General features: G+C 34.4%; 1 pseudogene across 6 annotated transcripts; it reads left to right on the top strand.

Annotated features, from left to right (window-relative positions):
• The first annotated feature begins 20,753 nt into the window (after positions 1–20,753).
• On the top strand, positions 20,754–46,877 carry LOC149533373 (pentatricopeptide repeat-containing protein At1g08070, chloroplastic pseudogene; annotated as a pseudogene). 6 transcript variants are annotated; one of them, XR_016357311.1, is made up of 3 exons: positions 20,754–23,331; positions 23,526–23,685; positions 46,096–46,877. The product of XR_016357311.1 is annotated as a pentatricopeptide repeat-containing protein At1g08070, chloroplastic pseudogene, transcript variant X5 (transcript). The 6 variants fall into 6 exon arrangements; XR_016357307.1 differs by having other exon boundaries at positions 20,754–23,316; XR_016357312.1 differs by lacking the exon at positions 46,096–46,877 and adding an exon at positions 38,139–40,219 and having other exon boundaries at positions 20,754–23,316.
• Positions 46,878–72,089: the final 25,212 nt, after the last annotated feature.

The following is a 72,089-nucleotide window of genomic DNA, read 5'->3' on the forward strand; positions in this document are numbered from 1 at the left end:
GTAGTGCATGCCGAGTGATACAAATGCCAAGTTATAGTAAAGAAATCAGTATATGTCAAACATCAGAGACTTAAGATGTCGAGTGAGAAAATTTTGTCATAGTTTTTTGTATTGGAACAAACAACTATATAAATCATTTTTTAGCTGACTTAAAGATTGAATTATGATATTTTGATGAAAAGGATGAATCTTAAGTTGGATTCCCAATGCATTAAATGCATCCAATTAGGTAAAAGGAAGGTTTAAGTAGTTCATACCTAACCCTAAGTCACCTAAGTCTTCTCAAGGACAAACCCTAAACTTTCTACGGTGTATGAAGGAGCGAAGAGAGAATTTTACATACACAAACAAAACATTCATGGTGGCTAAGGAATTATAATCTGAGATTGCATTGCAAAATCAGTTAAAAGAAGAATAGAGGAAGACAAGAGCATACAATAGCAAGACATCTGACCAAGAGGGATTGAGAATACATCAGTTTAGAGGTGATTTGCTATCAAGCAACCAAGTGCTAACCACAAGATTATTACTGAATCATTCTAGCAGGCGCATTAATCAAATCTCTTAATAGAGTAGTCCTAACAGGCTGTATTGAAATCCTCTAACAAGGTGTTTACTTAATTGTGAGTTAACAAGGCACACTTTTAATAGGGTCTTGAAATCCTTTAATAGGGAGAGACCTAATAGTCTTTGTAAGCCTTTAACAGGGTAGACCTTTCACAAGTTAGATCATGTCTCATGATCAAACATTGTAACCTTCATTAGATACACTTTATTATTGTAGTAGTGAAGATTTCTGGGTGTCATCCCCACCCTAGTTTTACCTTCTCATTTGAGGGTTTCTGGGTAATCATATCTGGTGTCATACATGTGTGAATATTTACTTGTTTGCATGATTTACATGGTATTTCAGTTTACTTAGTGAATGTATGAGATGGATGTGTGGTGAATGTTTGTATGGGTCAAAGTTTAAAATACTGATTCACATACCCCCCTCTCTCAAAAGTTTACCTTTTCTATTGTAATTCCAACATATATATGTTAAAGGGGACTAACACGGCATTTTATGTGGAACCCACTTGACCCAAGGGTATCAGGTTTATTTTATTATGTAATCAATCACAACAAGGTTATTATGAAATCAATTAATATGATATCCATATTGGGATTATATATTTGTTGGTCAAATAAATAGTATTGACAAATGAGTGTCAACACACTTAACCATTTTCACTATGTATGTCGAGTACACAATAGATGTCGGGCCAGAATTTCAATAGGTGCCAAGTCACACCTAGTGCCGAGTAGATCCAGATATAGTATGTGCTAAGTGATCCAGAATTGTTCATGTGCCAAGTAACAAAATCATTCAGATGCCGAGCAATTCAAAACAGCATATGCCAAGCAATACAAGATATAATAGGTGTCGAGCAAACTAGAAAACGTAGTTGATGCTGAGCAATCCAAAAATACTATGTGCCGAGCATCAGTAATACTTCATGTGCCGAGCAATGTAGGATCAACATAAGAGTTTGTATTTGCACAAACTAAGATGTAAACCATTTTGGAGCCGACATAAAGAGATTTTGAAAAGGAAAAAGGATAAGAACGAATCATTTACATTCCCTATGCAATCTTCATGCAACCATATCAGAAAAATGGTGAAGGCATGTAACCAATAAGAAAAATGCAAAGTATGAGTGAGAATTTGAGATTCAATATGGATCGTAGGTCTAAGTCTTCGCACTCTTTATAAGGAGAACAAATGCACCATTGTGTGTAGTGGAAGAAAATAGTAAAAGGGGAGATTATAGCCAAATTTTAGTGTGAAGAGAAAAAGACTTAGTGGAAAGGACAACATTTATACATCCAGTTGATCAGAACATAATAGGGGACATATTCAGAGATCAGATCAAGCAAGGATCAGAAGAGGATGAGCAGATCTAGTGCCTGAACCTAGCAATTTGAGATTATATTCAATCAAGTTTAAAGTTCTAATACTCTCTCACAATTGTATTAGAGGTTGAAATCATATGGTGATAGGTTAGCTTAACAGCTAGGAGGAAAACCTTTGGAAAAGGTCAAGGAAATCCTTTGTATTAGGTGGATTTAACAGCCTTGTGTAAATTCTTTAACATGGAGACACTTCATGTAAAGTGTTTGTAAATCCTTTCAACAGGTCACATTTAACAGTGTGTTGTAGCCTTTAACAAGGCAGGCCTTTAACAGGGCAAACCATCAAAAGTGGTTGAACTCATTGCTGTAGTGTTTTTTGTGGGTGTCATCCCCACTGCAGTTTTACCTTCTTATTCCTGGAGGGTTGCTAGGTTACCAAATCCTTGTGTTATGTGTTGATGCATGTTTTCATTTCATGTTTGTTTATATGTTTACATGCATGCAAATTGTTTTTTCAGTTATATGTTATTAAGGGTTTGAAAGGATAAAAATTGTGTACTTCTAATTCACCCCACCCCCCCGTCCCCTTGCCTCTCAAAATTACTCTTCCCATTGAGCATTCCAACAATTGGTATCAGAGCATTGGTTCTCTCAAGAAGAAGCCTAATAGCTTGGAGAAAAAGATCAAAAGATGGAAGTTTTCAAACTTGGGAAGATCATTAATAATTAGGTGATTGATGTGCAACTAGCTCTACACAAAGTAGAGGAAGCCAAGGAGGAACTGAGAAAATCTTTGAAAAGAAGAAAGGAGATAGCCATAGCTGAAAATGACATACACTACAAGGAGATTGAAACCTCACAAGTGTTTTCTAATGGAGACTCCAAGGAATTTGATGCAGCAATAGCAAAATTAATGGAGAAAAATAGAGCACAAGCTAAAGAAATTAGATTACTCAAGCTTGAACAAGAATCACAAGCCATAATGCTTTGTGAAGTGACTAAACAAAAGAAAAGAGCTATTGAAGACAAGGCTATGGTAGAAGATGACAAGAGGAATATCATCAATAGACTGGAAGAGAAGACAATTGAATTTTTGAAAAGATTTCAAACATGCAGTTAGACACCTTAAGCCAGATGATGAATGCTCATCATGAGCTAAACATGAAGGATATTGAGATCTCTACTTTAAAGATATAGAATGAACAATTGCAGAATGAATTGAGGAGAGAAAAGGAAATAGTAGAAAGTTACAACAAACCCAATGAGGCCATCAAGTACTTTGAAAAATTGTTGAAATCACCAAGGGCTAGTAATGACACTACAGGACTTGGCTACATCAACACTAAACAAGGAGAATCATTCAAGGCTCTAGAAGAAAGAAGCAAAAAAGGTAAGAACACTAAACCTACTTTATCATTTCTATGGTAAAAAGGGACATACCTCTAATGTGTGTAGAAGCAAGAATAGTCATCAGCATGATAAGTCTACAAATGCAAATTTCTACCACAAATGCAAAAGGTAAGGACATCTAACACAAGATTACAGAACCAAGACCATGAGGACACCAAAATTTGAGGGTCACTGCTATAACTGCAAAAATTATGGACATAGAGCATTTGAATGCAGATCAAAGCCTATGTGGACACCTAGTTAACCTTCAAGAGGAATCAATCATGCACATCACTACAATTGGGATTATAACACCAGGTATAGTTGTCACTATTGTCAAGGGTATGGACACATTCCTGAAAAATTGTTTAAGGAAACATTTTAAGGGAAACTACAACAGATGGTTAAATCAAACTACTTGTTTTAGCTGCTTGAAGACTAGACATGTCATCAAGAACTATCCAACAAAGGTCAAAGCACCCAAGACTAAAGGTAACAAGGGCAAAGAAAAAGTTAACATGGAACACATCAGGGAAGATATGAAGAAGACATGGTAGAAGAAAAGTGAATGCAACACATTAAATGGAGAGAGCACTTCACCTAAGAGGTCAAGTGATCACACCTCATCAAATTAAGCATTAGAAAGGCACATTGGGATGATACATATAAAAATGTATCATACATCAGCCCAACAGAACATAGGAGCACTTCAAAGAAGAAATTAACATAAGATAAGATGTCAGGATAAAAGTTGGAAGATAATGCTGAGCTACCTTTGGTCGCCTAGTAAAACTCTAATACATGCCAAATTGAACAGTCTAGTAGCTGCCGAGTAAGACTTGATAATGGCTACTGAGCAATTAAAAAGATAAGTAGATGCCGAGTGAAACAAGATAGTAACTGCCGAGTGAATGAAATAGAGTTGATGTTGAGTTAGAAAATCCTTTGGAAGCCGAGTGACAACTGTAAGCACGAATACAATAAATGCTAGGTTTCAAGCCTAATAAAAGTGAAAAGCATTCATTTTTTAATCATTTGAACAAAGAGTAAAGACAAGCAGAGTTATTAAGCAATTTCCCAATGATCAAAAGACAATTTATAGTGATTCAACAGCGACCTAACTTCGTTTCATTGATTTACCAGGTATTTCATTCAAGTGTCGAGTTATGCAGTTTGAAAAGTTTGTTTAAATAGTAAACCCTAGTTCGGTTAGAAATGGCATCTGGTTCTAAGTCTGCAAAGGGAAAGGAAGGTTTGGAGATTCAATTAGTTAGCAACAAAGTTAAACAACCCGAGTTCAAGCCAATCCCAGAGGTTGCCTACATAAATGATCCCACTAGTGGCCTATCTGTGATTCCTATAAAGTAGTAATGGTTCAGGATGTATGCAAATACTACAACTGTAAAATTGGAGCCATAGGAGATTTGGAGATTTTCATTGCATTTGATAAACTCTGTGAAAATGGGAAACTTAAAGATGAATTCTCCGTAGTTGAGAAGAAGGGTTTAACCAAAACCCTAGTTTTTCCTATTGTCTTTAAAATAGAATGGATATGCATTGTGTTGAGCAGAATCCATAATGGAGCTTTTTGGTTAGAAATAGGGCCAATAAAGCTCACAAAGAATACTGTACATAGGGTTACTAGTATTCCAACCCTAGATTAGCCCAAGACCCTAAGGAGTGATAAGAGGGAGGCAATTGAGAAAAAAACTAGTGCCAAGTGGAACAACAGGGGTATGACAATTGACACCATCAAAGACCCCCTACTAGATTTTGCTGTAAGGATTATATCTCACAAATTTTACCAATCTAGCAGGTTAAACAATGTACCCTACATAGCAGTAGATGTTGCCTACAAGTTAGTGAAAAAGGATCATACTTATGATCTTGCAGAGTTGATTATGCAGCAAATCAATGAAAACTTGGGAGCCATAAGGAAATCAAAAGGGGCTTAATGCAAATTTGGTTCAATTTTGATATGCATGTTTTTCTACATTATGAAAGAATTCCCCTTAGTAGGGAAGGTGAAATGGGATCCAAATAAGACTATTGTTGACCAAATAAATGGATTCATTGATCAAATGGGTGAAAATTTTGATGCCCAAATGACTAGTTATGTTGAGGACTTCAAACAATCGATGAAACAGAGAATGAGAATTCTAGTTTCATTGGTGGAGCAACATGAAAACGACATTTGTTTTCTAGTGGATATTAATTATACTTACATACAAGTAGTCATCCCTAGAGTTAGATGGCTTAGACCACTGGGTTATGAACTTGATGTGGATTAGGCTTCAGCAACTATTACAACATTGCTTGTAGAGGAAACTAATAAAACTGAAAAGTACTTTCAGACATATGATTTTGTCAAATCAAGGGTGGTCACAGACCTCAAGACAACAACAGTAGTCAAGAAGAAGGACAAGATTGTAAAGAAACTTAAGAAGAAATTTGGGATAGATATTGGAGAGGCAGGCACTGCAGAAGAAGTAGAGGAAATAAGTGATGAAGAAGAAGAAGATGACAATGAGAAAGATGAAGATGAGCCAAAGCAAGGGCCACCTCAGTTAACCCAAAGCCTAGGTGAAGATGAGAATGAGAGTGCCAAGGAAGAACAAGCCAAGGAAACATCCATCCAAACTAAGGTAACCAAAAGAAATGCAAAAGCACCACCTGCTCCTCAGCCCAAGCCAAAGAAAGTGGCAAAGCCTGCACCTAAGAAGCCTACTACTAGAGCTACTACAAGAGCTGAAACACAAAAGGCAAAGGAAGAGGCAACAAAGAGGAAGGAATCCACTAAGAAGACTGAAGAAGAGCCAAAGAAAAGAACAAAATTTATGGCTCAACCTTATTCAGATGAAGAAAGGACAGAATAAGAAGACCATAGTTAGTTTAAAGTGGTAAGTCGTCCACCTAAGTATTCTATTGACAAATTATGTGCTAAGATTAGGAATGGTGACATGAATGACTTGAAGAATGTAGATTTTAATAAACTCACAAAGGATGAGTAGAATAAAATAGAGAAATTTGTATATAGTATGATGGCAGAATATAAACATACACCTCTTGAATTGGATAGCTCATTGCCAAAGGAATTATATAAGATTGTAGAGGATAAATGGCATTTTTTCTGCAAATTGAGAAGGAAATAAGGGAGTCTACCATAGCAAGGATGTTGCCTAATTTGACTAAAAGTCAAATAAAAAATGCAGTCAAAAGGCACAATAGTAGATTTACTCCCAAATACAGGGAATTTAGCATTTTGCAAAATAAAATTGAAGATGTTGTGAGAAAAACCACAAAAGTATGGAAGATTATTTATAAGAAAATTGATGATGTATTTGATGAAGAATACAAGGCAAAAGAAAATACCAAAATAAAGGAGATAAAAGAAGCAAGAAGGAAGAAAATAGAGGAGAAGAAAGTGGAGGAAGAAAAGAAGGATGAAGAAGAGAAGGAGGAGGAAATGAGTAAAGAAGAGAAGAAGGGGATAGATGAGCAACAAGAATAGAGTGTGCAAGACACACAACTACCACCTCCTAGCCCTCCTCATTCTACCATCACACTTGCAGAGACAATCAAGATAAAGGATGTTATTGACACTTCTAGTCAAAACATTAATCCATTAATTATAGAGGATCTAGCAAAGATCCTTGACCAATCAACACAAGCAACTAGACTATGCTTAAGCCCAATATTGGTCAATATTGATGAGTTGCAAAAGGTAGTAGTGAAATTAAAGGAAGTAAGGATGCAAACACAAGAACCACCTATGACCACACAATCTACTAGACTTCTACTCCTTCCACCTCCATCTCCGCCAAAAGTAATCACATAAGCACTTCAGGAGCTGAGTGCAGCAGCAAGGGATGATAAAGACAAATCTGTACAATCATCAGGTACACCCCTAGCCAGAATGACAACAGAAGAGAAACAAACTGAAGAGAAAGAAGAGATAAAAGATAAGGAGGAATTTGCAATATAAACTTTGGTTGAACTACCTAAAATAGGTACTCCTACAAAAAATCTTCAGTAGCCGAGCACTGGAATGCTAGAATTGCAAATTAGAACACCAGGCTCGAGCTCAAGAAAAGTAGCTAGGAAACTTCATTATGGAATTCCTAAGCTTGATGAAGAAATAAATTTAACCTATTATGAATCCAACACTCTCATAGAAGAAAAGATGAATGAGATACAATGTGCATTGGATAGAAGAAGGAGACAAGAGGCACTTAGAAAGGATTATAAATACAGGAAAGCATTAAATGAAATCAAGGATATATTTATGGATGCCTTCAGCCTCCAGTCTCTAGATTAATCAAGACCAATTATAGAGCAAGTATCAGATATAGTTGATCAGGTAACAAATGAGGACCATGACACCAACGCTAAACTATTGGAATGGTCAAAGAAGAAATTCCAAGGTAAGGTCAATAAGAAGATATCAAATGATATCATTTTGGGACAAGTTGACCTAGCTAAGAAATTAGATAGAGTCAAAATTGTACTTGGAAACACATTCTCCCTTTACAATAAATTGTGTGATTTTTCCAATTTCACACAAGAAATTAGCCAAAAGATATTGAGCTTGGAAAGAAATCTAAAGATTTCTATCATGCAACTTCCTACCAAGCTAGCTCAAAGTGAGAAGCATTTTTCTCAGACGCTTCACACTCAAAGGGAACTAGCTATATTACCAACAGAGGAGGCTAATGTAAAAGCCGAGCTAATGCAAATTCAATCCTCCATCACCCCTCACTTGGAAGTAATTCACAAGGAGCAGATGTATGTAGAGACAGTCCTGAAGAAAGATCCCAATCTTTCAACACATGAAGGACTTGTAGACCTAGCAGTAGAGCTTGCACTCCAACACAAGTCATTGGATATTGCATTAAACAATTGGGATGTAGCTCTAAAGATACTTCTGGAGGTTAATAGCTCATTTTTGGCTAAACATGGTATTACTCCATAGAACCCTTTGACATCAGTGTCAAAAAGGGGGAGATATATTATAGGGGGAGTAAAGAAAGGAGGAGATATGTAGATACTATGGGTAATTACCACATTTTGACAAATTTTGATCATTTTGATTACATTCTTTCAATCCATTCTTTCATTCATTTTGAGAATAAAGTGGAATGATTGTGATTAGCCAAAATCGGGGGGAGACAAGGAATAAAAGGAGTGAAGCAGAGATGTAAAATTTTGGTAATCACATGGAATACAGAGACATCACACAGAATTAGATACAACATATAGGCTCAGAATGTAGAAACAGGTCAAAGGACAGGGAGGATTAGGCACATTGGTACATAATTTCAATTTCAAAGGCATAATCAACTCAGGGGGAGTCATAAGGTATATTGCTACTCACAATTTTTTGAAAATTTTCATGTAAGTTGAGTAAGTGAAGAATGTACTCAATAAGGATAGGATCACTAATGCTTAGTTAAGTGTTTTTGACACTCATGTCAAAGGGGGAGATTGTTGCTCAAATAAATAGTATTGGCAAATGAGTGTCAACACACTTAACCATTTTCACTATGTATGTCGAGTACACAATAGATGCTGAGCCAGAATTTCAATAGGTGTTGAGTCACAGTTAGTGCCAAGCAGATCTAGCTATAGTATGTGTCGAGTGATCCAAAATTGTTCATGTGCCAAGTAACATAATTATTCAGATGTCAAACAATTCAAAATAGCATATGTCGAGCAATACAGGATGTAACAGTTGTTGAGAAAACCAAAAAATGTAGTTGATGTCAAGCAATCCAAAAATAGTATGTGCCAAGCATCAGTAATACTTCATGTGCTGAGCAACGCAGGATCAACATAAGAGTTTGTATTTGCACAAACTAAGATGTAAACCATTTTTGGAGCTGACATAAAGAGATTTTGAAAAGGAAAAAGGATAAGAAAGAATCATTTACATTCCCTATGCAATCTACATGCAACCAATCAGAAAAATGGTGAAGGCATGTAACCAATAAGAAAAATGCAAAGTATGAGTGGGAATTTGAGATTCACTATGGATTGTAGATCCATACCTAACCCTAAGTCTTCACACTCTTTATAAAGAGAACGAATGCGCCATTGTGTGTAGTGGAAGAAAATAGTAAAAGGGGAGATTATAGCCAAATTTTAGTGTGAAGAGAAAAAGACTTAGTGGAAAGGACAACATTTATACATCTAGTTGATCATAACAGAACAAGGGACATATTCAGAGATCAGATCAAGCAAGGATTAGAAGAGCATGAGCAGATCTAGTGCCTAAACCCAGCAATTTGAGATTGTATTCAATCAGGTTAAAAGTTCTAATACTCTCTCACAATTGTATTAGAGGTTGAAATCCTATGGTGATAGGTTAGCTTAACAGCTAGGAGGAAAGCCTTTGGAAAAGTTCAAGAAAATCCTATGTATTAGGTGGGTTTAACAGCCTTGTGTAAATCCTTTAACAGGGTGACACTTCATGTAAAGTGTTTGTAAATCCTTTCAACAGGTCACATTTAACACTATGTTGTAGCCTTTAACAGGGTAGGCCTTTAACAAGGCAAACCATCAGAAGTGGTTGAACTCATTGTTGCAGTGTTTTTTGTGGGTGTCATCCCCACCCTAGTTTTACCTTCTTATTCCTAGAGGGTTTTTGGGTTACCAAATCCTTGTGTTACGTTTTGATGCATTTTTTCATTTCATGTTTGTTTATATGTTTACATGCATGCAAATTGTTTTTTCAGTTATATGTTACTAAGGGTTTGAAAGGATAAAAATTGCGTACTTCTTATTCACCCCCCCAACCCCTCTCAAAAGTACTCTTCCCATTGAGCATTCCAACAATATTATTATTATGTTTATAATTAGATAATAATTTGATATTACTATTATCTTGAATACACTATGAGTTTATGATTAAATTGAATAAAATAGATTATAAATATATATTATTATATAGTTTTCGATAATATTATTTTATCACTTAGTATTGGCTCTTTTTTCATGATTAGAGAATGTAATGGTCCATAGTATAGTTAATGTGTTGTAATTGTAAGGTTTTCTCACTATTGCCTAACCATCTTTGTAATTTTATTGACTTGATATCACATGTGATGAAAGGAAATACACATGTGAAGTATACATACTAATGCATGAGGACACAAAGTAGACACATGAATGCATGAAGGCACAAAGTATACATGATGCAAACACATAATTCATATATTTGTGCAATTCCTTGATGAAGTCCTATAATTTACATAGTTAGGGTTAGAGAAGAGATTTACAAGATTTTACTTGTTATACTTTCTCATTGTGACTCATGTAACCACAACGAAATCATCAATACATACATATATATAGATTTCAAAGAAAGGTGTGTCATGATAGATAGGTCCAAGCTAGTTCTATACTAAGCCAAAGAGCAAAACTTTGACCCCCTTGACCTTGGTGGCATATGTTAGGCATCCACACAAGGTAGCCTACTTAGCATGATGCTTGTTTTCTTCCATATTTATACTTTATCCCAATCTAAGCCCAAGGACATGACTTTGACCCCTTTGGCCTTGATGGAAAGTGTTTGACATCCATCAAGGTGGTCTACTTAGATAATTAGTACATTATTTTTTAGTTTTTTTAATCTAATCCCAAGGGCAAGAATTTGACCCCCTTGACCTTGATAATAGGTATTAGGAATCCATTAAGGTGGTCTACTTAGATGACAATGTTTGATTTATATATAATTGCTTCTTCTTATTTATCTTTCAAGTTTGAAATTCTTGTAATGATTGTTAATAATCTTTAGTAATTCATACCTAAATCTTTAGTGACTCTTCATATATGATCACCATATAAATCCATAATGCTCCCCTTCTCAATTGTGTTGTGAGGATTTTTATTCCTGATAAACCAGTCATAATATTTATTTATTTTATTCATGCCTAGTTTGTTTATCTTATCTTATCTTTATTTTCATATGCATATTTATGTTGTATTCTTACCCTACAGAATGATGGGATCATGCTCTGATACCACTTATAATGTCCTTTTTTGGATATAATTGCTTCAAATTCCTATTTGGGGTTTGGAGTAGATTATGCTACATATGAGCTTGAATTTATTATTTTTCTACGTGAAAATATATGAAATTTATGTTTAATTCAAAGCTATACAAACTTTGAATAGTATATAAATTTGAGAGTTAATTATTTCGTACAAGACAAAATATATTAATATTATGAATCTCTCTTAGTGAGGTAGCAACTTAAATTGATAACTTATTTTTTCCACTATTATTTCCATTTCACTTTATTTACGCCTTAATTCTCACTTGGAATCTCCTTATTACATAAGTGGGTCCCCCTTACTTCTTTACATATTAGTTGCCTTATCTAATTTTTGGTGTGCTTGCCTTTACAATATGAGTTGCATATGCACTTGTCTCCTATGCATCCTTCCTATATATTGTTGCATGTCTTTTCTTATACTTTTGCATTTCTTTGTTTACAACTAATTCCCACTCTATTAAATCTCACTTAATAACTTCTTTTTATTAGTTGGTGGTGTTTATATTTTCCCATCCGCTGATGTGGCGGTCTTATCTTGTCCTTTCCATGCCATTTATCCTATACTTTCCTCTTAGCCCATGTAGTCTATTCTTCTCCACGTCACCTTAGCATCTCTACTTCCCCAAGTTATCATATTATCCTCTTTTTATTTGATGAAACTTCTTTAACTTTTATATATATGTCTATGTGTGTGTATACCTACACACACACACACACACACACACACATGTATGTATGTATTTGTGTGTGTGTGTGTGTGTGTATATATATATATATATGTATATATATATATATATATATATGTATATATATATATATATGTATATATATGTATATATATGTATATATGTATATATGTATGTATATATGTATATATGTATGTATATATGTATATATGTATATATATATGTATATATGTATATATATATGTATATATGTATATATGTATATATATGTATATATGTATATATGTATATATATGTATATATGTATATATATATATATGTATATATATGTATATATGTATGTATGTGTATATATATATATATATGTATATATGTATATATATGTATGTGTGTATATATATCTATATACATATATACATATGTATATATCTCCCCTTATAATTACTTCCTTCCCTTTCCTATATTTGATTTACCAATAGGAGGAAACATACACAAACACACACAAATATGTATGTGTGTGTGTGTGTGTGTGTGTATCTTTGTGTTCTATATAATATATGTGTGTGTGTGTGTGCACCAAAGGGGACCGATGTGACATTTTATAATGAACCCACCCAACACAAAGGGTATCAGGTTTATTTTATTGTGTAATCAATTATTAATAGCAAGGTTATATGAAAATGGTTAATATGATATTTATATTGGGATTATATATTATTATTAAGTTTTATAATTAGATAATAATTTTATATTACTATTATCTTGAATATGATATGAATTTTTGATTAAATTGAATAAAATAGATTTAAAACATAATTATGTGTAGTTGTCAATAATATTATTAGGATCACTCAGTGTTGACTCTTTTTTTATGATTAGAGAATGTAATGGTCCATAGTATAGTTAAGATGTTGTGATTATAAGGTTTGTTCATTATCGACTAACCATCTTTGTGAGTTTATTGACTTGATATCATTCAATGATTTTGTTGCCTCTTTAGGGTACATTTGAATAATTATCACTCAAACATATGTAAATTATAAATTAATAATCACTTTATATTTATATTTTAATCATGCAGCATATTATTATTCCATTATTATTTAGTATTTTAAACATTTATAATAGTTGGATTCTATTTTGGAAGGAGACATGACATAATGGCTTTGGGATATATCAAAGATAGTAATATAATTATTAATGGAAAATAATATAGGATATTAATTTTTTTACAGCCTAAAATAATATAGGATATTAATGAAAATTTTGAACTAGTAACCCTACATTGAAAATCAATGGCAAAATTTAAGAATTTAAGCATAGTGGATTCAACCTTTGTAAAGGTTTCACCTACTTGATCAAATACAAAATCTTGGTGATGACTTGTGGAAAGTGGCTATGAAAAGTGGTTATTGAAGGACATTTAGTGCTATTTTATTCTTAGGAAACACCATTTTTTTCCAAAAATTATTTTTCCAACACCCTTGTCCCTTTTATTGCTTGAGGCTCCTCTTGAGCCTATTGGGGCATCTTCCTTCTGGATGTACAAAATTATGAAAATGAAAGTAATTTATCTACATATATTCATGTGAAGCCCTCCCCTTTTTCCTTTTGTATTAAAATATATTATTAAATCCAATACATCTAGTAGTCAATGTAAGTTATCCATTTGCAATAATCTCTTTGATGAACTTTCTAAAGTCTAGAATAAATTTGTTTATTTTAGTGAGACCTCCTCTTGTTTATTTGTGTATTTTAGTGAGACCTCTAATTTTTTTTTTTAATGCATCTTCTTCTCTCCTCTATTTACTCATCTTCTCTATCCTCCCTTTATTATTTATATAAACATAGAGCTGTAGAATGAATAAGAATCTTAAATCTATACCTTAATGCTTCACCCCCCAACAAAGCCTCCTATGAATCCCAATCTTCCTTAACATAGTCTTTCAAACATGCAGCCTATTTTTCCTTCTTATCTTTTGAATATTTGTTTTGGGGGCCCTCTCTCAAAGTTTTTTTTTTTTTTAAAATTTCTTCATTTGCAATTATAGTATATATCCCCTCGCAAATTTTGTCATTTGATTCACTAAAAACCTCTGGCACAATAAGAAGTGTAGGGATGTCCATTTTGTCTAGCATCTATTAGACTAATTTAGAATAACTAAGAGGGGGAGGTTGGGGGGTTGAATAAGTTATCCTCAGGTCTAGATGTACCACTTCAAATTTCAATAGCTTCAAACAACCTCATTAAATAGCTTAGTCTATATAGCAATATATCAGCTATTTAACATCTTTTAACTTTCAGTTGAATCTATATGTGTGCTGACTTCAGGTAAAATAAACAACTCTAAGAATAATATGCATAAAGAAACATCCACACACGTAAATAACACTTTGACACCAGGATTTAACGTGGAAATCTAATTTGGGAAGTACCACCAAGTAACATGCTACCAATGTTTTACTCTTTGAAGTGAGCTTGGTTAAGAGCCAACCCTATTAAAGGTTATACAAAACATTGTTAGATGTGATCATGTTATAGGATTTAATCACCCTATTAGAAGTGGCCTTATTAGTGAACTTTGGATCATTCCATTAGGATGCCACCTTGATTATAGGATTTACAAAATGACTGTTAGGTCAACCTTGATTAAGGATTTTGACTGTCACAATGGTTAGAATAATAGGTTTGATCTTTAAGATACAACTCACTTTACAAATTTAGATCTCCATCGCTCATCTGTTGGTTCATTGACTCACCTCCATTATCATCACCATCATTAATCTGCTTGGCATCCCTTTAAGAAAATATACTTCACTAATATCTTCACACTTCTCTTCTACTATTGTGTTCTTCATAGGTTCTCCTTAAGATTGCCAATCAATAATGAACAAACCTTAGAAAATATTTCTTAGGCCTCCTTAAATAGGTAATTTCAATCTTTTATCACTTAAACATCACTATAGATCTTAGGGTTAGGTCAAATTCATCAAATTCTTCCATCATTTTGTTTTCTTCTCCTTTCTTGATAATTTTGATCAAATCATTTCCCTTGTGTTGGTTCCCAAAACCGCAGATTGGAAATCCAAGAGCTTGTCACTTCTCCGATAGAACTTCTCAATTAGTTCTAGCCAACGAATGAGAATACTTTTTGATTCCCCTACAATTCAGGCTCCGCTACACCCAGGCAGGTAAACCTTCACCTCAAATGTTGAATGTCTGGTGCAAGACTTTTCTATAGCGAATTTAAACTTCTAGAGTTCTCCGGCTGGCAAGGTCCTCGAACTCAATTAAAATAAAAATTGGATGTTGAGTGTGAATTGAATGAATTGTATAAGGTTTTAATAATAGAGCTGATGCTTATAGAAGGAATATATAGATTTTCTGACTTGACTAATAGAAAGACCAGTGCCTCTGCTCATCCGGGCAATCGGGTCAACTTCAATGAATTTTCACGTACAACTTCGTAAAATTCTTATGCACTTGAACAACGAACAATTTATTAATCTAGATGTGCCATACCAAATATTACATAATCTTAAATTAGTCCAGATTGAGTTTTAACTCCTCTGGTAGAGAGACAAAGTGGACACAAATACAGAAATGATTTAATATTTTACAATATCTATGATAATCAAATTTAAAATGCTAAATGACAATGTCCACTTATCCGATATTTAAAATATATACATAATTCCAAAAAATAACAATTGACGATTCATCTACAATTTAAATCTCCATGTCATTTAAAAATAAACAAAAGACATTTTATTTTATTATAAAAATAAAATAATGAAATTTATATTACAAAGTCATTATTCCTCCTTATTCCTCCATACAATAAATGTTTTTGTTCTTATAAAAGATATCGAATATGTCTCTTTCATTGTGAGTATCTTCCTATTTATATCTTAATAATGAGAGAAGGTGACTTTTCAAACTTTAAAGGTTGTGTCTTCAAAAATAAATCAAAAATAAATCAGGACTTCTCATAACACAATTGTTTTATTCGTAATTGATTTCAATCTTTTTAATATATCTTAGGCAAAGACCCTGACAAAGCTGCTCCCGATGTTTGATGTTTATTATTGATTTATTCATTCTTCTCAGAGTTCATCGTATTTTCCTTAATAACCAATCAATTCACTGATGTGCCAAACTTCTACGGTAGCTGTGGTCTTTTTCATCAAAATTCAATCTCAATCGTAGCTTTCAAATAAATTGATGATATTTAATACTTAGTTGCGAGCTTATACGCCTTGCCCAGTTTGCTCTCTCTTCCCACACATGGTATCTGACGTGGTCGTAGCTGCTGCTTGATATATGCGTCATCAGTTTCAGTTCAAGTACTTCTCAGAGCCATTGTGAATTTGTCTGAGATTCATCTGCTGGTTCATTTAGTTTTATTGGGCACCATGTTTTATTTCGTTTGGTTGGGCCTTGCGTAAAGCTCTGTAAGTGAGTCATTGGGCATGGATTCTTATGATACTATAATTCCTCACACCTATGTCTTGCTGAAGGATCGGTTCCATCCATACTGGTCATGACAGAATCAAACATGATTTGCACGTGCAGGCTAAATCACGGGAAATGAATCATTCAAATGATTATGTCATACTCACGGAAAAATAGATGATGCAATTTGGTAGTGCTCGCCTTTACTTCGTGATGGCTTCTCTTATATAATACTATCGGGTTGCCTCATGAATCTTGTCTTCTAATTGTTACGCACTCTCGACACTCTTAGCCTTTGTTGCCGTGAATAAGGTTGAAATGAACATTTCTTTTGATAAGGATATCAGCTAAAGCTCACGGGAGTTTATTCTCTCAATGCCTTTCAGAAGATGGTGACTGAACAGCTTTCTTTATTGGCCACTCTTGGTCATCATTATGATAGTTATACCAGTCTGCATCAAGTTCTGGACATTTTTCATCTTGCAACAAAGCATCATGATCATCTATACTTGATTTATTAGTTTCCAAATTCAGCTTCGAATTCATATTTCCAACATCAGCAACCTTTCCTTTCTGAGAAGCCAACACATTAGTTTGCTTTGTAGACTTCTGCAAGTTCGTAATAATTTTGCTCATTCCTTAGCATTTAAATTGTTGGATGCTGTAGTCATGATTCTTGTTTTGTAACAATTCTACATTAATCCACTGACTGTAATGCATAGGATCTGCTTGGAATAGGAGAGTATAAACCAGGACTTAGTAAGTCTCATTGATAGGTCCAGTGAGGATGTTTGAATACTTCATAAGTTCATAGGATGTGAATACCAAGGAACAAACTCACAACAAGGTTTTATGTTGCATCTCTAATTTAACCTATTCAACTTTCTTCATAGGTTCAACTAGTTTTCCAACTCTCTACCCAAAATTAGTAGTTAGCTTATGTATCTCAATATTTAGAGAGACAGAAATATAACCCTGACCCACAAGTTCTACAATGAAGTTACTTAAGGTGGTTTTTTTTAGTGATGCAATAGTTTTATTTGCTTGTAGATCTACCTCAAGCCTATTTGTCATCAAATGATATCATCAAGTCTTCCACATGGTTCACAAATGGAGGCTATATTTTTTTAGGAAACTAAAGCTCCATCACCTTGGTCATATGAAAAAATATCTTCATGCATTAAATATGCTAGCTTATCAATCCTTTTCATTCTCGTGCTTTGACAAATTCAAAAAATCATCTGTGTCTGCATCAAACTCAATCCTTTTACAAGTTGTAACATTTTGTTATCACTCAACAATCACTATCTTCTTCTACTCAGTCATCACTATATAGATCAACATACACTATTCTATTCTTTCTTGGTATCTACTACTACCCTCAGTCACTACCACAATTTTCTCAGCAATAACTATCACTCAGCTTAAACTATTTGTTCGACTTCTACTTAAGTTCCTTAATCTTATGTTCCAATTCCTTCATTGACTAACCAACACTGATACTCGATCAAGCTTAGAGTTTAACTAAACTCTTGTCATTTCACTCATACATCAATTTCATTTGTCTTCTTCACTTCATGTATTGATTAAAAAACACATTATCTTGTTAGTGACTAACTCATCAAGTGCCCATTAAAATTCCATAATACTTAAAAATATTTCTAGCTCACCTTGCTATCTTTTCTTTTCGAATCCTCTTCATCAATCAACACTCGTACAATGTTAGTAAATGACACTCGTACAATGTTAGTAAATGTCTCTCTAGTAGGTTAGACAATGTCTTACCAGTAGGTTTGACATCGATGACAACATAACAATTGTTCCAATTGTAGTCTCCAACAACATCACCAACCCACTCTCTTTTTCTCTTGGTCATTCACTTTCTTCTTTTGAACTTCAACTACATAGGGTTTTGATGGGCTAGTATTAAGTTTTGTAGCCCATTTATTTATTCTCTTAAGATGATATTTGTACTTTTCTTATTTGCGATCCTTCTTTCTACTTCTTAAGAAAACTGACTTCTCCTTCATTTTTTTGTTTTTTTTGTTGCATATCCCTATTAATTAAATCATACATTATGTGTATGTATATGTCCATGTTTGTATCTATGTATATACATAGGTGCATATGTGTGTGTGTGCGCATGTACACACAACCCAATCTTCATATTCTTCTCCTATTTCTTTGTTAAATATTTTTCTATTATGTCACCTACTTATCTCTTGAACTTTATATCTTAAATTCACCTAATCTTATTTAGCATCATTGGCTTCCTACTCCACATTATATCTATGACTGTATGTGTGTGTGTGTGTGCGCACACACACACACATAACCCAATCTTCATATTCTTCTCCTATTTCTTTTTAAAATATTTTTCTATTATGTCATCTACTTATTTCTTGAATTTTATATCTTTAATTCACCTAATCTTATTTAGCATCATTGGCCTTGTGCTCCACATTATATCTATGGCTACTTGTAGTGGGTCTATTGGCCCATTTACTCTGTTATGATCTTTGTTGTAGTTTTTGCTAACAATCACATTAGAAAAATATTTATTGTTGTAGGGGGTCAAAAGAAAATATTTAATTTCGGGGCTATGGTTTTATAAGCTCATGGTTTTGAGATACATGGTTTATATGTAGTATTAGAGATTTTGCACAAGCTTATATAATATTAAAAGCAAGCACATGAGTTGTTGTTGAGCTTGACTTCTTGAGCCTTTGGCTCGTCCATTGGAGGTTGGATTAAGCATCTCTTGGATATAGCATATATGATTACAAGAAGTATGAGCTCAGATATATGGCTACATGGTTCTCATTTTCTTGTTCACATAGAGGAATGTAATTGAGGTGTTTGGTACTTTACAAGACTTGCATGGAGATCATGAGTGCATTATAATCTTGTTCATAAGATAATAAATAGAGTTTATGTAGATACTTATGAAGGTCATATTTTTCTCAAAGGTTTTTTTTTGGGTTACATATGGGGTACTTGTTTATAATCTTTGTTTTTCTTTTGCACTATAGATTTTGTATCAAATTCACATATTTTTTATTCTCCCATTGTGAGGCAACCCAGAAGGCCTCACAACTAGGTATGTAACTTTCTTTATATGTGAAGAGAAATAATTGCATCTATTAATTGTTGCAAGTGGCCTTTGGTTCCTTGTTGTTTATTTGAGTAAAGCTCTCATGTGTAACTCTTAGCAAGGGGTGTTAGAAGGTTTAGGTTGGATCTATTCCTCCTTACTCCTATCTATACATTCCTTCTTGCGTCATCATGTCTTTATCATATACATGTTTTACATCAACAATTTTGATTCCATCATATTGTTACATTAGCAAATACCAATACCCTAGTTTTTGCACTAGACCATTTTGTCATCTAGTACTGTCATAACTACACCATTTTAACTCTTTATGCATCAATTGTATACATACTTGGTGCATCTTCCAAGTTTTATTAAAAACATATTAAATTGATCAATAAGGTTTGACTTGACACACAAAGGAAAGTTGATTGGATTCTTGCACCTAACATAGCATATCCCAATAATTTTCCTTAGCATCATCTTTAAAAAAAAATCATTATAGATATTGACGTTTCTTTCAAATATTAAGTCAAAATTGCATTTTTATAGAGCTAGGTCCAACCTCATGGATGTGTATTTGATCGAAGTTCTTATACTATTATAGATGTCAAACATTATCCTATTTGTTTGTTCATTTTCAATCAAATTTTTAACGTAAAAATTCTCCTCATACTAAGCTAAGAGATTTTCACAATCCATGTGAATGTTCATATAAGCTTTTTAGATTTGATTAAGTAATTTTTATTTTTATTTTATCATCAATGTTTCTCCTTTGAATGCAATCTTCTCCTTATACTCTGTTGCATCCTAATAATACATCATATAATATGATCTAAAACATTAATAATAATTATTTTTAATTAATCAAATCTATAAACTTTAAAATCCTCCCTATAATCAAAATAATAATTTGTAATTTTTTTATCAAATGTTTTGAAATTAGTGTTCTAACCCCTTTCAAATGAGGTGCGAAACTGACAGATGGAAGATCCCTAAAGAGAGGTGGGAGGAGATAATTTGTAGGTTTTGCAACAAGGCGTAGTGGAGATGGAATGACTCTATATCAAAGAGTGTATGACATACAAAGACATCCGGTACAATTCATAGACACGATACAAGTGAACAGTATAAAAGAGCTTTTTAGGGGCCAAGACTTCATAAGATGACCCGTTTTGCTAATGCAACTCCACAAAAGAAGTGACAGCCTTGGAGAAATCACAGCAGAATATTTAGTGGATCCCCTTGCGGTGCCATACAGCTTAAAGCTCATTTCATTTCATTTCATATTGTCAATCAACACATTTTTCTCTAGTTCTCATACATTATGGGGTTCTAACAGCAGCTTGGAAGATATCAGAACGATGAGAGTTTTCACGAACATGCGGTAAAGATGATGCGGGACCTCCATGTTCATATCAACACTCATTCATAAAATGTCTTCTATTGCTGATTTCAATCTCAAGCTCAGAGCACTCTGCACGCAAGATCGCTTGAAGGATGCAGTGTTCCTTCTGCTTAATACATACAACGTTCCTGCAGATACTTCTACATATCTTCACCTATTGCAAACCTGCATTGACAAGAAAGCTCTCTCAGAGGGTAAAAAAATCCACTCTCACATCAATGGGAGGCTGCCTACGTTTCCAACGCACACATTTCTACTGAATAAAATTATCAGTATGTATGACAAGTGCGGAAGTGTGGTGGATGCTCGCAAAGTTTTCAACATAGTAACTGAACCAGATGGAGTCTCATGGAATATGATAATTGCAGCGTACAGAAGGCATGGAATTCCTCAAGAGGCACTGACATTGTTTCATCAAATGCAACAAATGCCTGTTCAATTCGATCAGTTTACGCTCTCTGGTATTCTCCCCGTGTGTGCCAAATTGGCATCTTTAAAGCATGGTCTGCAAATCCATGGAATAATTGTTAGGCGTGGATTTCAGTCTGATGTTGTTTTGATGAATACCCTGGTAGACATGTACATCAAATGTAGAAGCATACAAAAGGCACGCAAAGTGTTTGACAATATGCATTACAAAAGTGTGGTCTCATGGACTGCTATGATCACAGGATATGCACAAAATGGTATCCTTGATGAGGCGTCGAGGCTTTTCAAAGAAATGCCTCAACCAAACGCGGTCTCGTGGACTGCAATCATTTCTGGCTATGCACAAAATGATTTTTCTGAAAGGGCCTTGGAGATGTATAAGCAAATGCAATTGGAATCTGTAACGGCAGATGAATCCACGTTTGCATGTATCCTCTCCGCTTGCGCCAAGCTTGGAGCTTTGGAACAGGGTACTGGAATTCACCAAAAAATAATAGAAAGCGGTTTTTCCCAAGACCTTGTAGTTTTGACTGCACTGGTAGACATGTATTCAAAATGTGGAAGCATAAAGAAGGCTCACAGACTGTTTGATAAAATGCCCCAACGAAATATAGTCTCATGGAATACAATGGTTGTAGGATATGTACAAAATGGCCTTGTTAATAAAGCCGTTGAGGTTTATAAGCAAATGCAACTGGCAAGGGTGATGCCAGATGAAGCAACTTTTGCTAGCATCCTCCCTGCTTGTGCCAAACTTGGAGCCTTGGAACAGGGCATGGAGTTCCATCAGAAAATAATAAAAAATGGGATTTTGTCGGACCTGGTTACAAATGCTCTGATATACATGTATGCAAAATGTGGTAATATGTATAAGGCACGTGAATTGTTTGACAACATGTCTCAGTCAGATATAGTTTCATGGAATGCAATGATTGAAGGATATGCAATGAACGGCTTTAGTGAAGCTGCCCTCAAACTCTTTGAACTAATGAAACACTCTGGAACCAAGCCTGATCGTGTAAGCTTCCTTTGTGTTTTATTTGCATGCAGCCATGCAGGCATAGTGCATCATGGCTGTGAATACTTCAATTGCATGAGTGAATCTTATTCCACCATACCTACAGTGGATCATTATGTATGCATGGTTGACCTTCTTGCTCGTGCTGGCTATCTTAACGAGACTCTAAACTTCATTATTAAAATGCCAATAAAACCTGTTGTGGTTGTGTGGATGTGTTTGCTTGGTGCTTGTAGATCACATAAGAATATAGGTTTAGGAGAATTTGTGGCAACATGCGTCTTTGAGTTGGATCCGAAAATTATTGCACCTTATGTTCTTCTGTCAAATATTTATGCTGAAACGGGCAGGTGGGGTGATGCTCAAAAGCTAAGGAAAATAGTGAAAGATAAAGGAATGAGAAAGGTTCCTGGATGTAGTTGGATTGAAGTTCATAGATTGGTGCATGCTTTTTGTGTAGGTGACAGATCACACCCACAAACAGAAGAGATCTATGCAGAGTTGGAGAAATTGTCCTGGGAGATGAAGGCAAGAGGTTATCTGTCAGATACAAAACCTGTATTGAGTGATGTGGAAGAGGAGGAGAAGGAATTTCTTGTCTGTCACCATAGTGAGAAGTTGGCAATTGCATTTGGGTTAATAAACACCCCCCTTGGAACAACTATTAGAGTTGTCAAGAACCTCCGAGTATGTATCAACTGCCATACTGCAACCAAGTTTATTTCAAAGATTGTTAGTCGAGAAATTGTTGTCAGAGATGCAAACCGTTTTCATCATTTCAAGAATGGACAATGTTCTTGTGGAGATTATTGGTGATTGTAAAGGAAACAAGCCATAAACACAAGTTCACACTATAACAAGGCATGGCATCAGACTTGTAGTGGTAAAGTGAAATCAGGTTCAGTTTAGGATTTGAAAATAAAATTTTGTTTCTTATTATTTGGAGAGCTACATTGCGAGTTTGTTGATGGAATGATATTCTATAATGTGCAATTGCATCACTGCCTACATAACATATATGCAAATAAGATAATTGTCGACACCTTGTTTTATGATACCATGACAAGTCATAACACTGAGCCCTTTTCTCAGGAAGCTTGTAAATGTCTGGACTGAAAAGCTCAAGGAGGCAGAAACTTGAGAAATAGAGAGAGGAATGCATGGATAGATCCTCTGAGTCAATAAGGAATCTGAGATAAGGTCTCACATCAAGCCAATGCTGGGATACACAGATAAGAGAATCTCTTGATTGGTATGTAGTCTTTAACTTGTGTTCTTTTTTGGTCCAAACCAATTGTCTTATCTTGTATCTACGCTATGCATTTGACCTGAACCCATATATTAGTTTATTTACATATGCACACTTGTATTTATTGTTGTGGATTTCATTTTACTTATGACAGAATACCAAAGCATTCTGCAAATTAGCCCCTCTCATAATCAGGTTAATTGCTATGAACTAGTGTTGGAGTTTCTTAGTGGAAGTATAAAAAATTGCTCTATCAATTGTCTTTAGTTTATGTAAAATAAATTTTGCCCCCAAGATCCTCCTATTGTGTTTTATTATACAAATGTAATAATTACAAATCTTAAACAAGACTGTTCTTACTTTAATATAATATAATTTATTTTCTTGTCAGGACATTGCCTTATATGCCTTTATAAAACCCTCTTTCTAAACATTTTGATCTATCGTTTGCAAACCACACGAATACAACAATATTGTTATCCACATCATTCCTGTTACTGTTAGGAAAGATGTCTCAACCTTGTATCTTAATGTTAAGAACACAACAAAATAAAAAATGCAATTTTCAGGCTATAGAAGTCATATATTTCTCTAGAAAAATATCACAACAACTAGAGCAAGCCGATCACAATAACATGGACCTCTTTGATACCTTCAATTTATTAATAAGGGGACTTAATCTTTTTTCTAGATCAAAAGCTATGGCCTTTGGAAGTTGGGTTTCCCACATTATGAAATATAAATGTAAGAACATATATGATGCATAAGAGAGCTGTAAAAGATATTTATATTTGCTGACCAACTTATAACATATGTTACGGCACATGATTAAACAAACTTTTAAATGAAGATAATGAAGCCAAAATGAAGACTGAGTTGGTGAGTGTATTATGCTATTTTGAGCTTGTCAGGTCATTTTGGGATTTGAGCAATGGATTTTGACCAAAGATTTGAGAACCTTTTTTTGGGTGGTTTTAGCTCATAGTTTCCTACTTACCACTTAATAGTTTCATGTATTGTTTCTCCTATTTATTGGATGGTTGACATGGGCATTCCATAGTGAGTTTTGTTGGTATTGTTATTTGCTAGAATTGTTCTAGTTCTCTTGTTAGGATACCCCAAGCTTTTACCCAAGACCTTAACAGACAAAAAATGAACAAACAATTTTTCTCCATTGCTAATATGACATCAATATTCCAGATTGCACACCTACTTGTACAAGGCACTATCACATCAACAACACGCAAGACACACAATTGCCAATGTAGCAAGCATAGTGATACAAATCAAAGACTTACAAAAACATGGGTTTAAATTACTGCAACAAGCTCAAAACATAAGTCCTAGCAAAAGTGAAGAGCTTACAAGAATATTTGCAACTTTGGCAAAACTTTTGAGCCCCCTTGCTTCTTGGCAGCTTGTGAAATACAAGCCTATTTCTGATCCAAACAAGTCTATAGCTTCTGGAGCTTTGAAGGCTGCAAGTACCTCTGCAATGTGCAAATTGCATACCTACCCTTGAACCTCATAAATCTGCCACTTGATAATTGCAAAACTTCAGAGCTTTGGAGCATCTTTGCAACCTTTCCTATCTATGAAATCCCACAACTTGCAAATTGAACTCCAGAGACCAAGAGCATCCTTGTAAATTTGAAAACTACAAGTTTGCTTCCGAACTTGCAAGTCCACCAGGACTTGCAGAACTTTGGTATTCCAAAGCAAGTTCACGCACCTACAAACTACTCAATTTCTGTTGATCCTTGTAAGCCTACTACTTCAGACTTGTGAAACTTCAGAGTTCTGAAGTGACTCTGCTCACCTGTAAATTGCTCAACTACCTCTAACCCTTGCAAATCCACAACTTTGGACTTGTAAAACTTTGGAATTCTGGAGCGATTCTGCACATTTGCAAACTGCCAATTGCCTTCAATAGTCACAAGCTTGTAGCTTCAGAATTCAAGAACTTTGGAGTGTAAGAGTAACTTTGTATATTTACAAACTACTCAATTGCCTCCAGTCCCTACAAATCAGCAATTTTAAACTTGTTGAACTTTGAAGTTCTAGAGAAATTTTGCAAAACCTTTACATGTGCAAACTGCCTCCATAGCTCTGAATTTTGACTATTCCTGCCCTTGAAACTTGAAGGTCTATCAGAAGTTTTACACCCTTGTTTAAGTACAAGCCCAAAACAATGAATGAAAAGACATACCTCTCTCATTTTGCATGTTGTACAAAAATGTTAGGCTCTTCATTAGCCAAAAAAGAAAACTCCAAGGACACAAAACCTAACAAACCCCAAAGACAATATATTCATACCTCAATGGGTTTACACATGCTAAGGTAATGCCAAGGCATGAAAGGGACAAAAGTGTAATTTCGCCTTTTTGGAATGAGATTTAATAAATAATATAGTATACTAAAATATTAAAAAATAAAAATATAATATAATATAATAAAAAATTATTAAGTTCAATGAATGGTCAAAAGGCATGACATGAAAGTTTGTGTCTCCCTCAAAGGTAAGATATAAAAAGGAGATTATTTCCTTGGGAGAAGATCATAGTCTCAAGGAATATAATAAATCAAGGAAGAAAGAATCGACTCTGGAGCATATGAATTAAATTGCACAAATTCAGAAGGTTGTACTATTTCAAAGAGAGATAACTGTGAAAGATTGTGACTCTTGCAAAGGGTGGATGTGATGAAGAGGCGACTTCTCTCTCACTTTTGAAGATATAAGGGGAAGAAGGTTTCATTTGAGGAGGACATGGCAAAGAGGTCAATTTGGAAAATAAATTATTATTCTCAAAAGGCAGCAATAGAGGGTGGTGACTTAATTCTTATGAAAAGCAGTGTCACTTTCACCCATAAAGTATAGAGGAGAAATCATTCCAAGCACTTAATGGATAAAATTGTAATGTTTCCTTTTTGCAATGAGATTTAATAAATAATAACAGTAAGCTAAATATTTAAAAATAAAAGTATAATTTAATATAACTAAAATTGATTAAGTTCAATGAATGATCAAAGCCATGAAATGAAAGGTTGTGACTCCCTCAAGAATAAAATAAAAGAAGGAGATTATTTCCTTGGGAGGAGATCATAGAGTCAAGGGATATAATAAATCACAAATGGTGAATCAAGGAAGAAAGAATGGAGCATGTGCATCAAGAAAAGATATAAAAAAGAATCGGAAGAAAATAAGGAAGTGACTATTTCAAAGGGGACATTATGGAAGGTTGTACTTGTTGATGCAACATTTGTGCAGGCTTGTCAATAGTGTTTGAGATGAACTAGATGTGCACACCGACCAACTCTGCTTGAAAGAGAATGGAGAAGAGTTTTCCTTCCTCCCAAACACTTAGTTATCAGGTCATGACAGAGTTGGACTAGCTAAGTTGGACATACGGCTGTTTGTTCAAAGGGCCTGCTGGTTTTGGGAAGGTTCCGCCATACATTAGGTATCTTGTAAGCGAACACTAGAGCAATGTTTCAAAGAAACTTCAAAGATCATAAAGGGTTAGAGAAAGCTAAATCTACCTATAATCACTTTACCATCAAACCATCAAACTATACTCAAGAAAACAGTAAAACTACCAAACATACACGATCATCTATTAGTATATGCAAGAGCAGATAAATTCATCCCCAATAAAACACATATTCTTCATTCCACATTAAAGTGACTAACATCCAAGTATAGGACAGAAAAATGAGTAAATGAGACATTCTTTACCAACAACTGAGTGTTTAAAATAGTAGCGAAACAGTCGATCTTCCTCTGATTATTAGTAATAAAATTCTGCCATCACTAGTTAGTGCATACAAGGTTCTAGGGGAGCATAAAGGTAAATGCTAAATGCTAAGAGTCTGAGAGAAAATAAACTTTCTAACTTCTATTACTACGGTGCCTCAAAATCATCAATTTTACATACCCTTGGAATGGCCCAGAACTATAAATTTATAGGGATTGCACCTTGTACAACCTTTCTACTACTATTTTAAATTATCTAAATGTATGTACAACTTCTATAATCATTTACAAATCCAAAAGGGAAAGAAAGAAGGAAAGGGGAGAATAGAAGAGGACTTCAAGTCTCTAGATCATGAGGGAATGTCCACAGTGCGCAAGTCTTTAGCTGTCAGGTGTACATTGTCTGAACTTGGGACTTGCTTCATGCAAGTTGGATTGACGGATTGTCTGGTCTTTTGTACTTTGCACTGTCATAAATGGAAGAGTGACACCCTATGCACAAAAGAAGTAGCACCTGCACATCATCTGTCTCTAACACTGCATTTTGCAACACCTATTGCATAGGTGACTGTCTATCGAAATTAGGAGGGTAAGCCCTGATGCGGACATCCGTAAAGAATAGATGAATAAAGAATGAAAGAATGCTGACATTGTACATGTTTGAGATCTGCGAGCTCAGAGTCCTTCAAACTCCAATAAATAATGAATTAAAGAATAAGGGGACATAGGAGTCCATCACACCAATGTTGACTCGGCCTTATACTTCTCGAACCTTTTAATGCATTCATAAATAATATCTTCATCAAAACTCCTGACACATTGTACCTGGACCTTAGCCTCCTTAAGTGCCTCCCCGGCCTCATTTACATGCTCGAGCATCCGGGTTCTAATCTTTTGGACCTTGTGCATATCTATGATGAGTGGTGCACTCATTGATCACCTTTTTCTCAAAATCCTGGGAGGAGCTGAACTTCTTTTGTACTTCTTTCATTAAAATCTATTAATAGAGAATCCAAGGGCATAAACCCATCTACATTATTAGGATGGGGACCTATTATCTCCTTTATATAGTCCGCGTACTTAGTGACATATTTCTGCATCTGTGAGGGAGAATAAGTGACCGTTTTGTGGGCCATCTCTAGGACATTAGGTTTGGATCCAAGCTTGTAGAACATAAGACCTGGGAACTCCAAAATCTCATTGCTGATATGTCAATTTTATTTAGCTCTTCTAGGTCATATTATTTGTTCAAGGCTTTCCATTGTTTGTCATGTCAGTCAATGTGAACTTCCCATTCCAAAAATGCTTCTCCGGTGAGTTGCTTGGTCTTTATTGCTTCAAAATACACTAGGATGGAATCAACGAGAAAGAAACGGTCCCCACTTGCTCAAAGATCCACTAGTCCGCTGCAAGGGATTTCTTATTCACCATCCTTAATGAATCCATCTTGGCCTGCAAAATTGACTCTGGGGTGGGCACTTCAAGTATTTGCGAGGAAATGAGAGAGGCTAACTCCTGCAAAACCTCCTTGTGTTTGGTTATTGTGGCCTTCAACTTCCTATAGTCTATTTTGATCCTCTTATACACTGTTCCAATGGCATCATTGAGGTTACTAAGCTTACTCCACTTATTCCTTTTTCTGAGATTAATCTTGGTGGTCTGGTAATCTGCAGGAGTGATCTCAAAGGCATCCTTATCAGGGGGCAACATAGCAATCTCAACCACTATCTCTTCCTTTCCGTTTCTCCTAGTAGCAAAAATGGTTCAGGCCTTCTTGGCCTTCTTCAAGGTTGTGAGTCCAACCATGATCACTTGCAGCGAGGGTGTGATGTATCCTTCTAGCTGTTTTCTTTCAAATCCCACCATCAAGCATTGTGGTGGAGGCAAAGTATTGACCCTCACTTTTGCTCTATCCTAGGAGGCAAAAATTATACCTCTATGTTATTTTGTTTGTGTGGGAGGAGGCTTCTTGGGATTTGTTGTTATTATTTGTTGAGGATCTTGCTGAGGAGGAGCATTGGGTTGCAGGGGTATAGTTGATCCCAAAGATCCAATTTCCTCTTGTGCCTTGGCTTGCTCCTCCATCCATTGTTTTTTGTTCCTTCTTTTTATGGAAAGGTCTTCTTGCCTTCTTTTCTTCCTAGCCTTGGTCGATTTGTGACGAGTTTCTTCCTGTTTTTCCTATTTCTGCTCTTGCTCAGTCACCTTTTTCTTTTCTTCCTTGAGGTGCTATCTTTCCTTTTTTGCTTCCTTTTTCTTTTGAGCCTCTTCGACATTGAGGCATTCTAGATATTCTTTTGTTGAGCGCAATCAAAATTCCTTCTCTACATTGAGTCATGCCTCCTCTTGTTTTACGCACTCTTCAACTTCTTGCATGGTTTTTTTCTCTTGTTCCTTGGCACAGCTTTCTTCTTCTAGGTGGGCATCTTCTTCTACCTTGGCCTTCTTTTCCTTCTGAACACTCTCCTCTTTGCTAGACATATTGAAATGTTGTTGGCATTGTTGTCATTGATGTCAAAACCTTCATACCAACTACTTGGCGACATCGATTAGTTGTTGGCAGTTTTAGTTGTGCACCCATTAGCTATTGGTATAGTATCTAAAGTTTCGGTTGTGTATCTATTAGGTGTTGGTAATGTAACATCCAGATTTCCTGGGTCTTAATTAACAATTAACATACTCAAAGAAATACAGTTATCACTTCTTCATCATAGGAAGTCAGTTAAATCAGTTTCATTCATATGAAAGGGATTGACGGTTAAAATCAGTTAAACAAAATTTCTTAACTAAAAACTTGAAACACCATCAAATGAAATTACTACAGAAGTTGAAATCCACATACCATGGAAACTAAGGTCGAATTCAAAACTAGTGATGCTTCACTGTAATCATTAGGGCATTTATTACCATTGGAATCTTTTAGGGCTTCTGATACCAGTATTTCAGAAAGGGCTTCCGATACCACGGATTCAATTAGGGCTCCTGATACCACTGTATCATTTAGGGTTCCAGTCATCACTCAATCAATTTCAGATTCCTTTCCTTCCAATTACTTAACTGTGACAGTAACTCATGATTAGAAAATATAATTATATTCGATATTCATATAAATGAAAAACAATCCATAAATCTATCTCTTGCATCTAGGTGTGACGATGAAATAACTCAATTAATCTTACCTTCTTGTATATTAATCATAAAAGTGATAATACCTGTTTCTAACAACCAATTGAATGTATGACTTATCTTTGTTTGATGCACGTCCGATAGTGAAACATTGTCAGGGGCTTGACCACCCAACCTTAGACCAAACCTTATCCCCACACAATCTCTAACGAGAAAGGCCCTCCCTACCTGGAATAGACAGCGGTCATCTTGCCATCCATTGGGCATCTTGGTATTTTAACATACAACTTGGCAATAGGAGATCACAATTCATGCATGAGCTATTAATTGATTCATATTATAAATGATAAACGTTGTTATGTCATAATTGATACTGATTCATGTTTTTGATGATTCCTTTCTCTCACCTCATCACCCATCTCCTTGGCTACACAGTCAGATGAGTCCTAGGTATTCGAAATTCTCAGAGCAGACAACTCTATCAATTATTCAAGAAGATTACATACATCCAGCATTTCACACTCTATGATTACATAATTATGTTCTTTAAAGATTTCAAAATTGAATGTTTAATTAATTAATTTAATCATAACTAATTTATCTTCCGCATTCTTGCAGATTAACTCCACCTCTTCACCATTTCATGGCTTCACTGCCTGTGAATTCCTTGATGTCAAAAGTGTTCTAAATATGCTTGGAAATTTTAATTAAGCATGTGCAATGGTGTGGTTTCATATAATCAATCAATTTATTACAATTACCAATGGATTTCATAAATGATATAACTCAAGAATATTTGGTGAATGATCTCATATACACCTTGGATTACCAATAGCTAGTATTATGGATTGACCACTACTTAATAGGCTTGGCCGGCTATGTATGGATACTCGAATCAGAAAGAGAAAGAAAGATTTAGAAATCATATTTAAATTATTCTCAATCTTTCACTATATATCCGCTGAGATAGATATTGCACCTAGTAAAAACAATTTATTCTTAGCATTGTTTCTATGGTAATCATTCCATTTGACTTATCTTGGAAAATAAAAGAAAGAAGAAAAGAATATTATCAGAAATTGTGACCTGAGACTTGGTTGTATCTTTGCTCTAACCAAGCCTCTTATTCACCTGCAATCCTGCGACTAAATTTGGACTTCAATTCGTTGGCAATAATAATGGAAAAACAACAGGGATTCGGGTATGAGTAAGGAAGGAATTCGGCTGAGAATTCAATAGGAAATGCAGACATATGGAGTTAGGAGAGAACCGGAGATGAAAGGAGGTATATGCATATGGCTCCTTAATAACTTAGTCGAGACTCCTCGGCTTCCATCCATTTCCAAGAAGACTCTTCGAATACATCATAAATTCGAATTGAAAAAGGAGAAAAATAAAGAGGGAAAAGAAAATAAAAAGGTTGGAAGAAAAGTTGGAAAGATTAAGACAATTTGAATTGCTAAATATAAAATTAATTAAAAGAAAGAATATTAAAATGGAAAGAATAGAATTGGAAGATAATAATTCCATTATTATTAAAATTCGAACGTTATAATTCAAGTGTTATTATATTTTGAATATTATTATTATAATCTTATATTTATAAATGTACATCTAATCATCACTTTATTAAATTATTAAAATATAATGATGCCAAATCATTTTTATGTTTATATGTACGTATATAAATATTTATTAAAATAATATGATGAAAGATAAATTAAAATCCTTTGAGATACATTTCATATTTTAACCCAATTATTTTCTCAATTTATTTATTTAAATAACTCATGCGGGTCCTACAGATGTATCCTGTTTCAAGTCACCAGGTCCTCAACCCATTTGCTCAGTGATGGCAATGCTCCTGCCTAATTCTTTTTTGACAATGCTTCCACCCCTTAGACGTGTTTCCTGCAAGGAAATTCTCCATAGTTAAATTATAAATTATTTAATCATAAATAATCATAACAGTTAACCTTCTTCTCAATTCTATGAATTTGTGATAAATGATCAACTAACTTGATATCTTCACTTGAAATTATAACGACAAACTATCTTACAATTTTGCCAAATTATAACAAATTAAACTGCCAATTGACTTCATGTGAGCCTCAACGACTATATTTCAGATTAGGTCAAAAATTGGGATGTAACAGGTGAAGTATTTGAACTTTCGGTTATACTCAAAACAAGTTTAGTACGTACAAATTTGGGTATCTTTACTTAGTTCTACTCATGGATTACGTGTTTTGGTACACTAGTACGCTTCTAGTAATCAAAGTTGCATGGAGTTTTTTGTCACTTCTTGTTGACTTCTATACTTATAGTATTTTTCCAAGTGTTTCTAATAGCTGAACAATCATACAGTTCATTAGATGGTTTTGATATATTGACAATACCATGTTCTGGACAAATTCTATATAATTTCATCTATTCGGTTCAGATATTTTGCAGATCATGTTTTGGTCTTGATTGTGGCGTTTTGATAGTTTCAATGAATGTAATATGCATTTTATACATCTTATGTGCGACCTATATTTGGGTCCTATGATAGTGTGTTGTAAAGTTGTCTTAAGTATATCCTAGACTCCTAGATTTAGGATCGATGACAATTCATTAAATACAATTGTAATATCTTTTAAATTGGGGCTGACACACACTTTTTTGGTGTGGTTGACATATGTATGATATGATATCTATATAAACAAAGAAAACCTTTTGTATCCAATGTAAGAATTTTCATGGCACAAGAGTGAATTGACACGAGCGAGTTGTAGAAACAAATATAGTGCATGTTTGTGGATAAGCACTTGATGGTGATGTATGTGAGCAAAGGATTGTGTGGGAGATTATAGTGAGATCAAGAAGTGCCTTGTCTACAGTGTTGCAGTGGATCAGACAATTGTATATAGTGAGAAGATCGACATTTGGAGCTACTGATAGGTGTGGTAGTTGAGCTAAATAGAAGATTTGTTTCATGCATTTTTAGATGTAACCTTATCAATTCTTGTTTTGTCTATAAAAGATCTATGTTGATACATATTATATATCTATTTGTATAAGGGCAATTAGCCCGACAAGTAGTGAGCCAAACTACAGTGAACAAACCATCAATGAGCCATATGTAAAACTACCTTAGCCAACCTTAACAGATTTTTATTTAATCAGAATTAGTTTCTCCATGGTTTTTCCCAGTTTGGGTTTCCACATAAAATTTGGTGTTCTTTGTGTTGCTTTTGTGTTTTCATGTTTACCACTATAAGTGTTTAATATGGTTACCGATAGAAGAAAAATTAATACAATTATGTTAATCGCTTGTATGGCTTATGAGTTTAAGACACAATAAAAGTTTTAGAAAGTGTTTAGAATAACTATTAACCCCCTGTTAGTTATTTGGCTTGTTCAATACTCTTCCCTCATTTTTTTTTTCTATTTCTTTTGTTGCTTTGAAGAGGAGGTCGTAATCCTTTAGGGTTAGCATGATGTTAGGGTCCTCAAGGGTGGTAGTGTCAAGGTTTTGGAAGTCTTGAACCTATCCTTGAGTAGGCTGATCAAATGACAGAGCCTGCATTTCTTCATTAGGGATCCCTTCTAGAGGGTTAGGGATCCCTTCTAGAGGGTTCGTGCTTGAACTTCCTACTTGACTCTTCTTTTTCTCCCTTGTTCCAAAGATATAGAATTGAGAGCACTATAATGGGACATCCTCCTCCAATGGGAGTTCTTTCTCCACATCCACGTTTATGGGTGTTATTTGTGGTCCCTGGGAGTGACTAAACTTATTGCTACTAAAGAGGGGTAAGTAGACACATGAAGTTCCATAGTCAAGAGAAGGCGACTCCTTGTTGAACCTTAGAGCATACCTAGAATTTACTAGCTAAATAAAGCGATTTAGTAATCCAGTATGCAAGTTTCTTCTCAATTTGGCAAGCACAACATTCCATAATTCCATAGGAGAGGCCTAAAAGGTAAAAGGAATGCCTAAAAATCGAAAAATCTCCCCGTGTTGAATTTGTTGTTATGTGGAGCCTAATCAGACTCAGAGGTTAATTATTCCCTAATTCATTCAATGTGGTTTCCCCCCAGTTTTTTCTATGGGGGTTTGGGGCAATGCCCCCAAGATGGGGTATAGACAATGCCCCAGGTGCACTCCCTATCGCAGTACAGGGCAAGGTCAATGAGCAATGTCCCCACGGGGGTTTTTGGGGCAGCACCCTCGAGGCTCAAATGAAGGTGTCAAAACTTATTTTTCTATTAGATGACTTATTCTAGTCCTAATTTTGTAATCGACAAAAAACTTGTATAAAATGGTTTAGGGTTAGGGATTTTATGTACTATGAAATAGTAGCTTCTTGCTATGGTATTGAGCTGCAAGTGATTGCAGATTGTAATCAAGTTGTAATCACTGGATAATAACAATATCAAACTCACTAGTTGGTGGACGTAGCCTAGAGATTGGGTGAACCATGTTAAATCTTTGTGTCTTATGTTCTCTTTTGTGTACTTTATGCTTTTTTGATACTGGTTATAGTTGCACGTAATTGTTATTTTTGTCTCTTTAATCCTTAATCTTCTTTAGTCGCTCTCTGATTTTAGTATGGACACAAGCGAAATTGAAAGCTCTAAGTGATAGCAAGAATATATCAAAGATGTGGTTGTTCAAAATAAGGGTTTGAGTGGGTTATGATAGTGATTTAGGGATTAATGGATGTTGGAGATTGATTGAAGATAAGATCAGTGGAGAAAGAGGTGAGATGATTTAGCAAAAGTGGAAGTGAGAAGTGGAGAGAGTGAAGAGTTAAGAGGGAAGATGGAAGAGTTAAGTGGAAAGAATGAAGGAGTTGAGTGGTGAGGGAAATTAGTAAGTGGAGTTAGGAAATGGGAAAGTTAGTGAGATAATTAGTAGGTTAGAGTTGAGTGGAGGATATAAATAAACAAGTCAAATTTATTTATCATCTTCCACATGTAAGGAGGTAATCAAATAAATATTAATTTATTTAACTTAGGATATTAAGAAATGAAAAGGGGTTAAATTAATAAATAATTATTTAATCTCTTAGAAGGGTGAGCTTGGTTAGAGAAGAGGGATTAAATAATTAGGTTAATTATTTAATCAATTAGGGTGAATTGATCAAGATATTAAATTGATGATGATTATTGACCGCTTAGGGAAAATGATGCATTAGATTGATTGAAGATCATAGAAGAAAAACAACTAAATATCATTCAATTAGGAGACGCTAGATGAATGAAACTAGTTTTGACGGACTTATGTAATTATTCAACCAGTTTAGATGAACAATTAGTTAAAAGTGTTGTCACAGACAATTGATGATTTTCAATGTCTACAGAAGAAAATCTAGAAATTGATCCTTGTGCAAAAGAATTTCTAAATGTAGATTTTAACAGCAACAAAAATGGAAATTTATATCTGGATGTGGGGGGAAAGTTTGTTGTTGTTGAAATCTTGGCACTTAAAGTTCATTCCATCTATTGAGGCATTTTCAGTTATGCCGATTTGAGTTCACCTTCCAAACTTGCCTCTTTACCACTAGTTTGATTCATGTTTTGCAGCAAATTGTAACTCAATTGGAGTATTAATTTTTATATTTTTCATAGATGAAAAATTAAGGGATTTCGTACACAACCTATGCAAGGATTTCGGTGGAGCTGGATACCACCAAAGATCTTCTGACATAAATTATATTGAATTCCAATGGTAATATCTCGGTGCAGCCATAGGATTACGAAAGATTAATCTTCAGGTGCATGAGATGCTACAAAATTGGGCATATGGCACCTGAATGCTCTGTTGTTAAATCCTCACCAATCTGGGAGGCCTCTTTATGGAAAATGCTTCTCCAAAACATTATACCATTGCAAAGATTTAGGAAAAGAATGCTTTTTCTCCAAAAACTGATACCGGGAAGAGCAACTTAGAGCAGGTTGATATGCTTGCTTTAAAATCAAGGTTTTGCTAAGATTAGCCTCAATAAAATGAGTCTCGCTATCTGGAGCAGGCTATGTGCAGTGGTACAACCTCTCCAAGGCCCACTCCCACTGTCAAATCTAAATCAGTGAATCTTTGGATCCTTCAACATTGATGGAAGAGTCCTGTAGTTGAGAGGTTAAGAGTACTCTTTTACCTCAATCTTCAGAGGTGTCTTTAGTTAATATGGACAACAAGGATGGTCCACTAGTTGAGAGCTGTCTTCCCAAAGCCCAAGATAGACATAAGTTAAATGGAGGAAGCATAATCCACAATGCCAGAGACTTTGAGATCCTCCAAGAAAGGGGAGAAAGTGAAAACATAATAATTTTTATTCAGCGTAGATTAGTTTTTGTTAATGTATGTGGCAACAATAACCTTTTTGTTTTGGCCCTATATGGCATTCTTCTGTTGCACCCTTATTAAAGGGTTGATGTCTTCTTTATTTTCATAATTTTTATATATGCAAGTGGACCCCATGTCGACAACTTATTACACAGGAAAAAGAAAATTATGCCCAACTTATCTTAAGTTTAACTAGTGTTATATTTTTTACCTGGGACCTCAAAGACTCTAACCATGAAGTCCCAAATTTTAACACCTCAAAAATGGTTTGTATCAGGCTGTATGTGGGCTGGAAGGTGTCTATAACAGTCATACATCACCCTGAATCTCTCTCCCAACAGCATTCAAATTCTGGGATGTTTGCACTTAGTGAGCTCAACATGCGATGCCTTTGACACATAAGGTCAAACCAAGAGATATTTTCCATACCTTGGCTGTAATGCTCCATTCTTTTGCTCAAAATCAGAAATTCAATGGCTGGGAAACCACTTTGTAGTAGCTGCCCCCAATTTGTACAAGTAACATCATACAAATTGGGGGCAGATATAAAAGATATAAATATGCAGATATAAATGAGATGTATATGCAATGTAAGAAGAAGAATTATGTAGGAAGGGTATCCATTATCAATTGAGTAAGCAACATTGCCAAGGTGGAGAAGAAGTTTTTGTGTAGAGGGTTGCTCTTCACGAAGACAAAGGTGGGGGTTGGTGCTTCCAGTAGGCCGGTGCCTGGGAAGTGTGGGTGTTGGAGCTTCCAAAGAGTAGGTGCTCATAAACACAGGGGTCAGAGCCTCTAGTAGGTCAAAGCCTACAAATCATTGTAAAAGATCAAGTTTAAATATAAAGCAATTATTTGTCGTGGTTTACTCCCACATTGGGTTTCCACGTACATTTGTGTTATTGTGTGTGATGGCACCCTATTTTTAGGGACTCCATTCTAAGCATTATCCTAGATCTTCTTATTGTTTGATTAATGTGGTTGTTTTGTTTTAAAAGTTTTGCAGGATTTGTGAATCAATCAACTATTTTCACTTCTATCTCAACTCTTTTGTTATTTGTCTACTATAGATGCATCATGGAATTAGGAAATAGGTAGAGTGCCACTTACAGGCTTGCAAGTTTTGATCTAGATTGCAGATGTAATGATATCATCCACAATGAAACAATGTTGTTACAGTAAAATAGCGACAGAGGTAAAAATGGTTTAAACATGCAAAGAAATAATTTTGACAATTAATAACAGGCTAAATCTGATGAGAAGTGAGCCTGAACACCCTTTTTTGAATCAGCTAAGATGTTATCTATACAAGAACACTATCAGTTTTATACAGATTTCAAACTTTTCATATGCAAGAGCTCCAGCAGCAATACAGAAATCTGGATGAGACTTTGCTGGTTCAAGGTTAATATCAGGAAGTAGAGTAAGCGTCAGAACATTGGACATGTTGTAACTTGCTGAAAAAATTGGAGCTACATCAGCGTATGAAGTCTATGAAGATCCTCTTGAGCATCCTCAGGTGGGAGAATATTGGGGGAGTGTTAAATCAATCAGAGTCTGCAATTGCTGTGACCAAGCGAAGTTGAAACTCTAATATTTGGTCGTTGTAGGCAGCATGGCCCAGAAATTAGAATTGCTTGAATATTTAACACTGGTGAGCAACAGATGAACATTGACGATGGTCATTTTGTAAATGGCTTTACTGTCCAAGCACTCTGAGTAGAAGTTGACAGTTCAGGCTTCAAGAGCTCACACCAGAAATCTCATCTATATTTTAGATATTAGTATTGGTTTGATTCTTCTTATGTAAGGAGATCTAACTGAACTTATCAGCATCCGAAAACTGATAGAGCTTACATGTTGGAATTTGTGGAAGTTGTGGGGAAGGCCTTTTTATAGTCAGCATAGCTCAGTGGTAATAGGAAAATGCACCTTCTGTTGTCTGCATTGATGAGTTGGATGCTGTTGGAAGAACTCATGGTATTGTTAAAGGATCTGGAGGACAAGAATGTGATACCACAGTAAATCAACTTCTTACATGCTTGGATGAATTTGAAGGAAGAGGAGACTGTTCTGTTACAAGTGATGATGATTCTGAACTTGACAGGCGATAGCCAAAATTGCTAAGCTGTCTTCAGAGTTTACCTTTGTTATGATTTAGATTTGGCGATGAGTGATCACGGAGGCAGCACCAAAAGCTTAAGCCATTCTTATGCCTTGATTGTTTAAGCAATTTTTATATGAAATCACCGGAAATTTGTTATCAAATTATTTTGAATTTTGTTCATTCATTTTATACCTACTAACACTCTGATTTTGTTGCAGATTATACGCATTTGTGCAATAGAAGAGTTGAATGTCTAAGAGATTCACGATTTGAAGGCACGTCACCAGTATTAGCAACTGAGAATTCAATCTTCCAAAAACTCGAATCCATGGCCAATTGATCGCTCTGCAGAATTTTTAAATCTGAGAAATCCACCAGGATACTGGAGTCACTAATACTGGAAAATGAAGGCAAAACTGTTTCCCGCTGGATAAAGAATCACCGTGGGAGCAAGGAGTCCGAACCAGATCTCTGAGCACACACGGAGGAGTCACTGGTAACATCTGCAGGTTCGAGACAAGGAGATAAAACATTTCAACCCCAATCAAAGAGTCATAGGCATGAAGGAGGAACTCGTCCATCTTGCCAATATTACAGATATATGTGAAGAGGAAGCGTAAACGTTGTACAGGAGTCACCAAGCATGAGGGGAACTGCTTCAGATTCTCGGCTGAAGAAGAATAACTGTGGAGAACGATCATGCTTAGGCAAAATTTAGAGAATCCCCGTTCCTGTACGAACATTCATGGTACCCACTGAAAGCCGTTGCCAAGCATAGTAAATACGTGCATCAACATAGAAGCCCTCAGACGAAGATGAAAACAACGGAGAGGGAACATATTGAATGATATTCACAAGCCGAGTAGAAAAAATAAAATCCAACATGGTAAAAAGGGCCCCGATAAATAAGAAGAATAACTGCGGAGATGTTCAGAAAGTATATCGTCAATATAAAGAGTCCAATATATTTGGGTATATAATCTGTCACACAGCCTGATTGGTTAGTAGCAAATATTATGTCTCCAATTAAAGCATTGATCAATGAGTTGAGAATAATTAGTTTCTTGTTATCAAGGGTCGTGATGTTCTGAAGAGACAACCCACCTTTCCCTCTATTATAAATTCAATATGTAAAAATCAAGAGAGAGAAGAGACGATTCATATTCATTTTTAAAAAATTTTTACAATTTATAAGCAATTGATATATTATATTTTTCTATTGGTGAAGAATGAAATTTTGAACTAAGTTTATGAATGCGGATTATTAAATAAACATATTTATATGCGACTTTGGAGTCAAATGCATTGGATGGATCATCTGTAAGGATTGTCTCCAATGTATTTTATTTCCAGCATGATTAGTAAGAAGTATTTACGTATTTTATTTGTTTAAATTTTTTAGAAGTCGAGAATACTATATAGTTCGTCCTTTATGACCATTTCTTAATTTTATAAATAATTTATTGTTAGAGTAAGTAGATCAAATCAATTGTGGCTATTTGAACTCGACAAGTACAAATATTGTGAAATATTTTAATTGTTTCCTTATTTGTATCTATTTTGTCCTAATAAGGGTTAAAATATTATAGACTGGTTTAAATATACGTAAAAACAATTGATTTATTGCATCCTGATGACTAAACTATTTATAAATTCAATGTACATAACATCATAAAGTTGTATGTGAAAACTTATAGTTCTGACTCTATCACCCTTTGGCACTGGTCTTTATATTTTTTCATAATTCAAATATATAGTTGGCAATTATTTCATATCCTTCCTTTAAAGAATTAATATATTCATTTGTTGCAATCATTATTTTTTATTTAAAAAACATTCATATATTCATTTATTATTCCTAACCCGTAATTTGCAAACTTAAAGCTTTCTATGATTCTTGCCATTTTGAAAGTTTTCATCACATTTGTGTTTTAACCAATCTGCTATAAGGATCTTGGATATAAGGCTATTGTCCAGGATCAGGTACACCTGCTTCGGTTTTGCAAAGCCGGAAGTGCAGGGAACTCGGACCGTGTTGTTCAGTTCCGTCAAGTTGGCCTTAACCAGTTGGATATCCCAGCATCGAGCAGGCAAGGCTCGTAGGATTCCAATCTGTGGTTTTGGGAACCAACAGTGTGCATGTGCATAATTGTTCATTTTAGCATTCAAAGTTAACTGTTATTATACTGATTCTCCCCCCTCTCAGTATAATCGTGTGCTCTTCAGAGGAAGCTTAAAACTGATTTGGAAAAATCCTAACATTAGTGGCATTTAAGAGGAGGTGTTACACTATCAAGAATAACAGGTGTAACACTCCAACAACCACCTTCAAACCGTAGATTTGCGGGACGAGTTCCTACCGCACAGATGTCTTTGCAATGCGCATGCATCCTAAGTCAAAACAATTCACATGGTCATAATTTTAGGTAGAAGCGATGACAAGGCAACTAGGTGAAGCAAAGCTTTAGGTGGAGACTTGTAGCTGGCTAAAGCAAAGGTTGCATGTGAGGTGGAATTGTACGAGGTGCAACTTATGACATTACACTTTGTTGGTAAATAGATTTGTCATTGTGATAGTTTCTTCGAAACCGACCTTGTTTTCCCAATGAGTAGTGACAATAGTCAAAGAGATTGTAGTAAAGGCACAATCTTTCTATACCTTTGAGAGGGGTAACTCCCTTATATGGGGTTATTTAGGATTTTTGTGTACCTTTGACTTGAAAGTACAAAAAGGAGACAAGATAAAACTAAAGAAAAATGAGTAGCAAGAATCTCAATCATGGATCCACGAATATTGATTGAGATTCTGCAATAGTTAATGAGTACAAAGGGGGTTTCAGCACACCATGCAAGGAGGATGAATGAAGAATCACACATCTTGACATATGAAGAGATAGATTACTTCAACACATTCAAACTAAGATACTAAAGCCTAATTGTGTGTCATTACACAAACTTTTCATATTATCAATCTCTTATACATATACATTAAGAGGGACTACTAATTTGATATATGAGAATTTAGCAATGATAGCACATGAATACATTCCAAGTACACAAACTAAACTGCATTCTTCATTATGTTTTTAAATTATACAATTGCAAAGTCCTTTCTGTACACAGTACAAACAAAAATGTTTTTCAAAAAAATTCTGAAAATTTCATTAAAGGTTTCCCTCTATAAGAGTGGACCTCTTTCATTGCAAATAGTTATGTTTTTCTAGGCTTCACAAGCTAATTACCCTGTAACTAACTTGATAACTACCCCCTAACTACCTGTGTACTTTTGAGTTAGAAACTACTCTTCTTTCACACAAAAAGAGTTCAATTAGAAACTTCTAAACTTTTGCATTCTGAAAGTCTATTTTCTAACTTTGACCTAAGTCACTTTTACAAAAAGGAAAGCAAAAACTAGTGAATTTTTCATGTTATAAGTTGGACATAGATATGCATCTTGTTTTCCTCTAGTGAATCACCTTTTCAAATTGAGGTCTATCATATCCACAATTGACACGATCTGATATGAAGAAAACAATACCTCGATAGGAAGGACTTGAGTATCTCCTATCACATAGCTTCACAACAGATTGAATCCTAGTTGTATTCTATGTATCTCAGATAGAATCTATAATAAATTTGTTGACTAGAGGTTTACACAATTTTCAATGGATCTTAGAAAATTTTCAATGGTCTTGTCAAGGAGTGATGCATACACTTGCACACACTTGGGTAATTGAAGATGACGCCTATTCTAAGGTTTTTCTTCAATCTTGCGTATACTTCCTAGTTATTCAAAAGGTGAAAAGAAACTGATCAAAGATTCTAAGTTCCAAACAAATTTTATCCTTGAAATGTTCTAAAGCATTTTTTCTAGTGGAGTGCCAGTTGTTATGACCTTTCCATGCATCCTCCCATTACAAATGGGGACCCTCTCTTTTCACTTGTTAGTTGTAGGTTTTTGGTAGAAGAGTGTCAGTTCTGAGCTCCAAAGTTTCAGGAGTTGTTGAGCCTCAAAGTCTCCAAGGTTGCAAGCATAGACAAGTCTTAAAGGTTTTGAATCATTGGGATCAAAGTGCAAAAGTTGTTGAGTTCCTAGAAATTTGCCTCAGTGTTAGGGTGTTCGATGGGTCATTTTGTCCCCACGAGCATTGATTTCCCATCTTGCCTTCCAATATGAACAAAAATGATGAAATATTGCAAGTAATGCTCAACATATCTATGGAAGTTGACTTTCCACTATGTCTAGAGAGAAAGTCTCTATGGAGATTGAATTTCTACTCCCAGGTAGGGAAATTAAAGTTGAAAAACCATAAAGTCCTTATGGAAATTGATTTCCCCAAAGCAATTAAGTGAAAACAATTCTTACGAAGGTCATTATTCTATTGGGTAAACACTTAGCCAAATTTGGAAATGAATTTGAAAGGGAAAGTCTGTATGGACATAGATTTTCCACTCATCTCTATAAGCATGGATTTTCTACTTGTTTCTATGAAGTCCAAATATGCATTAGACCCTATGACCTTCAAATTTACCCTTTAGGATAAAATGAACAAACAAATGAGGAGTCCCTATGAGAGTCGATTTTCCACTCTCCTCCAAATGTCCAAGTAAAGTCTTATTGGGACTGATTTAGTCCCTATCCCCTTCGATTTTCCACCAGCACAAAATGTGTGAGAGAAAAATGCATGACTTGTTTAGTCCCCATGGGCATTGATTCTCCGCTAAGGGGACTGAAATTGTCCCTATGACTATTGATATTCCCCTTTGGAGAATTGGTCAATTTAAGACAAATTTAGTCACAAATTTCAAGGATGAAATAAATTGTTCCTATAGCCATTGATTCTCCACCAAGACATGAAGTGAAAGAAATTAAAGGAAAAGTGAATATGAAAAGTCCTACATGCACTGCAGAGTTGCAAAGCAAAGGTAAAGCCACATTAAATTGCCATTCAACACAATAATGAAGAAATAGCATGACTTTGGAAGCTGAAGAAAGTCGTTGAGGGAAGATGAATTAAAAACAAGGCAAGAAGAAGAGGTCCGATCAAGAGTATCCAGCATTTAGATAGGGATGAATTTGTGAGGGAAAATCTGAGATTGAAGAGAACTGAAAGTGTGCTTGACGGTGTGAGCTTTGTTTGAGAACCCAAAATCTGATAAAATCCTTATTATTAATGCTGGAAATTTTGGAAAAACCAGAAGCTAATGGAGGCTTTAGGCTGCGAATTTCATAAGGGGAGTCAAGAAATGATATAGAAGACAAAGTCTGTTTAAGTCCTTGTTACCAAAGCCGTGATTTATAATGTCCCCATTTTTTAGCCTTCCTAAGCATCAATTATTTTCAGAGGTTAGCTTATTATCTGTAGTCCGCGTCAGCTAATGTAGTGATTAGAGGGTCATTTGAGGGTGATTTAGGGTTATTTAGCTGACCCATTGGGTGTCTCTTTCAGTATTTTCCATTTCGATGCATCAATTTATTTGTGGTTTTCCTTTTAGAAGTCTTTCAGGCTCCGTGTATACATACAATTTTTAGTAAGTCATTTGGATGTTTGGGTCCACACAAGTTACAATTTATGGAATTTATCTGGATCGTTAGAATATATCATGATTATATTCGAAAAGCTGGTAGACTCCATTGTTGGTTTGATATTTGGTATATAATGGAGTTTAATGATTTAATTTAATTAATTATAGTCTAGTCTAGCATTGAATTTAAAATAATTAATTTAATTAAATATCTTTATGATTAAAGGCGAAATAAGGGTCAAGTTTGCATTTAATGTTAATTTTATGCCAAATGGGGTGCCAACATATGGAGGTATAAGAATATTAAAATAACTTTATAGCAATGAAGAAATTATATGGGGGTTAGTCACTCTATTATTAGTTCCCATATGTAATTAACTTATAAAATTGGGAATTTTGAATAGGGTTTCCAAAAACTTCATGGCAGGATGATAAGAGGGGATTTGAGGAAGTCGTGTGATATGGTTGATTTTTTTTTTTTTTTCCTCTAACAAGTTTGGGAGCTTGATTTTTAATGTAAAATATCTGAGAATGAAAACCCTTGGAGTTTCTCGTTAGTTTGGACAGAAAACCAAATCTTTTGTGTGGATTCATCCATGAATCACCATTGTGCTTATTTTCTGATTGCTGGAAATCTCTTTGGAGAGTTGACAGGATTTTGGCATTGAGGAAGAGCAAGAAATTTCATTTATTTGCAGATCTACAATTGCTACGTTTTGGAGGAAATTTTGCAGAGTTTGACATTACCAAACTGCAATCAACATTATCTTTCAGACCTTCTAGCTATTTACAGAAATTTTAGACTTATTGGAGTCTATATTTGAGTTCATTTGATCATCATATGGTCTTCTACATTGTTTATCTCATTACCATTGGAGTAATGCGTCATCCAGGCATGTTGTAATTGTTGAACACCCAAATACTTAGGGATTGTACTTGCTGTTACAGTCTGATAGAGATTCCATATCAAATGGTCTATTTTTTAATCAGACCTCATATTTCATCAATAAAGGGTTCCTTTGGTATTGTTAAGTCATTTGTTATGTCCTCTCTTATTTCGTACATCTAACTGCAATAAATCAATTCAATATTCAAATAACATAACTCAGAAATTCATATCAAACCCAGAAATCTAGAATTCAGAGGTTTTCATGACTAGTGTTTGACAAAATTTCAAATATCCAAAACTTTAAAAACAGGGCAGAATTAGTGAGGGTTCTTACAAGATTGTGAGAAACCACTGATCAGATCAAAATCATAGCTACCTAGTGCAAATTCAGACAAAGACAAATTGTTTTCTTGGCAAAAATTATGAATAATTTCAAGGAGAAACAGTCAATTTTTAGAATTCATTAACAAGATCAAGTTCGAAATCATATTCTAATTTTCATCGGTTTCCATTTTCAGATTGTAAATTCTTCTGCAAGGTATGTTTTGCAAGGATGATATTCTTATTTTTAAGTTTAGCATTTTGAAATCATAGTAAAATCAAGATCTGCTAAGTTCTGGAATTATCATTTTAAAGTGTTTTGGGGGGTTATTAACTTCAGGCTATCTTCTCTTTTGCAGGGGTGATTACATGGGTTAATGATCAAACAAGGAAGTGAATGAGAAAAACACTTAAAGATAGAGATGAATAAGGATGTAATAATTAAGGCAAGCTTGAGGAAACGTGAAGGTGCAAGATTTAATAACATTGTGATTGAGCTCACAATATGGAAGATTCAATTCAAGATCAATTCATGCAAGGAGAATGAATACATTCTACAAATCAAGGGAGGATTAACATAATCTTGGATTTCGAAAGGAAATCCAAGATCAATATGAAGGACCTAAGCATCACAAAAAGATCATGGCTAAGGAAGGTCTAGTCAAAGGATTGCCATGAGGATGGAGATGACAACAACAATGAAAGCGAAAATCAAAGGATTCAACTATTACAAAATCAAGACATCCAAGAGAAAGAATTCCTAAGGATGAAGAAGTGGAGTTGAAATGAAGATTACAATATAAATATGCTGAGGTGGGTGTCCACTTGTGTTTGACCAACCAAGTTTTTCGAAGTTGGCATGTAGAATGCATTTTAGTGTATTCCCCCAATGAATTCTCTTAGTAGTCCATGTATTTAAAGCAGTACAATCCTCCTATTGGATGTCATTTAATGTTTTTAACAACCCCGATCAGGGTTTCCATGGAATTATCTTTGCCATTGATTTCAAATTAATCCAAGAAATCCATTATATGAGAGACTCCTCTATAAACCCTCCCCCTCTCATTCGTAAGGGGAGATTTTGGAGAAATTGTTGCTAAGACACTCCCAAAGTAATTGCAAATTCATTGTTGTTTCATGATGGATACTTGTATTATTTTTGGAGTGTTGCATGGTTTTATATTATATCATTTGGACTGTGTTTATGATAAGTAGTATGGTTAAAGTTCATTGGTTGAAATGGAGTAATGTGAAGATGAATGATGATAACCATGCCCATACTTTTTGTTACTTATTGATTGTATTATGGATTTGATTAAATATTAAGTTTAATTGTGTGTGTTTGTTTGGATTTCACCAATATTGGGTGTTTGGATGAATGATTACAATATGAAATTTTTTTGCGTTCCCTTTAGAGATTGCACCATCTTTGTGTAGTTGTTTCAATTGGTGAAACAAAGCTTGGTTATAGGGATTCACTCATCTAAGTATAATCCATTGATATCATTGTCAATAGAAACATAGTAGGATTCTCTAAACCCTATATCCTTTTATCATTATTTGAAGTTAGGTGATGTTCCAAGTTCTAGTCAATTTGAGGAAATGGAGTTGATAAATCAAAGGTGAATAGTGTAAGTCTCCAACTGGTTACCAACAAACCACATTATAAATTGAATTGTCTACACTGAAGTTGCAAGTACACAGTTAGAACCTTGGGGTTGTATTAAATGATCACACAATATTCCACATTGTTTAGAATTTGTGGTCTCCTTGTTCAAGAGAGGAATTTATATTTGGTGTTTCATCTTGGAATACTTAGTTTTTAATCCAACACATTGAGTGTCACAAAACTCACATAAACAATACCTCAATTGTGTGGTTGACTATGAATGATATAGGTTCTAAATGGCAAGCTCGATGGCATATAGACCTACCCTTGTGTTTGCACCTTCTATATTGAGAAGGGTCACTTCTAATAGGGAGTTGAGTGGAGGACCATTGGTCAATTATTGAGAAGCACCTTCCCCTCTTTTTTATATGAAGATTATACAAGATTTGCAGCATGAGAGCAAAAATAAAAATTCTCTTCTCTCTCTCATGCATTCTTTGAAAAGATAAAGCTATTGAGTATGTGAATTAGTTAATATTCAAATTCATGTGAAGGTACTCAATTTTGTTAGATGCTTAGTATTTCCATTTGCTATAAAGTAGTAAATCTGTTATTGAATAGTTTCTCATGATCATGCGAAAGAAAATTCATTTCCATTCCAATTATAAATGAAAGGCATGCAAAATTTAAAATGATTAGTTTTTATGCTGAAAGTTGTATTAGATTTTTTATTTTTTATATTTAGCATGTTACATATGGTATCAAATTTACCAAGTTCAACGTTAGCCCTAGGAGCTCACAACTCTTTCACCTAGAAAACTAAAACTAGTTCGTTGGTTTTCTACAAGATGCGGATATGATTCACACCACAAAGGAAAGTTTGTGACCCATGAGTCATTGGTCTTTAGGTGATTAGAACAATGTATGATAACTCAAGTCGTTCACCCCCAAGAGACAATGAGACTTTCGCTGAATGCATTTGACATTGTAATGTCCTTACTATTAGGGTTAGCTAGGGACAAGTAGTACCTACAAATTTATGAGACTTGGCTAAAACCTTAAAGATGTATTTAAATCAAGATTACTAACCCTCTTGAAGATCTCCAAAGCTAAACCATGTAATATTGATTCTAGTACCATCCTCAGTTACTTCTTCGTCTTCTCTAGAGTGCACCTCTAAGGTTCTTCTTAGAAGAAGTGACCTCTATCCAAGGCCCTTATCACATATGCATATGTTGATATGAACAAACTATTCTAATGATGAAGATTTTTATCATCCTCTCTCCTCAAATGGAGACTAACCTCCCATACCGACATTAAGGAGGTGATGTAAATCTAAGATCATTCTCTTCCCCTAAAAGGGACTCTCTTGATCTTTATAAAATATTAATCATCTCAATAACCAGTAGTCATAGGTATATTATTCATTTAGAAAATCCGTGAATGCATGTGTGCGTGCCCGCTGATTGGTTGTGTGTGTTACTTATAATCTGATCTCCTTCTTCTTCTTATTATTCAATGGTGATTTATATCTTGTTTTATTTGTTATATCTTTTTCAAAAAGTCACAACCTTTCACAATAACAATCCGTCGAAAACTCACAACACTTCATAATTACAATCCTTTTGAGAAAATCCACTATACACACACACATACATAGATACATACGTATGTATGTATGCATGCATGCATGTATGTATATATGTATATATAGTTTGGGAAATAACTAATGTTGTCCTTATATATAATTTATACCTTTTATTTACTTTACCTTGCTTGATACTCGAGGAAATCCATGTCTTTGACACTCCACTGTGTTGCACAAGTACTCCATGTACTCCCACATAGGATACTCTGTGTTCTTTGCATTTTATTTTCTTAGGCTCAAATAGTTCTTGATTGGTTGTGTATGTTACCTATAATCCAATCTCCTTCTAATTATTATTCAATGGTGATTTATAAATCTTGTTTTATTTGTTATCTATATGCTTTTTAAAGAGTCTCAACCTTTCATAATAACAATCCTTAGAAAACTCACAATACTTCATAATATAATCCTTTCAAAAATTTCATAACACTTCATAACAACATTTTCAAAGAGTCACAACCATTCATAATTAGAAGCCTTTGAAGAATCACTTCCTTTCATCATTGTGACCCTTTGAAAAAGTCACTTCCTTGTTTTCTTCTCATTCCTTTCCTCTTCCTTTAGGACCCGTTTGGTTGCTGGAATACCATGGGAATAGGCATTGGAAATTAGAATACAATTTTTATTCTTTGTTTGGTCACCGAAATTGGAATGGAGAATAGGATTACATATTCCCATTATAGCCCAAAATGAGTTTTTATCTAATCCCAAACATACTTATAATTGGAATGCCCCTTCCTATTCTCAATCTCACTTTTTCAAAATTAATAATTTTGTTGGTCTGTGGCTAAACCAGAACTCCCACTCATATCATTCAAGATAGGTGCAACATTTTACTAGAGTGATTTATAGCAAAAATTTTAAAAGTTTTGAAAGGTTACAAGTGCAAGGACTAAGTCATTTTGGCATCTGCTCATATTATCAGCATAGACAAATTGTGGGTTGTGGCTGCCACACATAGGGGCTGTGAGAAAGGCCTCCACTATTTCCTATCACAAGAGATCCCTCCACCAGCAGTGTCACCTGCTCATGTCTCTCCTTTGCACCATGTGTTAAGACTTCACCATCTGCCTGGTCAATAGCGTCTTCCACCTTGGAAGCAAATCCCCACTAGCTCATTGTGTAAGCATGAGTCCAAATTTGACAACCCCACTATATTTAACATAATAAAGAGAAAGAGGGTAGACTAAAAGGGATACAATAATGACAGAGCACTACAATTTGGAAGGGTGTGTGGCCATCCTAACGCGTGCATCTTGAGGGATCAATGGAGAAATTGTCCTTCACTTGGCATGCAAAGGAGCAAGAATGGCAGACTGTTACTGTGGAAGCAAAGAGAAAGTGTAGGAAGTCACTACCATAATAAACAATGACCATGGCATAGGTAGAGCCATCACTTGCTAGGTTGATGTTTCCAAGGCCTAAGATGTTGGTGATTTTTTTAGAAATTCATAGTATAAATTTGAGACAAATTTTTTAACAAATTTTTTTAAACTATAAACATAAACTTATTCTAATCCAATTTTGTACAACCAAACAAGAGATTAACATATTCCCAATCAAACTTCAGGGGAACCAAACAAGCCTAGAATTGTCATTCCCCATTCCCATTCCCATTCCCATTTTCACTTCTAATTTCCAATTCCTATGCTTGCAACCAAACAGGCCCTTAGGGCCCATTTGGTTGCAATTATAGGAATGGAGAATAGGAATGCAATATTGGGAATATGAATGGCTATTCCAATAACAACTATTTTTTGGAATCGGTATAAGCTCATTTTAGAGCCAAAATGGGAATATGTATTCTTATTCCCTATTCCAATTTACGAACCAAATAGAAAATAGAAAATATATTCCAAATTTTCTATTCCTATTCCAGCAATCAAACGAGCCCTTAATTCTTCAACTCCTCTCTTATCCTTCTCTTCCCTCCTCTTTCAAATGAACTCTCCTTTTTATATCTTAATTTGAAGGAGTCACATCTCTTTATTACATATCTCTTGACTTTTCATTAGATTTAGTTAATTTATATTATTCTATATTATATTATTCTTTTTCTTTTTTTTTAATATGTTTATTATCATTTATTATTAAATCCTATTTAGAAAAGTAACATATTTTCTACAATAATATCTCTTATATCTAATTTAATTTATTTATTCATTGATTGCAATTTTATTGTAATCCAATTCTTTTAAAGCTTGTTTTAAATATTATTTATTGACAACCATCCATACATGTTATTATTTATATTATAATACTTTTTAAAATTATTTTTTAAATTTTCATCTCAATATTAACTTTCTTTTAAGATTTTATTGTCATTATTTATTAAATATTATCGTATTATCTAATGTGGAAATCTAGTGAAGATTGAATCTCTCTTCCAATCTTCACTTATTTTCCACATTAGTCTTTTGCATGAATTATTTTCCCATATCCTCTTTCACCATAAATGATGATAAAAACTGGGCTCTAATACTACTATAATATCCTTACTATTAAGGTTAGCTTGGGACAAGTAATACCCACAAAATAAATGTCAGAATTAAACAATAATAAGACGAACTATACTATTGTGCTCTCTATCCTAACTCCAAACCTTAAAGACATTTCCAGATTGGGATTATTAACCCTCTTTAGGATCTCCAAGTCCTGAATGATGTAATATTGATTATAGTACTATCATGAGTTACTTTTCCATCTTCTTAGAAATGCTCCCTCTAAGGTTTTCTTGGAAGAGGTAACCTTTATCCAAGACCCTTATCACATATGCATATGTTGACATCAATGGAATATTCTAACCATGAAGATTTTTATCATCATCCTTCAAGTCGGTCAAATAGAGAGTAACCTTGCATAACAACATTAAGAAGGTGATGCAAATCCAAGATCACTCTCTTCCCTCAAAAGAAAGTCTCTTGATCTTTATAAAATATTTAATCATTAATCATAGGTGTTATTTCATTTTGAAAATCCACCTTTACATATACATACATACATATATAAAGTGTATACAAAAATAAGTTCATGGGAAAGAATTAACGTTGTCCTTATATATAATTTATACCTTTCATAGCCTTTGCCTTGCTAGCACTCGGGCTACTTTATGTACCCAACAATTTACATGTTCTGCTCAAGTACTCTACGTACTCCACATGAATGATACCCCACATCATTTGTACTTAATTTTCTTGAGCTCAAGTGGTTTTGATTGGTTGAATGTGTTACCTGTAACTTGATCTTCCTCTTCTTCTTCAATGGTGATTTATAAATATTGTTTTATTTGTTATCTATATCCTTCTATTCAAAGAGTCACAACCTTTCATAAGAACAATCCTTTGAAAACTCACAACACTTTATAATAACAATATGTTCAAAAAAGTGAATGTGTTACTTGTAACCCGATCTTCTTCTTTTTCTTCTTCATCTTCTTCCTCTTCCTCTTCTTCTTCTTCCCCTTCTTCCTCTTCCTCTTATTCTTCTTCCTCTTCCTCTTCCTCTTCCTCTTCTTCCTCTTCTTCTTCTTCTTCTTCATCATCCTATTCCTCCTCCTCCTCCTCTTCTTCTTCTTCAATGGTGATTTATAACCTTGTTTTATTTGTCATCTATATCCTTCTTTCAAAGAGTCACAATCTTTCTTAATAACACTCCTTCAAAAAGTCACACCACTTCATAATTAAAATCTTTTCAAAAAAGTCATAACACTTCATAATTGCAATCTTTTCAAAGAGTCACAACAATTCATAATTAAAACCCTTTTGAAGAGTCATGCTCTTTCATCATTGCAACTCTTTGAAAAAAACTTTTTTTCTTTTTTTTTCTTCTCATTTATTTCCTCTTCCATTAATCCTTCTTTAACTCCTCTTCTCTCATCTTTCCTCCTCTTTACAATTAACTCTCCTCCCTTTAATATTTTAATTTGAAAGAATCACATCTCTTTGTATCTCTTGATTTTTCATTAGATTTAGTTATTTTATACTATTCTATATTATATTATTTACTTATTTATTTTTTGTTTATTATCATTTATTTTTAAGTCATGGTTAGAAAAGCAACCCACTTTCTACAATTTTCTCTCTTGTATTTTATTTATTTATTTATTCATTCATTGTAATTTAATTATTTTAAAACTTATTTTAAATATTATTTATTGATAATAGATCATATATGTTTTTGATTAAGTAAAATAGGTTTTAATGGGTGTTTGAAACCTAATAATAACAAAAGAAATTGACATTAAGTCAAGAATACGAAACATACAACAAAGAAACAACAGGCCAAAGAAGGCCAGAAGAGCATGACAAAAAAAAAAAAAAAACCTCTAAAAGAGCAGGCCAGCCTATCAAACTAGAAACCAAAGGAAAACCTAAGAAGCCAGGGGTTCCAATTAGGAAGCAATATTCTTAACCAGCTCAGCAGCCTTGATCTCCAACATTTCCATAGTCTCAGCTATGCCACTAATCATCTAAATGTCCACAAGAGAATCTTCCCTACTCCTCTTCTTGATGCTCAATCTTGTTCTATTTCTAGGGCCCTCTCCTTGGGGGTGGACCTCCTCTTTTCTATCCCTGTTATGCTCATTTCCCTTCTCCTCTTTAACCCCTGTGCTAACCTCCATCATATTATGTAGATGTTTGATATTATCATTTAAAGATTTGGTAATTTGGAATTTCTGGTTAGTAGTGTTGTCGAGAGAGCTCTCCATTCTATCCATCCATTTTTCCACCTCGGTAACCCTATTATCCAGATTGTTGATTTTATCATTCTCAACACCCCCCTCCATCCTTTCTAGCCCCTGCAACATATTTTTAATCTCCTTAGTCTCATGAAAAATCCATTTGATTGATCGAAAGCTGTCCACCATGCTATTCCTGACATTATTGAGGATATTCATCTCCACTTCACCATGGCCAAATCAATGAGCTCATCCAAATAAATTCTGGCATGATGACCCTCCAAAACCTTGGGCTATATATGTTATTTATATAATAACTTTATTATTATTATTATTATTATATTTTGATATTAATTTTAATATATGATTTATCATCATTATTGATTTGATGATACTATATTATCTAATTATTATTGAGTTCTATCTTAAAATGGGGACATGACCCACTTTCCAAGAGATTGACGTAGATGACCCTATCAAACAAGAAAATAATGGAGAGAAACTAAAAACTCTGATGAAAATGCATTTGAGAACAATATTGTACTCACACTTCGAGATATTGTCTCATTCCCTCTTCTTTTTATGAGAAAGAAGAACCACCACTAATGAAAGTGACTTGCTCATAGAGATCACTTTAATATTTTGTATTATCTATTAAATGAATATGTAAAAGGTTTTGGCTTGAGCAATAAAAACTAAGTTTTGTAAATAATTTGATGTGTATTCTTTCATTTAAGGAATTTAAGTCATTGTTAAAAATTACAAGTAAAAAATGTATATTTTAAATCCCCTTTCAAGGGGCTAAAATTTGAAAAATGGACAACTCAAGAAACAACAATGGGATATATAATAGTGCCAATAATCTCCCAATCAAATTGGGCCAACTTCTTTTAATGATGAACAAGACCCAAACCCCTCTCATAAACTTGAAGAAAATGATAGATGGTCAACAAAGAATGGTAGATGAGGAACACGAGTTGCAATTTAGAGAAAATTTCCATAGTATAGAACCTATGTTGCAAAATAAGCAAGAAAGGAAATTCTATTTTGAAGTTCAAACTTGAATCCTAAGAAAAGTTAGCTAATAAACTTTCCGTTAATACAAGCAATGTCAAACCCGCCCAAGTTTGGAGGTTCCATGTCTAGGGATGTTGTGGAAGAGTGTTTGACATGGATGGAGAAGTGTTTTGAGATCCATTATTACTCTTACAACTCTAAAGCAACTTGTGGGGAATATCATCTGTTTGAAGAGGAACTAGATGGTGAGGAAGTAAGAGAATGAATTTTGGCTTGATTATAACCAAAGTCAAGTGCAAAAAATTTGTAGGGATATTTAGACGAAGTTGTCTTCCATAGTTATTTTGTGATCAAATATTGATGGACTTATAAAATTTGAGACAAGGGTAGATGTCAATAAATGAGCTTCGAGAGTTCACCCAATTACCCAAATATGTACTGTAATATCAACATGATAAGAATTTTAGAATAAGGCAATTCATAATGCATCTTAGCAACCACATAGGAAGACCACTTGATGTGCTATCCCCTCACACTATGAATGAAGTCTACAAGTGGGTAGTACAAGAACTAAAAATTAAGAAAGATGGTGCCTTCAACGATGAAGGGAAAAAGAAGGTTAATTGGAACAATTTGTGGCAAACCTTCAAGAAGGAATACAAAGGGAACAAACATGACTCTAAAAAAGACAAATGGGGACACACTAACTTCATTAGGAAGGAAATTATTTTGGAAAATAAATAGAAATAGGAGGACAACTGTGCCAACCAATGCCTTATCAAGATCCCAAACAAACAGTAATAAAGGAATCCTCTGTTGATACAATAAATGGCTTTTGAGAAATACAAATCATGCAACAATGAATGAAAAACAAGATGAATACCAAATCATGTTGATTTAGATAACATTTATGCCTTATGGGAATCCCATAAATATCTTAATTGACACTAGTACCATAGAATGCTTTATACCTCAAACACATTTGAGTAGAATCCCTAAGAGAAATGGTTAATAAGTCAATATGTATGTAGTACCCTTACTTTCCCATGATGTTGTATTAGGGATGAACTAGTTATGGAAGCATATGGCCAAACTAGATTTATTCTCCAAGATGATAACATGCTTTGATGACCTGAATAACAAGGTGTATATCCAAGGGACTCAACATGAAGTCAAGGTGAGATGATTTCTCCCATGTAATTTAAAAGGACTAACAAGAAGGGTGTCAAGTATTTGCATTTAGAATGGACAAAATGAATGAATTTGAAGAGGTAGCTTACCTTGATGATATGCTGATCTATGAGATGTCTTCACACATTTATGCTTAATGGGAATACCATAATTATTATCTTAATTGACACTAGGGCCATAGAATGCTTTGTACTTCCAAATCTTTTGAGTAGAATTCCTAAGAGAACTAGTTAATATAGGTCAACATGTATGTAGTACTATTACTTTCCTATAATGTAATATTAGGGATTGGTTATGGAAGCATAGGCAAAACTAGATTGTTTCTCCAAGATGATGAAATTTTTTGAGGACCTTAATAACAGGGTGTATATTCAAGCGACTCAACGTGAAGTCAAGGTGTGACAAATTTCTCCCATGCAACTTAAAATGAGTAACAAAAAGGGTGTCAAGTATTTGCGTTTAGAATTGATAAAATCAATGCATTTGAAGAGGTAACTTACCTTGTGATATGGTGATTTATTAGATTTCTTCACACCTTGAGGAAAATGCAAAGGAAGGCAATAATGGAGAAGAAATCTATGCTGAAAAATATCCTTACCTATGAGAGTACTCTGATCTACTCCTTGAAGAATTGTCTAGGCTTCCACCAAAGAGAGTGTTTGATTCCTCAATCAACTTTGGCACTAGAGCCAAACCAATATCTAAAACCTTGTATAGGATGTAGAACATTTAAATTATAGTTTAAACTATAGTTGCAAGAATTGTTAAAAAAATTCTTACTAAGTGTATCTCCTTGGGAACTCCAATTATATTTGTTAAAAAGAAGTATGGGACTCTATGTTTATGTATAGACTATCACATGTTGAGAAAGGTCACCATAAGAAATAAGTACCCTTGTCACAAATTGATGACTTGATTGAGCAAATACGGGGAGCTCCAAAGTTCTCTAAAATAGTGTTGTGTAAGATATCATTAAGTGATATTAAAAAAATAGACACATAAAACCACTCTTGAAACTTGGTATGGGCATTACAAGTTCAAGGTATTAACTTTCAAGCTCACAAATGCCCTAAAAACTTTTATGGACCTAATGAACAATGTGTTTAGAGATTGTTTGGGCAATTTTGTATTAGTGATTCTCAATATCATTCTAATCCACTCTAAGGAGGAGGAAGAACACTCTCAACATTTGCAAATAGCCCTGAAGTGATTGTGAGAGCATAAATTGTATGGAAATAATCCAAAGTGAAATTTTCTAAAAGAATGTGTACTACTTAGGGCACAATGTCTAGTACCCAAAGATATTTACAAGGTAAGAAGTTTTATGGATCTAGTAAGTCACTATAGGAAGGTCTTGATGCATTTCTCACACATTGCTCATCCTATCACCACAATCCAAAGGAAGGAGGAAAGGTTTGAATGAACTGAGAAATGTCAAATGCTTCATGAGATCTAGTACTTTCAACACCAGTCAAATCAACATGCCATGCATTGCTATCATATATAAGAAGACCCTCAATGCAACTGAGAATCTTATTCCGACATATATGATTGATGCTCCTAAGCCCCACAAACAAAAAGGTCATCCACTTTCCCAATTGCTTGTAATATTCTATCGATTCATACTCATAATAGGTGTAATGCCCAAAATGACCAATTGCCACTACACTACCCTTCTAACATGTATCCTAAAATGGTAACTATACTAAAGAAGCAAACTAGCAACATTTTTAGACATGACTTTATCCTTTATGAAGGGAAGTGTATCAAACCTACCACTCATCCCACACATATGCAATAGTCCAAAAAGAAAGTCCATCATAGGTGGGTTGAATGAAGAACCAAATACATCCCAGGAAATGTAGCTGCAATGTGATGCACTAACCACCTACTCTAGAAATCCTCAAGTACCCAAAGATATTTACAATGTAAGAAGTTTTATGTATCTAGTAGGTCACTATAAGAAGTTCTTGATGCATTTCTCACACATTTATGATCCTATCACCATAATCCAAAGGAAGGAGGAATGGTTTGAATGAACTAAGAAATGTCAAATGCTTTACGAGATCTAGTACTTTCAACACCAGTCAAATCAACATGCCATGCATTGCTATCATATACAAGAAGACACTCAATGCAACTAAGAATCTCATTCCAACATATGATTGATCCTCCTAAGCCCCACAAACAAAAAGGTCATCCACTTTCCCAGTTGTTTGTAATATTCTGTCGATTCATACTCATAATAGGTGTAATGCCCAAAATGACCAATTGGCACTACACTACCCTTCTAAAATGTATCCTAAAATGGTAACTATACTAAAGAAGCAAACTAGCAACATTTTTGGACATGACTTTATCCTTCATAAAGGGAAGTGTATCAAACCTACCACTCATCTCACACATATGCAATAGTCCAAAAAGAAAGTCCATCATAGCTAGGTTGAATGAAGAACCAAATACATCCTAGGAAATGTAGCTACAATGTGATGCACTAACCAACTCCTCTAGAAATCCTCAATCAACACCAAAATTTTGTATCTGCATCTCTATACTAAGAGTCATACAATGCACAAACTTGTGTGAAAATTTTACAAACACACCAAGCTCACCCATCCCATATTTACTATATTCTAGCCAAGTGTTATCATCATGCTCAACATCTATGATGATAGAGTAACCATAAGCACCAAATAATTGTGGTGGAGCCCTAGCTATATAAGAAGAATAAACAACCAATGAATTCTCATTTGCACTCTCCTTTCTCCTTATATGCTTCTTGGCCATATTGTTAGCCAATCTTTATCCAAGGCTAATTTGTAATCATCAATATGTCCCTCTATCAAAAGTAACAAGACAATCACCACCTGGTTGGAATTAGTATCAATCTAGGACTCTTGATCAATTTCAAGAGGTGTTCCATCATCCAAATCAAATAGTTGATTATCAAGTATCTAGTCAACATCCATCTCAAAAAGTAAGTTGCTATGCTTCATCTAATCAACATTATGCTAGCTCAAAGCATTACCATCATAAAGATGAATATCCTCATGTCTACTCTCAGTTGTTGCTACATAATTAGCTGACTTGACATGTGTGCTATAAATCCTAAAGTCATCAACCAATGGAATTGATGTCAAAATGCAAGGAGACTCCTTCAAATTCCCAGGTAGCTGATCCATAATTGTCTTTTTAAGTCTTGTGATCCCTCAAAATACCATCAGCTTCATCCCTACTATGCTAACCATATGACTAAGTTTTGTCTTTCTTTTCTTTCCCATAAACCTCAATATTGCCTCTTGTCAAGGTTAGCTTCAAGTTTTGCTCCCATTGTCTAATAACATTGTTAACTACACTACAAGCATCAGATGAAGTAACATGTGTTTGTTTCAATTCAATAAATATGGAAGATAAGAAGCGTTATGAATCATCATTGTGTTCTAATGATTAGAGACATAATGGATTGTATAAAAGCTAAACTATTTCTCCATTGGTCTCTTGTAATGACAATCAAAACTTGATCGAACTTATAAATAATTAAGTCTTCACAACTAGGATCCAACATAATCACACAAGCTTGAAGTTTTGCAACTATTTATAAATTTTTGACTATCTTACCCAAGGATGGATTATGGATATCATTTAATCCTTTAAACTTTCTATAATCAATTGGCATACCATACGATGTTGTTATTCTCATTAAAATGAACAATATAGTGAATGACTGCAAGTCTTACCTCTCTATTAGGATGTCTCAATAATGTTGGATTAACCAAAGGAATCATAAATAGAAGGATGTTCCCCTATTTACTCTTAGAACCTAGTTATTCAATTGTTAATAATCAATTCTCTATTGCTCCAAAATTACAAAGTAATTCATAATTTGGTACAGGTAAGCATGCAATTTTCCTAAAATATGGTAGAGTTTTCCTTCAAGAAAATTTTACTTGTCCTTGGTTATAAATTTTGGTAGTCACATCAACATGTTTTTTTATATCAAGAAATACTATTTCCCACCTTTTTGCCAGCTAAATACTCTTGTAGAGAGCCTCTTCTATGATTGCAATTTTACTCTCCCTTTCACTTAACCTACTGCATTTAGGTTGTTGTTATAAATCTGTACCACCGGTCAACTCAACTGCATGTAATGAGTTCATGTTGCTAGGATTAACTAAGAGACCCAGATGAGATTCAACTAAACAACACTCCAATACTTACAACTCCACTACCTATAACTGTTACACCAGTGTCAGATTCCCTTCCACAATTGGTGCAAACTTTCAATATGAATCAAAAGCTCACTACCCAAACATTTAAACAAATACTCTGCAAGGAGATAAAGTTCAGATTTATCACTTTCTCAAATAGTTTTCTTGCATGAACGTTGTAGTATCATTTGAGAAGTCTTAACTCTATATTTACTTTTCTCCTAGTTAAAGTGATGTTGTCAAAGGAATATTGTGAGTGTTGTTGGGAAGTGATTTAGATGTGAATAGAATTCACTGATACTATGCAACTCCTATCAATTTTGAACTAAATTTTGATTGATATTCAATACAACTTTTAAGTCCTTTTTGTATGACACTTAGATTAGGGACAGCTTAAACATCACTCATTAAGGCTTGATTCTAGGCTAAAAGTGTTAAATATGTAAGGAAACTTAGGTGTGAAAACAACTTCCTACACTAATATCTTAAGGAAAGTATTGTGCAAATTCTTTTAAAATCCTTACAATTACAGATTCGATATTATGTAAAAAATAATATTGCAACCAACCATGAATACAAAAAATAGATAGAGAAAGAAAATACAAACACAAAGATATGCTGGTGGGAAAAAAACCTTTTGGTAAAACAACCCCACCCCTCCAAAATCTGCACAATTTATTATCTTCAACACAAAGGTTACAACACACTTGCAGTGCAAGCTCTTTTAAAACATGGAAGACTTATCCAATAGCTATCAACAATACCCATTCACACACACCTCCTCAACTATCTAAAATCCTCAAAGTGCTTATATAATGCGCTTAGGGCATCTTCCAAAGATAGCTCTTACACGTCATAGGAATCTATCATAATTGTTTCGGTTATGATTTCCTAACACACAATTAAATCTTCCAAAGATAGCTCTTACGTGTCATAGGAATCCACAATAATTCAAGATGCTGACACATGCAAGTGAAGTGACACATTAACATGCCAACTAGACATGTCCACTCACACTTAATTACATTATTTGCAAAAAATACATTTACAAAACAAATAATAAGAATAGGAATTATCCAAGGTTGAGACACCTTGTTCCTAACATTCTCTCACTTGTTGAACACCTTGTAAGAGCAATAGGACCATAACAAGAACTAATTGCTATAGGCTGAAATGCCCATAAACTCTGAACACCATCTGAACTTCTCTGTGCCCACTAGTTTTGTCAATGGATCTGCAACATTCTTTATAGTATCTACCTTCTCCAAATTTACCTTTCCATCTTCCACCATATCTCTCACAAAGTGAAACTGTACATCAATGTACTTCGTTCTAGCATGGAAAGTTGGATTCTTTGCAAGGCAAATAACACTCTTATTGTTGCAATAAATAGTAATTTGTCCTGCATCAACACCAATATCAAAAAACAATCTCCTAAGCCAAATGGCTTCCTTACAAGCATAAGTAGAAGCCATGTACTCAGCTTTTGTAGTGGACAAAGCAACCACATGTTGTTGCTTACTCATCCAACTGATGGCACCACCAAACATAGTGAAAACATAAGCACTGATGGATCTCCTGTGTCAATATCACCTACCAAATCTGAATCCACAAACCCACGAATACAAACTGAATGTGAAGCTCTAGAAGAGTTACCATGATAATAAATGGAGTAATCTGATGTACCCATCAAATATCTGAATACTCGCTTAAGTGCATCCCAATGTACCTATCTAGGATTAGCCATAAGCTGTCTTAGAGCTCCCACTGCTTGGGCAATGTTTGGTCTAGTACAAACCATAGCATACATAAGACTTCCAACTGCACTAGCATAAGGTACTCTACTCATGTCCACCTCACTAGGAGATTTCAAACAATCATCTACAGATAACTTTGTTCCCATAGCAATAGGAGCACACAATGGTCTACAATTTGCCATCCTGAACCTATCCAACACAGACTTCACACATACATACTCTGACTCAACCAAAGTTTTCTGTTAGATCTATCTCTACTAATTTCCATACCCAAGATGTACCTTTCTACCCCAAGATATTTCATCTCAAACTATGCTGACAAGTGAAATTTAAAATAAAAAATCATACCCTTACCCTTCATAAATAGCAACATATCATCAACATATAATGCAACAATAAGAAGGTGATCATTTTCAAATCTGAAGTAAACATAATGATCTGATTTTGATCTTACAAATCCAATTGACAACACAAAGGCATCAAACTTAAGGTACCACATCCTAGGAGATTGTTTCAAACCATACAGAGACTTCTTTAATCTGCAAATAAAAGATTCTTTACCTTTAACAACGTAGTGCTTAGGCTGTGACATATAAATCTCTTCCTCCAAATCACCATGAAAGAAAGTTGTCTTCACATCCATCTGTTCTATCTCTAAATTATATGATGTAGCAAGAGATAACATAAATTTAATGGATGTCAACTTTGCAATAGGATAGAATATTTCACCATTATCTATTCCCTCTACTTATGAATAACCCTTCACAACCAATCTAGCTTTGTACCTTTCAACACTACCATCTGCACATAATTTCTTCTTGAACACCCATTTGCTACCAATAGGTTTTCATCCTTTAGGAAAAGGTAGAAGCTCCCAAGTTTTGTTTTAATCCAATGAAGCCATCTCATCATCCATGGCCTCAATCCAAGAACCTGCATCTTCCATATCCAAAGCCTCTTTCACAGATCTAGGCTCATTAGTGTTAGTAATCAAAGAAAAGGCACAACTGGAATCTAACATAGAATAACTAAACCTTTCTGGCTGCTTCCTTACTCTCATGGATCTCCTCAAGGGCTGAGGTTGAAGTTGTTCTTCCCCTTCTTTTGAACTGTCAAAGCTACTAGAGCTCTCCTCATCATTAGACCCAACATGGTCTTTCTGTTCAGTCTTCTCAGCGGTAGGAGGAAACTAAACAATATCTTCCTTCTTTTCTTTTTCATCTGGTTGTAGCACAATAGGAGAAGATGTTAGATCTCTAAAAATAACATTTCTGCTATACAACACCTTACTAGTCATAGGATCCCAAAGCTTGTATCCTTTCATACCAACACCATATCTGATGAAAATACATTTGACAACTTTGTTTTCCAACTTAGATCTTTTCTTCTTTGGAACATGTGCATAAGCTTCACAACCAAAAACCTGAAGATGTCTAATTGAAGGCTTCTTACCAGACCACACCTCCATGGGTGTCTTACCAAGAAGAGCTGATGTAGGAGATCTATTAGCCAGATAGCAAGTAGTGACCATAGCTTCAACCCAAAACTTTTGTTCAAGACTAGCTCCACTAAGCATACTCCTAGCCTTCTCCATCAGTGTCCTATTTATTCTTTTTACAACTCCATTTTGCTATGGGTTATAAGGAGTTGTCTTATGCCTCTCAATACCTTGTTCTTTACAGAACTGTTCGAACTTTGCTGAGCAAAACTCACCACCATTGTCAATTCTCGCACACTTAATCTTCTTACTAGTCTAATTCTCTACAAGGGCTTTGAATTCCTTGAACTGACTAAAGACTTGTGTCTTACTTTTCAGGAAATAAATCCATGTCCTTCTACTGTAATCATCTATGAAGGATACAAAAAATATAGACTTGGAGGTTGAAGGAACTTTTACAAGACCAAATACATCGGAATGAATGAGATCCAAAACATCAGAAGATTTGTGAGAACTAGAGTAAAATTGAACACGATTTTGTTTACCATAGACACAATGTTTGCAAAAGTCAAACTTGAGATTACAATCATTTAACCCCTCAACGAGGTTCTTGTTCTTCAGGGTTCTGAAACCCTTCTCACCAATGTGGCCAAATATCATATGCCACAACATTGTCTTTTTTGCAGGAAGCTTTCCTTCCTATGTGTTTGCACCCTTACGTACACATGCTGCACTACCATCAGAACCAATAACAACAGTCTTCTTTACTACTTGTTCAAATGGCGGGGATGAAGTGATAGCTGCTCTCTTCTTTGAAACAAAAGAACTATTGTACTGAGAAATGCATGCATCAAGCTGAAACAAAGTACCTCTCCTAGTACCCTTAGCAAGCACCATAACTCCTCTCATTATCTTACATCCATCTTTAGAAAAAACAACTTGCACACCTACATCATTCAACATACTTACAGATAATAGGTTTCATGCCAAACCAGGGATGTGCATTACCCTGTTGATCCCCTTTACTCATCCATCAAGGAATTTGATAGTGACCTATCCTTGTCCAACTATCTTTAGGTGAGAATCATCACCCAAGTACACCTTTCCACCATCGAAAACTTCATACTTTGAGAACCAACTTCGATGAGAGGTCATGTGGAAAGAAGCACCTGAGTCTATCAACCACATATCATTAGATGCATGCGCTACCAAGGCTGCAATGAAAGCATCACTATCTTCTTGAGTTTTTTCTGAACCTAAATCTGAGGCCTTCTTCTTCTTTGGCTCTTTATAGTCTTTACAAAAGTTCCCAGTCTTATCAAAGTTCCAGCATTTTGCCTTCGACTTTTTAGGAGTCTTTGATTTTCCATAGGATATGGATCTACCCTTTTCAAACTTCTTGTCATTTTGCTTACCTCTGCCATTGGATCTATCATGAACAACAAGAACTTTCTTAGCCAAATTTGATGACTTTCTCCTCGTCTCCTCATATAACAGTGAAGACACCACATCATCCATTCTGAAAGTGACTAAAATACTTCCAAAAGCCATCACAAGATGGTCCAATGAATCTGGCAAGGAACATAGCAGGGTCATACATCGACCCTCCTCCTCTATCTTAACACCAGATGATGTCAACTATGCAATCAACAAATTAAAAGCATTTATATGATCTATAACAAAGCCTCCTTCCTCCATTCTTAGAGAATACAACTTCTTCTTCAGGAGCAACTTGTTCACCAGAGATTTGGCTTGATACACAGATCCAAGCCGTGTCCACAAACTATTCGCAGTCTTCTCATCAAGAACATTTAGGAGAACTAAATCAGCTAGACAGAGTCTAATGAGACCCTTAGCTTTTCAATCCTTGAGATCCCAATCTAATTGAGATATTATTGCAGGTCTCACATCAAGTGAAGTCACCTCCCATAGATCACAATCTTCAAGCAAGTCTTCCATCTTGAGTTTCCACAACTCAAAATTAATTAAATTTCTCCAACTCCATTTTTCCATATGATGAACTAGCCAGTTCAATCTGCAAATAAGATTTAGAATGCTCTGCAAAAAACTCCCACTCAAACTTGAGATTAGCTCAAAAGACCCTACCTAACAACTAGGATCAAAATTTGATCAAGCTTTGATACCACTTGTAATGAAACTTAGGTGCGGAAACAACTTCCTACACTAATCTCTTAAGGAAAGTATTGTACAAATTCTTTTAAATTCCTTACAATTACATATTCGATATTATGTAAACAATAATATTGCAGCCAACTATGAATATAGAAAACAGATAGAGAAAGAAAACACAAACACAAAGATATGCCGGCGGGGAAAAACTTTTAGGTAAAACAACCCCACCCCTCCAAAACCTGCACAATGTATTATCTTCAACACAAATGTTACAACACACTTGTAGTGCAAGCTCTTTTAGGGCATGGAAGACTTATCCAGTAGCTACCAACAATACATGACTCACACACACCTCCTCAACTATCTACAACCCTCAAAGTGTTCATATAATGTGCTTAGGGCATCTTCCAAAGATAGCTCTTATGCATCATAAGAATCCGTCATAACCGTTTCGGTTATGATTTCCTTACACACAATTAAATCTTCCAAAAATAACTCTTACGCATTATAGGAATCCGTTATAATTCAAGATGCTGACACACGCAAGTGGAGTGACACATTAACATGCCAACTAGACATGTCCACTCACACTTAATTACATTATTTGCAAAAAATACATTTACAAAAATAATAATAAGAATAGGAATTATCGAAGGTCAAGACACCTTATTCCTAACAAAATAGCCAAAATAGACTTATTTTTTCCAAGCGTAAATTCTCCCTTAGTGTGTGATGTTTAGGAGTAGCCGTCAGATTATGTAGCAGAAATGACTGTTTAATTTATTACAACAAAACTAAACAATTCAAACAAACAATTACTGTTAAAAATGTTCCGAGGAGTGATAATCATGAACGACCCACTCCCTTTTTAACCCAAGGCCATTTCGGTATTCTGCTCAATTAGTGTTTTACAATAGTTTTGCTTTCAGGGATTGTTGTATTTCTTGCTCCAAATATCTATATATTGCAGGAGTTGCAATTTGACAATAGAGATAATAACACAAAACAATGTATGCCTTTCCTTCTAATAACCTCTACATGAATCAATGATTCTTCCAAGAAATTGTGGTGTTAAAGCCATTGCCTAAGAATCGTGCTTTATAGTATGATGTAGTTTAGTTATGACTGCGGCAAGGTAGCAAAGTTTTACTGCAGTATTAAGCATTTCCAGCGTGGAACTATACAACTAAATTACTTCCATTGTAATGTGCAATTTATAACTCATTGATACAATAGCTCGTGTGGATTGTCATAGCGTAAAAAATACAAATAGTTAATAGCTTGGGAAGCCTCGTAGTTCAACTTGCCCGATGTCCCTTGACAAATGCTGAATGTATAGCCAGAAACTACACAATTTCTTGTTACCTAGTGTTTTGTTGGTTTAGTCTTAAATCTGTATGCGTGGCATGCCCAATTATGGTGACAAAATGGTTATCAACTTTGTGAAGTTCATTGTTCTTTAAACAACGGTGTGATGTCTGATTACGCATTAAATATTAATGTGAAACATTGTGAAGAAGAAAACCCTACTCTGTTAAATAGAATGAAAGAGAAAGAATCCTTGCTTGTGATATTCTTGTCCCTTGTGTGTTATGCGTGTTAGAACTTCATAATGCTATTCATCTTGGGGTATTTATACATTAAACGTCTTCAAAAAAAGATGTTTGATTTCATTCTCAGATATGGAACTTTCTTTATGTAAATGGCGTATTCAAAATATTGACCACTTGAAGAGGTATTCATAGAATTATGGACTTGGCATATGTTTTTATAGTTCAGGAAATGATTACATTTTTTTAATATGTGTAGAATGCACAAGTGAATCATGATGAGCTATGCATTGAGCGAGAATTTTTGCATTATATTTTCTATGTATGAAATGACCTTACATTTACAAGATATGTTTTTGATGACTACAATATGTTACATTGATAATAGATTAAGAATGTATCATGTAGCATATATTCCATTACCCTCCTCTTAGTTTCCCTATTTAGACTTCCTTGATGTTGGGCTTGATATCTTTCATGTCAGAAAAGATTCCTGGGAAGTTTAGCAACTTCGTGGTAGGGTGGTAAAACACTCCTACAATTTTTTGCCCTCTCATGTCCTTGGACAGGTTCTGGAGCCCTTGACAACTTGGTCGACTTCAGTATGTATGATGGTATTCCACTAGTTCTAGTTTGTTGATTGTTTAGAACATTTTATTTATTTCTTATATATATATATATATATATATATATATATATATATATATATATATATATATATATATATATATATATATATATATATATATATATATATATGATTCTAATTAGAAATTCTCATTGATTGGTTAATATTCAAATGACCTTGACTCTTATTGAATTTTCCACATTTTATAGAGATTGTTGATGTGACATCAGTTTACCACTCAACTTTCAAATCAAAGTCTTCTAAGTAGACTATAATTCACGATGACTAGTACTTCCTACTATGGATGCAACTTTTCTTTCAATAGCTTTGAATGATTCTTGTCTTTCACAAAGATGCAATTCATTGATTTCCACAGCTTCCAAATACACATGTTTACCTCAACTAAAATGAGGGAGAAATTCACCACTGAGGAGAGTAGTGTCAAAAGTCTCCTTCTCGGCCCGATAATATTTATTGTCAAAATTTTCACTCTTCACTCTTCCTATCCATTCACTTGAATTCCCAAAACATCCATCTACAACTTGAATAGCCAAATCAACCGCACTTATGCATGGAATACTAATCATAATTCTGAAATTCTAACCAATATTTTAAAAATAATTTCAATCCCTATAACTGAAATTTATGACCCTCAAGACTACAATAAACTTCTAAAAAATATTATTCTCATCTTCAACATCTCTCTATTTAAATTCCTCCTATCTCAATGTTCTCAAAGTGGTCTTTCTGAAGGGACCGACTTGTTGTTGCAAACACTTTCTTCTCTTCCACAGTCCTCTTTTTTGGCACAAAATATCAATTAGGAATATAAAACAAATAAAACATATAAATCAATTAGGAATACCAATCATACCAAACATATCGAAAATGATTTTGGTTGTTACAGGAAAGAAATTGGTAAGATGTATGAGGAAAACTGGTCGTTGAAGTCATTATTATTTTTTGATCGGTAAACGATCGAAGCCTTTGATTATATTAATTTAATAAAAATGTTGGAATCATTATTAAGTGGAAACTATTTCTAGTGAACACCTTTGATTAAATTCGACATTTTATAGATATGGCTATGTTGAAGGCAGTGCATACTTAAAACCCTGCTATGTTGGCTTTATATATATAGAAAACGTTCCTACTAAACTCCATCTTACTCTCCTTGGCAAACTCACTGAATTCCCTTTCCTCTTGTCCTTCCTCAACCTCACCAGAAACAAATGCCACCAATTTATGACTTTCTCCAATAAAAATATAAAAAAACTACTCTCTTCTCATGGGGCATGTAGTTGTCGACATCTCCTCTTCAACCTCAAACTTATCCACATTTGACGTGACAGGTTCCACAATAATGTTCTATGTGGGGGGGGCATGAACACTCTTTCTGAAGCCTTTTATCGATTTTATTCTACTATTATTGATTTTCTTATTAATGCATATGATGTTAGAATGGATTGGGTAAGTGAAAAATAGTAAAACACAATTTTTTTCGCCTCTTAAATAAATCTTAAACTACATGAAATTATAAATATGTTTAATAATAAAAGTACCATTTATAAACAACTTTCAAAAATAGTATTGATAAAAAAAATAAAAATTGAGAAAATATTTATTGCTATTCTTATTGATATTAAAAAGAAATAATTTTGATTGTAAGTAAATTGAATTTATTTCATTTTAAAGTAAAAATGAATGAACAAACTTTTAAATGAGATAGATGCATACTTATATCAATTTAACATGCGAATGAAAAGGAATTAAAAAGTGAAATTAAAAAAAATATTTAAAAGGTCTTTATTTGATTTTTTTTGTTAAATTAAATATAATCATCATTTGAACATTTGAGATAAATTTTTTTTTTGTCTTTTTAGTAATATTTCTTATATTTTTAGAGTATGTTATATTTGTGATTTAATTAGTTTAGGATTAAAGTTATTAAAGATGAGGAGATCTAAAATTATGATGCAAATAAATTCTCTAATATAAAACTCATTATTGTGTAAAATATAAAAAATATTTGATGAATGTGCAATCAAATTGAATTTCGAAAAGGTAATTTTGTATTATATTGATAGAAATTTTCACATTTTTCTAAATTTAACAAATGAACAAAAATTTGAAATAAAAAGAAAGACATTAAAAAAATCTATGATTTATACAATTAAAAAGAAATAGAAGGTATGCTAATTACATGTCAAGATTCCACTAAACATATCTTTCCATACTATAATATCCTTTGATTGTTGAACTTTCCAAAAAATCAAAGTCCAATAAATTATTTACACATAATTGACAATTCTTATAAAATATATTAACAAAGGAAACATTTACTATTTATAATAAGAATATAGTTTTATTATTATATTACTAATCTATTTTCTTATAGTTAAAAAATTATTTGCATGAAGTCTAACTTTCTTACCCTGCACAAGGCACTATAGTAAATCTAGGCAAATTTTTAATGTATCTCCACCACAAGGACAATACTTAAGTAATTGAAATAATATTTCAGACCTTTAAAAAATTATACGAGAATATGAAATATCACCACATGTTAACTCTCCCTCACTCTTAAAACTAACATTTGCACCTAAAGAAGGAGGTGTAATAGTTAGGCCAATAGAGATATAAAAGTGTGGCTTCATTGTTCCTATTTTGGCTTCTTATTTTGTGTCTTCCATTGAATTTTTCCTCTTAATCCTTATCTCCTCCTTTTAGCTCCTCCTTTTAAGTACACCTTCTCCTTGTTCATCTTTATTCTCTTTCTTCTTTGTCTTATCTTTTTCCTCCTCCTCCTTGTTTTTTCGCCTTATTCTTCATCTTCTCATTTTTTGCATCCCCCTCTTTCCACATCATCTTATCTTTCTCCTCCTCCATCTTGATCTTCTCCTTCTTATCCTCCTCTTGCACATTCTCCATACCATTTTAATCCTCCCTGTCCCCCCCTCTTTATTCTCCTTCTCAATCACCTTCTTCTTCTCCCTATTCTTTTTCTTCTCCTCGTTTTCCTTTTTCTAATTGATAATTATTTTAAGAACAATAAACATTAAATTTTAAATGAGTAAAACTAAAATGTAAAATATAAAACTTCATACTGTTAGTGTAGTTTTTTATTTTTCCTATTTTGCTAGGTTTTTCCTACACTTTTAATAATCTCGCTTAGGTTAATAAAGCATGTCTTATTAGGTGAATGGTTGTGAGGTGTCACCTTCCTACATGTGAGCATCCATTAGCTATCTTGGGAAGATACTTTGCTATCTTTAGTCCAATAGATGGTTGCTCCTCATTGGTTGGTGTTGCCACCTCCTCCCTCTTCCTAGTCTATATAAGCATGCTACTTGGCTTGTATTTGTATCTCTTATTTTTGCATCCTCTTAATGCTATTTTGCTTCCAACATTTGCATTACTCTCTTGGAGACTAACTCTATGATGCTATTTTGATTTTGTATCATTTGCATTCATAGTTTAAATATTTACTCTTTGCACTATTTTTCTAGATTATTAATCTTATTAGATTCTAACATGGTATCAGAGCTTTTCTGTGTGCAAGAGTAGATTTTAGTTTCCTTATTTGAGAGATTCGGGGGGGGGCAAATAAACTTTATTGTAGTTTTTTGAAAAACGAAGTATGCTCTTCTCTTGCATCTTTGGATGATCTTGAGAATCAGAAAAGTTTTGACAAAAACGATTTTTCTCTAGGGTTTCAATCTCAAATCTGATAACCAACTTGCATATTTGAAGTTTTCAATCAGTTTTGCAGGTTCCAACATACCATTGATGGACTTAAGAAGCTGATCCAGTATTTGCATGTCATATTTTGGTTGCTGGGGTCGTTTTTTAATTTTTTGGAGCTATTTTTTTACTGTTAAAGGCGTCCAATTTACACTACAACAGCATCTTCTATACATCAAAAAGAAAAACGCTTTCTGGGTTTTGTTCGCAGCCCCGAAAAACCATCTGGGTATCTTTTAGATTTTGCACGCAACTGTATATTTTGCAAAATCGAGCATGCAAAGCTACAGCCATACCCCTCTCTGTTGGCAGTCGCAGATTTGAATGCAGTTTTCAAATGTCTCATTCTTGCTCATACGGACTCCGATTTTGATGATTCTTGTTATGAACTTGGCTATTTTTTTGTGCTCTATCCATTAGTGGAGTTGTTTTTTTTAATTTTCATGCATGAATTCTTCAGAAATTGCAAATTCTCAGCCGTGACTGTGCACAGTTCTCATTTTGGAAACTTCAGAGGATCATAACTTTCTCATACGACCTCGTATCGAGGCGATTCTTTTTTTGAAAGTGCATGGATTTTCGAGTAGATCGCAGTGGTGCTATTTGTTTCCTTCATTATTGTGCCCAAGTTTTACTTTTAGCATATGCTCTTCATGAGGAGGCCTTGTTGGTTTTTTTGCCGTAACTTGAGCATACGGACATATTTTTTTGATCTAAAAAATGCATCAAAAAGATGGTTCTGAGACGGAGAT

The sequence above is a fragment of the Cupressus sempervirens genome, chromosome 10 (assembly GCF_028749045.1).
Source record: "Cupressus sempervirens isolate cs-2001-9-10 chromosome 10, ASM2874904v1, whole genome shotgun sequence".
In the NCBI taxonomy this organism is placed as follows: domain Eukaryota; kingdom Viridiplantae; phylum Streptophyta; class Pinopsida; order Cupressales; family Cupressaceae; genus Cupressus; species Cupressus sempervirens.